This window comes from Lolium rigidum, chromosome 2, assembly GCF_022539505.1.
Source record: "Lolium rigidum isolate FL_2022 chromosome 2, APGP_CSIRO_Lrig_0.1, whole genome shotgun sequence".
Taxonomy (NCBI): Eukaryota; Viridiplantae; Streptophyta; class Magnoliopsida; order Poales; family Poaceae; genus Lolium; species Lolium rigidum.
The window spans coordinates 145,963,303-146,035,391 of NC_061509.1; the positions used below are offsets into that span (position 1 = coordinate 145,963,303).

Genomic DNA, 72,089 nt, shown 5'->3' on the forward strand with positions numbered 1-72,089 from the left:
GTACAAGATGGTTACGAAAAAATTGAAATCCTGATGAAAGGTCCAGAGTTGGCCATGGCCGACGGTAGTGATATCCGGCCCATGTCGATTGCCGGCATGGAGGTCTGGTTGAGGAGCTGAGCCACACCGACCTCACAAAGCAATTCCTTCTATGTACTATGCCACCCGAGGCCCGTGTCAAGGATGACCTCGCTTAGTGCTCCAATGACACCCACGAACACGATATGTCGTCGCGAAAACCAGGTGCGCATCCACGAGTAGGTGCCGGTTTCTGACACCCACCTTGCCCCTATGCACGACACATGTAGTGAGGCAGCCGACCTAGGTCGAGCCGGCAACCTCGAAGATAAATCGGCGATGATGGGGAGAGAAGACCGCCAAGGCATTAAGAAAAAAAATGGACAAACCGCTGTATTACGAACTCCTCCGAGGGCGGCCAGGGGGAGGGGGAGGGAGGAGAGGAAGAGGTCAGGTAGGGACTAGGGAGGGCCTGCATCTGGGGAGGTAGGGTTCCCCTGTGTTACAAATACAAAGGAAAGATTTCATGAGGTTGTGCCTATGGAAAATTTCGTCTGAAATTGCGTAGGAATTAGAACGTAGGAGAATTTCATATGAATTCAAATTCTACAGCTGAAACAGACTCTATAGAAAAGTTCCTACGAAATGCAATATCCTAACATTCCTATGCAATTGCTCTGAAGCAAACAAAAATAGGCCTTGAAGGCTTGAACCTACGGACCGCATCTCATCACGAGAAGAAAGAACACCGAAGTCCAGACTACGCTAAGACTAGCCACAATGGAAGTATCATAGTAGTATCATGCATGCCATGTTGGCAAAAATCTGATGTGATACACCAATTAATGAGGTGAGAGATGAGAGTGGTATCATAATATGATACTGTATCATAGCACGTAAAACTAGAAAACTTAATAACAAACACATCATGTACACACATTTTCATTGAGATTCTACAAAACATTAATATGATAATACTATGATACTATGCATTGTGGGGTTGTATCATAAACTAGTATCATGTGCATGATACTAGTGTATGATACTTCTCATTGTGACTAGTCTAAGAACCGTGTCGTGTGCCTGTATCATCCCATTAACTGCAAGCTTTAGTTGTCTGCGGATACGCTGACCGCGAATCCTACCTCGACAGAATACACGGCGGCGTCTTCAATTTACACGGTCTTTTCACGCGGGTCACAGTGTCACACAGCTCGTCACCCCTCCTTCGGCAGCTCCTCCCAGAAAGATCTGCACGCTGCGCCACACACATCCAAATCTAGTGCATCAGAGATACTACTACTAGTAGTCTACCGCATAGGCTTACCTGGCCATGAGCAGCCCGCCCCGACCGGCCCGGCCCGAAATTTTCGGGCTTGGGCCAGCCCGAGCATGTTTGTGGGCCGGGCCTGGGCCGAAATTTTAGGCCCGACGACTATGATGGGCTGGGCCTGAGTTTGAGAAATGCATGAAATAGGGAAGAGACCCCGGCGGGCTTTTGTAGTGATGGGCCGGACTTGGGCCTAAATGTTAGGCCCAATGGTCGGGACGGGCCTAGGTTTTCTGCGTCGGGCTTTGTTAGGCCCGGCCCGAAGAATGCACAGGTATAGCTACATAGGACTATGTAGCACAAAACAATTGTAGACGTGCGAAAATCATTTGTGGCAGGTCCAGTGCTCTTGTTTTTTTTTAAATAATCATAAGGTTCATTTTCCACAAATTCTAAAATTATGCATACAAGTGCATATACATGTCTATCATGTATGACCAAATTTGCATAGGAATATACTATCATATTTGTTTTCTTAAACGAGGCAAAAGATTTACCATTTTCATTGATAGAGAAGAAGTTCAGAATTTAGTACAAACTAGCAAAAGTGCCCGTGCGTTGCACCGGAAATAGCGAAAACTCAAACAATGCTTGTACGTGCCATGATCGACTAAGGGTGTGTTCGGTTTGAGAACCAAATGGAATGGAATGTCATGATCTCGTTCTTAAAGAATGGGTTGGTTTTATTCCTATGTTGTTCGGTTGGAGATGCGGAATGAGAAGTAATCAAGAAAAAAAATCTAATTTAATTCCCATCTGGTACAGTTTCGCAATCAATAACAAATATGCATGTAAATCAACCTCCAAATCTGTCATTAACTTCTACGATTAGCAATAAATGTCTCAATCGACATGCAAATTGATCGCTCGGCGTCGTTCCGCTGCCATGCGCCCAGCCGCTCGCCCGCCGCCGCACTGCTCGCCTTCCGGCCGCCGCCGTCCAGCTCGCTCGCCCGCCGCCGTTCCACCGCAGTGGGTCAACCGTCCACGAGGTGGTGCCGATGTCCCGAACACGGGGTGGAGGACCTCGACTCGCGGAGCTCGGGCGGCGGACATGGTGGCCGAAGCGGGACGGGGAATCTTGGGAGGCAGTGCAAGGTCGTCGGGGCGGGCGGGGTAGGAAGCTCGGAGGGAGACGCCGATGCCGCGGCCGTCCGTGACCTTCTCCACGCCGCCGCGGATTATCCGTCGTCGCCCTGCCGCTAGGCGGCCCCGCCGGCCGCCGGTCTAGATCGAGACAGAGGGCGGGTTTCGCGAGAGAGAGGGACGAGAGGACAACAAAGTTTGTGGAGAGAGAAGCGAACCGGTAATTCCTTCGATTCGGTGGAATGAGCAAATTCCGAATCTGAGGGGAATATGCCATTCTAGGGAACGAGTGGATTCCGGTTCCAGTTTCTACCGAACACGAGAATTAGGTCCAGGTGCAGGTCCGACCCATCCCATTCCACCCCATGACTCAAACCGAACACACCCTAAGGTTATCACATTTTCGCATATTCATGACAAACATATTTAATCCTAAGAAGATGTTTAATATCACACATGGTTGTCGTTACCACCTCTATGTAATTTAAACTTGTTGCATGCTCCATTTGATATTGTAATTTTACGAACTTGATGTTGCTCAACAGAGGTCGCCGATTAGAAAACGATGGATAGAGAGTTTTAAAATTGGTTACCCAAATTTTGGCTCAACGTAATTGGACATCTTTTCGATCGGGAGGCGTCGCAGGGAGGTGTCGCAAGTATCTATTTTCTTGGCCGCGTCGCAGCCTCGCATGGGTACTTTTTATCTCGTCCAACGACACCGATCCGATCTCGATCACGATCACGATCAACCAATCCAATTTTCTTGGGGGATATGGAGTTGTGGTTCACCTTCAAAATTCTTTTCAAAACCAATATTCCACACGGAAGTGCGCATTAAAATAAATTAATATATGCTCACAAATCTCAACAACAATACTATATGATGTAAAGTGTGGCTACAACTATTTTTTTTTTCTAGTTGAAAGTGAGTTTCAATTTAAAAAGATTAATTTCTAGTGGGCTACAAATGAGTTTTTTCAAATTAAAGAAGATTGTAAATGATTTTTCTAATTGCAAATCTTCCAAAGTCTAAATCATGAAATTACTGACATGCGATGTCCTGTAACAAAAAAATTACATAGAAGAAAACAAACAACCGTGGTGTGCGGTTTTTAGATAAATGAACAACTGATGAAGATAAGGCTCTCTATCCATCGTTGTCCTCTGCTCCTCTCCCATCGCGCGTGTGAACTTTGGAGCAGCATCTGCCTTTATGGAGGAGCAAGGCGGGCCCGTCCTCGAGAGGAGGGCTTCAGGCGGCTGCGCGGGCCTCGGGCACCAGAGAGGATCCGGGATCTCCGGTAGTCGCCGTAAGTCCTGCCTGTACTCCGCCCCGCCCCCAACTCCGGCAGGCGCGCCGCCATGCTCCTTTTTTTTCGCAGTGGAGCTGGCCGGCCTTATTTTCTCTGCTCCCCTCCCGAATATCTCGATTCAGCGCCCCTCTATGCTCTATGTTACTTTAAGATTGCACTTTTTGGCTCTCCCTTTCTCATTCTGCAGTCCATCATAGGTTGTGTCTATTCACGATCCGTGCAATCCTTCCTTGCATTCTCTCCCATCGAGAGAAGAAAGGAGCTGCTGGTTGGCTTGTTTGACTCCCGACTCAGCTCGACAATCAGCAACTTGGGATGCTATATAAATCGGTGGGGTTTAATTTAACGAGGCGAGGTGGGACTATCGTCTATCAAACATAGTACAATTTTGGTTACCTTGTAATCCTGTTTCTTTACCGGTTGAATAATGGACCATATTTTAGCTACGCGGCCCAGTACGTACAAAGGCCCACAGAGAGTCATCGATAGTGGAAGGAAACAATCGATTCTATTGGTGGGACGAAACAGACCCAACCGGTACTGACTTATGAATGGCATGGTGGGTAATTTTAGTCAACTTTAAGGGTAGTTTGAAGTTGGACGAAAAATCTGGGGAGAAACCTTCCTTCCTTTATTAGTAGGTATAGATGTCTAGGAGACGTGACTTTAACACAATCCTACTCTCTTGATATTACATAGCTTAAATATTTTGCACCGGCCAAGCCCCAAGCACGAGCCCCATCCTTGATCTTGGCAATGACCATGCTCGCGGTGGATTGGTGGTGGCGAAAATCTCTAGCATTGCTTTCCTTCCAAACTTCTCAAGAAAAAACATGATCAAGGATGCCATCGCTTTCCTATGTTGCCCTCTTGCCAAGGCGATATTTGTCCGCCACACATGAAAGGAAGGCAAAACACAAATGTTCGGAGGAAATACAAGTAGTGCTTTGTTTTCCTTTTCGGAGCCATAATTTTAAATTTTTCGGTAGCTTATAATTTTTTTCGATAAAGGACGGTTTATTATTTAAAAAGTTTAAGCATTTTACCCGGCCTCTGCATAGTTAAGATGCACATAGCCTCTCAACTAAAAAATGCCTCGTAAGCAAAGAAACGAAAAAAAGACGCAATACAAGCCATCATCATAGAAAGTGTAAAGACGCATATGACCAATCTGCAGATTACGCTACCATCTATGTAAAATATCCCTCGTCATGTCCTCCAACCAAGTCGACACCTCCAAAATTAGGTCACGATTCTCCATGCGCTGAAGAGATGACTATGAATGAAGCAAAGCAGTGCACCGGTAAATAACTTGCAAGTAAGATAGATATTTATCATTAAAAATCTTGTTATTTTTATATAGCCAAAACGACCAAATAAGGGCAAGTGCTCCAACATATGATCCACTCCATTTAGCCAGTTCCTGAATATATTAGCAACACTACATGGAAGATATAAGGTACACCTATTTGGATAATTGATAATATAGATCTAGCAAACCTATTCTGTAGCTTATAATACAACATATCATCTAGCAAACCCATGAAAATATGTAGATTACATGTGTATGTACCATATAATTATTTTTTGTTTTTTTGAACTTAACATACTGTTTTCGAATTTTATAAACTATCGAGATCACTGAAGCTCAGGAGCCAGAAAAAAAAACCTCAGCCTATGTGCCCTTTGCTATAGAGTGTTTTTTTGTGCCGGACCCAGACCCACAGATATTCTTTCATTGAGAGCACCGTTGTATGCTTGCTCGTCGATGGTTGCTACTCACTCACAGGAGGGCAAAACGCACGTATAGCATGCATATAGCCAGAGAGATCCGAAGCAGGATGAACGAAACGAGACATGGCGAGGGAACAGGGGTTGGAGCTCGAATGGGTAAGCTGGCCGGCGTGCAGGCAGCTGTGGCGCCAGAGCAAAATCCCTGTGAAACGAGACCCGCTGCAGCACTGTATGCAACAGCCCACTGGTGCTTGCTCCTTCGACCTGCCGTCCTGGCTTCCGCTGCCTACCTACGGTTTGCCTTCAGACAGAGGCAAACATGCCAGGAGAGCTGCGAACATGAATTAGGCTGATCATAGTCACGTAGTATTATCATACATATGATACTATTACATGATACTATTTTTATAATGGATAGTATCATAGAGTAGTATCATAGTCATGCTATATTTATTATTTTTTAGAATCTTAATGCAAATTTGTGTACAAGATTTATTTAACATCAACTTTTCTTGTTGTTTGCGCTATGATATAGTATCTACCTATGTTACTATAATCTTCTCTCTCCTACGAGCAACTCCAATAGTGTAGCCGGTTGTTGGTTATAAGCAAGATACCATATCATCTATAGCTAACTTGTAGTCAATAAGTACAATAGTTGACTATTGAAGTGCAGTACTTTTTCAATGGATGATCCACCTTTCATTGACACAACTTGTCTAGGAGCACGTGCTAGAGCTAGCTTTTGCACAAGAGCTCACTTACATTATCTCTCCTCTTTTCTCTCCTCCAACTAGACACAAATATATTATTTTAATCCTTGTAGCCTGCTGACTAGGACTTATTGTACTTGCTCTACTTAATTAGCTGCCACATCAGTATTTTTGTGGGACCAATGTGCATAATACTAGCTATGATACTAGCACTATGACTAGCCTTAAAGCCTGGTACAGAGAGTTGCCTGTCCAAGTGCCAGGTTATATCGAGTACCGTAATGCACGGTAAATACAGACTGAAGAAAGGACGAGGGGTCTAGTTCACGGGCCAGTACAATAGTAAACTGGGGTAGGATTACTTTCTTTTTGAAAAAGAGGTTGATGCATCGAAGAGATCTATACGACATTTATTTATATTTCATTTAGCAAATAACCTGTAAAAGCGTACATCAAACAAACCTAAGCCACCACACAACCCAAAAACCTGACAATAGGAGATGAAAATACAATCAAAGCCTTAAACCCTAAAAACACAATGGAAGAAGCAACTGATCTACATAGCTCGCACGTCTACTAGTAGTTCATAAAGCAGATAAATACTACTAGTACACTAGTAATTTCTAATCTGTACCCTTCATTGACGAAATTATAATTTTGCGGCTTTCTTCACCACGTGCATGTAGGTGTGTATGTTTACGGGGTCCATCGATTTTCGATGGCGAGGAAGGGGTTTGCTACCCACGTGGCCTCTGTATGCAGCTCTTTGATAAAACCAGCTTCTCTGAATCGATCAATCTCTGACAGCATAACTTTGCGGTTTGGTTCCGAAAAACGCCGCAAGGGTTGCTTAATTGGTCTCGCTAGTGGATCCAAGTTTAGGTGGTACTCGGCAAGTTCCCTGGGTACTCCTGGCATGTCAGCTGGACACCATGCGAAGATTTTCCAGTGCTCACGGAGGAACTCGACGAGCGCGCTTTCCTATGCGAGGTCCATGTCTGTCGCGATGGACGTCGTTTTATTTGGATCTGTCGGGTGAATCTGCACCTCCTTGGAATCTTTCGTAGTGTTAAAGGTTGGCTCCCTGAGAGGCCTTCCTACATCTGGCAGCACATCATAATCAGTCGTGAGCCTTGACGCTATATACTCTGCTTGCATCCCAAAAGTTTCTGACAGTCGATGAAAATCCTTGTCGCATTTATCGGCTAACGCAAAACTTTCTTTGACTGTAATTGGTCCTTTAGGTCCAGGCATCCTACACAACAGGTACGTGTGATGCGGTACCGCCATAAACCTGGCATACGCTGGTCGTCCCAACAAGGCGTGATATTGCGACGGGAAATCCACGACTTCAAACTCCAGCCTTTCTATTCTGTAATTTTCTCGGGTCCCAAACTGAACATCGAGATTGATCTTCCCCAACGGATAACTCGGCTTCTCTGGCGTGATACCATGGAAACGTGTGTCGGTTGGTTTCAGATTTGCTAGAGATATGTTCATCTTCCTTAGTGTATCTGCGTACATAAGGTTTAGACTGCTGCCTCCATCTATGAATACTCGAGATACGTCGAATCCTGCGATTACTGCTGGTAAGATAAGTGCTGACCGCCACGGTCGAGGAACTTGCTGCGGGTGATCCGCTATTGTGAAGCCAATGTCCCGCCACGACCAATTGAGGTATTCAATCGTTGGTGGAGGCATCTTCTCTGCCATGAACACTTGTCGTGAGATTACTTTCTGAGCTCTATTGGACGGCCTACCCTTCTGAATCATCGAGACCGCACCGTTGGAGTTGGGATCAACGTATGGAGGTGGTTGTGGTGCTGCCGCTATTCTGAGCTGATGCCGATTTTCGTCCGTAATTGCAGGAGGAGGTGGCAAGTGGATCTCACACCTGGGCCCTTGAGGATTTCTATTTATTGCTTGAGCATTGGCTTGCCCTGCAAACCTCAACATTGCTTGAAAATTTCGACAGTCCTTCTGCAGATGTCCTGACTATCTCTTCCCATTGCTGTCGAGATAAAAATGCATCTGACACGGCCCGTTCATCATATCCTCGGGAGACACGAAAGGTCTCTGGAACCTTGGCCCACTATTTTGCCTGTTATTTCGGGAATCATCTCTGTTGTCGCCTCGCTGCTCGTTACTCCTTTGATATTCGTCTCTATTGCTTCCTCCAGCGCTTCCTCGAAACCCAGCCGAGATTTGGCCAGGAGCATCGTAACTCGAGAATTGTCGAGAAAATCGTCGTCTATTTTGAAAATTTCGACCACGGTCCTCCTCTGGTGACCTGTGCTGCCTATTGTGAACAACATCTTCTCCATCTGCCCACCTGTTTGCTATCTCCATCAATGCTGATACTGTCTTTGGGTTGGTTCTCCCCAAGTATTCGACAAAATCTCCTCGTCGAATTCCAGCTACGAACGCATCTACCGCTCTCTCGTCAGATATGTTCTCTGCCGAGTTTTTAATGATGTTCCACCGCTGGATGTACTTTCTCATTGATTCATCATGCTTTTGTCGACATGATCTCAACTCTTCTAGTGATGCAGGTTTTTTGCAGGTGGATCGGAAGTTCTTGACGAACACGTCCTCAAAACTGTCCCAGCTATCGATGGATCCCGGAGGGAGCTTCTTTATCCAAGATCGCGCGACTCCACTCAGATGTACTTGGATGCTCTGCATGGCTGTTGCTCTGGTTCCTCCTATCAGCTTTACCGTCTCGAGATAATCAACTAGCCAATCCTCTGGGCTCTGGATCTTGCAGGCCGTCGAATTTTTTGAAGTTATCGGGTAATTTAAACCCTGAAGGAACTCGAGTTTTCCGGACCCTCCTTGTAAAGCACGGCAGCCCACACATATCCTCGTCATCTATCTCTTTGGAGTGCCGATGTTCCCTTCTATTTTGTCGTGCTCTGTTCACCCGTGCTTGTGCTGCTGTGTCTCTTGCTCCACTTGTTCTCTCGGGACCTGGTGCTGCTGCAGTAGGTCGTGGACTATTTTGCCTTGCTGATCCTTCGGGAGGCGAAGTTACAAACGCCGTTCCCATGGCTCCGACTCCTGCCATAGCCATATTGTACAATGCTTCTCTTGGATCTCCGGGAGGTGGCTTGGATGCGAGGATGAAAACTTGCGTCGCCATATACCCAGCTTCCGGTGTCTTAGGGATAATATTCCCCCTCGTGTCTATCGACATAAAGGACATGTCGAGGTTTTGAACCAGATTTCTCTGTCAGCCTCAGGTATGTTTTGCAGTCGAGATCTTGCTCTGTTTCGAGCTTCTCTGTGACTATCTCCCGAAGTTCCTGAATGTCGACTTAACTCCGCCCTTTGCCTGCTTGATGCGGAAGCTGCCTCCTTCTTCTCGTTCGGAGCAGTACTGCCCGTTTTTCCAATTCTCTTCCAACGCGGGCGAGTCTATATTGGTACGCTTGCAATTCTTCTGACGTAGCAGTTGTAGTCATTGGTTCTGTACCATCCATAGCTCTTGCGGCTCTATCCCAAGCTTCTTGTGGAAGTTGAACCCTTAAACGCGGTGTAGGCCCAACATATTTAGTGCCTGGACCTCGCCTAAGATCAGCGGGATCGACGTATGGATTTCCCAAATCATCGAAATCCTCTGATGTCTCCTCCTGATCGCGACTTGGTTCTCCGATGGCATAAATCTGATGATATTTTGGATTTTGAACCTTGCTGGGTTTGGTGACACCATCATAGAGATTGATGAAGACCTTTCCAACGTGAGTGGATCCGTCGATGAAGTTGAAGCTGTCGATGTTGCTCGAGTCATCGCTTATATCGGAGTCCGCAGATGACTCGAAGGACATGTCGCTGAAGATCTTGGAGAGTTTTTCGCTTGCCCTGGTGCTGATGAAGCGTGGCGACGAAGTCTCCTCATCGCCTGACTCGATTGACGATGCTGAACTCGAAAAATCGGGATCGACCGCTGATAATCCCGACGAGATCGGAATTTCGAGACGATACGCTCCTTCTTTCTCGACGCGAAAGTGGAACCTTCCAAACGTCATCTCCATAGGCTCCTCCAGATACGCATATGCATCCAAACGGGAGGGCGGGTGAGGAACAAAATTGACTAGACCAGTTTTGATATGTTTACCTCTGTCCATCGCGTTGCTTGCAGTTGACGAAGTCGGCGATCTTGAACGTGCCATCGAGATCAGATCCTTGATGCCTCTAATTCCCACAGACGACGCCAATTGACAAGGTATTAACTTGTCAATGCCTACAGATTGTAGACTAGGGTTTTAGTCGGAAGTAGAGGGCAAGTAGATCTCGAAGGTTTCAGCCGAAAAGTGCTTGACGATGTGAAAACTAGGGTTGCGTGAAACAATGAATCGATGCTCTCTTTGTCCCTCGACTCCCCCTTATATAGGAGGTGGAGTCGAGGGATTTCACAATACACAAGTTACAGAGTCCGGGAGGGTTTCCAACCCGTCCCGCAAGATTGCAAGTAGTATCTCCTAATACAACTCTAGCTTTCCTTAATAATAACTTGGGCTTCCGAATCTTCTTATCCTTCGAGTCATGGGCCTCCAGTAAACCCCGGGTACCATCTTCGGCAGGCCCATTGGGGATGCCTATGTCAAGGTGTGTGTGCGTTAGAGGAATCTGAGCCGCGACTCTAGTCATAGCAACAATGGTAGTTTATATAGTACATGATATGCATCTATCAATACATTTTACACATAATATGTTTCAATCTCATACATCAAATCGTAGAATAAAGATCCACCACATAGGAATTGATCATGTTAGGCGCTCATATGATACTAGATCTATGAAGAACAAGAGAGAAATAGATCAAACTACTTTCACAAACCCATAGTCCAGAGGTGGACTACTCCCTCTTCATCATGGTGATGATGGTAGAGACGCTGGAGAAGATAGAGATCCCTCCAGTGGCGGCTCTACCGGAGTTTACTCCTCCAATCTTCGCTGGTTCTGGCTCTGTTTTGGTGCTTGGTGTTTTTGTTGTGCTCCCCTCGAGGAAGCCTTGGGGGATCCTTTATATAGAGGTTTTTAGGTTAGACGGGGTCAGTGGGCGAAAGAATCAAGCGAATCAGACTACCGAGGAGGGAAAGAGCATGGGCGGCACGCCCACCCGAACTGGGCGCGCCACCTGCGCTCTTTTGGACCCTCTGATCCTTCTCGTGAGGTCAAGTGCTCCAAGTGCTTCTTTTGACGAAATATTAACATCCCCAAAATCCTAGCTCTGTTTGATTTTGTTTAGGTCCCTGTAGGCTAAAAAAATATACAAAACAGGGTTTCCTGTCCTGCAGGGTTATAACCAAAATAAAGAAGATCATCGGTAAATCCACAAAAATCAATATAAAACATGGATATGATATCATCTATGTTGAGAATATGTGGAAATATGTGTTAACAAACTAAAAAAGTTCATGCATACATTTTACATGCATCACCACCTCTACTCCCTCGCTCGAACCAGCCTTCCGTGCACATACTCGATCAAGCTCTAAGATCCTTGAAAACTAGTGATTGAAGGGGGTGAAGGCCATCCCCGTGACTCTTGTAGTCATGGCCCATATGTTCACAAAGTTGGCATCAATTTGGTAGCCGTTCATACTTCACTAAAAAACTCCCTTCTTTCTGAACGAACCATCAAGACAACACTTCTTAATTGTTTTCGCACGTCCAACTTCACCTTTACTCCAAAGAAAATCAATTCACCATCTTTAGAAATCCCTTCACCATAAATAAATTTCCCCAATTTAGAGGCCAAGGATTTAATGATTGGAGCATAGCCAATCGGGAGATCATGGATTTGAATTCATATATCAATATGGAATAGCTCGATTGTTGAAGGTTTTGTGAACCGTCATATAGCTCAATCAGTAGTAGATTGTGACGAAAGCTCCAAGGTCCACCTTCCATTACTCGCTCCCAATCTCCCATGCAAGCAAACTGGAAAGTATGCAGATTGCCCTCTAGACAACTTGTTTTCACTTATTGCGCGAGATCCCGAGTAGATCACATGTTCTTAACTTCTTATATAGCTAGAAATTAGAGTACCCCACTTTCATAAAAACTCTAGAGATTTCAAGCCACCGCATCGCCTCTGCTGGCAGTGGACCTTCCTCTTTAAAGAAAACGTCGTCTAGATATCATCCTCCTTGAACCCCAGCTGCTTCATCATTGCTTCAACCCCCCCATGCACTCCACTGGATGACGAAATCGCTTGATCTTCCATGATTGATATCCACAATGAAAAAGAGAACCCCGAGTCCTAGAAAACCCATCCCACCTGCACGCCTGATCCAAGGCCGGGCAACGGTGCATAGATCGTCTCGTAGTCAGTCCGAGATCAAGCATAGCGACAAGGACCGGGAGGAATCAGGGAAAGATGTACTCAACGTCAGCGACGCCACGAGAGACTCAAAACCCTAACTAGCGGAAAAAACATCGGTCATGCATCTTGCATTGGGTAAAATGAAAAGTTTTTTTCTTCGAAATGGGGCATTGCCCCCCTCTGCATCAATGTGATGCACACGGCTTTTCATTTATTTGAAAGGTTCAAAATTATTCATAAGTTTACATCACGGATCAGAGATGGTTGAGACAAGTATCAACCATCGGAAAATGAATAAAACACGGAATTATCTATTTTGTATCCTACTAGTGTGTTGCCACCCAGTAGTCTGGAAAAAGAAGTCCTGAGTAACCGTCAGCAGACGGTTGCACCCAATATCCATAGTCTCCCGCTGGTCCTCCGGAAGAAGGAAAACCCATTGTTGAATCCAGTACGGCGCACGCCGTATAACCTGCAAAAAATTAGTTCCCTTTTGTCTGTTAAAAACTATATCATTCCGGTTTGTCCAAATAGACCAACATACAACAGATATGCCAATCCGTATTCTATTCTTATCCAATTTATGAACCCCATTAAGCCAATTACCAAACATATTAGTAATATTTGCAGGTAGGTGTATACCAAAAGTTTGCCAAACAATTTTAGCAAATGGACATGATAAAAATAAGTGATTTATGGTTTCTGGCTCTTTACAAAAGCAACATTTAGTGCATCCATGCCAATTACGTTTAAACAAATTGTCTTTTGTGAGCAGCACTTTACTGTTAAGAAACCACATAATTTTGTTGATCTTTAGAGGAATTTTTAATTCCACAAATATTTGGGTAAAAATGGAGTATGACCATTCATTAAGTTAAGATACATTGATTTGACCGAAAATATTCGGAAATCACTAAGGTTCCAAACAAATTTATCCGGATTGTTTGTCAACTGTACCATTATTAGCCGCTGACAAAGATTAATCCATTGATTTCATTTGTTTTCGTTAAAAGCTCTTCTAAAAGCAATATTAAGCGGATTTTGTGCCAACACAGTAGCAACTAAATGTACTATATTATACAACACCGGATATTGCTGTGCTAAAGAAGTGTCTCCTAGCCAAATGTCCTCCCAAAACCGAGTATCGGATCCATTCCCCACTTTGAAAACCCCGTTGCTAAAAAAATCATCTTTAACACGCATAAGACCCTTCCAAAATGGAGAATCAGTAGGTTTCCCCTCAACCTTGCTAACGTTTGGTTTTTCAAATATTTATTAGAAAGAAGTTGTTGCCACATTCCCTCGTCAGTGAGAATTTTAAACAACCATCTACTTAGCAAACATTTGTTTTTTAGTTCAAGAACTTCAATGCCTAACCCTCCTTGGTCTTTAGGTCTACAAACGATATTCCATTTTGTAAGCCTATACTTCTTCTTCTTCGTTTCACCCGTTTGCCAAAAAAATTTGAGCGGTAGAAATCCAAACGTTTTCTGACCCCTACAGGAGTTTCAAGGAATGACAACATGAACATTGGCAAACTCGTCAAAACCGAATTGATTAAGATTAACCGATCTCCGTAGGATAGTAGTTTACTTCGCCAAGTCCCTAGTTTTGCCCCAAAACATCTCTCTATAGGATTCCATTCAGAATTTCTAAGTTTCCGATAATGCACCGGAATACTGAGATATCTTATTGGTAAGGACCCAGCCTCACACCCAAAGATTTGTCTGTAATCCTGTTCCTTTTCTTTTGCATTCCCAAAATAGAATATCTCACTTTTATGAAAGTTAATTTTCAAGCCAGACAATTGCTCAAACATAGAAAGGGTTAATTTCATATTTATGGTCTTTTCAACATCATGTTCCAAAAATAATATTGTATCATCCGCATATTGGAGTATCAATACTCCCCCATCAACCAAATGAGGAATGAGACTCCCTACATGACCCTCTTCTTTCGCACGAGCAATTAAGATGGCATGAACGTCGGCAACAATGTTGAAAAGAATTGGAGAAAATGGGTCACCTTGTCTCAATCCTTTTCTAGTTTGGAAATTGTGTCCAATATCGTCATTAACCTTAGTTCCGACACTACCTCCCTGGACAAAGTTTTTAATCAAATCACACCATTTGGGATCGAAGCCTTTCATCCTTAGTACTTGTTGGAGGAACGGCCATTTAACTTTGTCGCAAGTCTTCTCAAAGTCAATTTTGAAAAGAACTCCATGTCATCCTTAATTATACTCCAACAATGTTGGTAAAATGAAAAGTAAATAGCACAAGTATAGTTTGCTTTTCTTTAGCGGAAGTATAGTTTGCTTGGCAGAAGAATCCACAAGGTATTCATTGTAGGCCCAGTTCTACTCCTATGGCCCAACTAGAAGATTTGGGCTACATCATTTTGGTGAACATGACAAACGCGAACAGCCGTCGGGCCTTTCCATGTTCTTTTTTTGGACACATGCCCTGCAAGGTTTGTGGTTTCTGCCTGACAGAAAAGAAGAGAATGAAATGAATAGAAACTTTGTCTCCCAGTAATAAACAAACAGCACGGAGGTGCCTTGGGGGGCATGCGATAAGTTCAGTGAGTCGCAATTCAATCCCACTCTATAGTGCTTTAGCTTTACACCTGAGCACGCAACAGTGCAAGTGCACATAGAAGAAATTCAGAATAGTCTCACAGTTGCAGTTGCAGGTTCTTTTCTCGAGCAAAGAAAGCCGCGCGCATGAACGGACTATAGGAGTGGCCTGAACACGTCGGCAGCTGCACGGCGCACGAACGAGAGCGGAGAGCGCGCTATCCGATCCATTCCTGCCCGACTTTAGCAAGTGCAAACATCAGAGAGGTTCAGGGATCAGGATTCAGGAAGTGCTCGGTCGTTTTCCTGGTTCAGGTACAGCCATTGCCATCGCCGGAAACGGGCCTTCTTTCCCTAGCTGGCCCTTGTGGCGTGTGACGGGGCGCTTTCTTTCTTGTAAGCAACGATCTCGAAAGATACTATATATACTAATAATCTCGCTGCATCGTTATCCCAGAGGATATCGATCAGGATGATCACCACTTGCCAATAAAATTGGCCATTGGGTTGTCAGCCCCCAAGCAACCAATGATCGGCGGTGCGAGTGGCCGAGCACATGAGGTAGTAGCTAGGAACCATCAAACCAGCGATCGGCCGGTCTATTTCCAGCATATATATGTACCACGACGAGCAAGACGCTGACATGCCGAGCCCGACGTTCACCAAGCCCTGACCTGACCTGTCATTCTCATGAGTAGGAGCTAGCAGACACCAGCCAATTAAGCTCCGACCGTCGAGCTGAAACTAGCTGATTTGTTTAGTAGGAGGCGCCAAATTGAGCAGTAGCCAATGCGATCGATCGCCGCCATGTTCACGCACAGTGCCCTGGTGCGGGCGCCCGTGTGCTAGCTGCACCTCACCATCACCGGCAGCGATTGGCGACGGCTGTACGTGCGGTGCCGCATCAGCCGCCACGATACACACTAGCTACTAGCTAGTGTCTCTTTTCTATGCGCGCGGACTGGCGGGGGGAAGGTCAGAACTCAGAAGGAGACAGCAAGAACACACCCACCACCAACAAGCGTTATCTATCTGAGAATTTTTAACAACACCGGCTTCGCGTCTTCCGCTTCGCCCCCCTAGCTCCTTCGTCGCCTTTCCTCGTTCGCTGCGGATTCGAGATCCATATATTCGCCATTGCTGTCGGCGACTTCGGGGCGCCGACTGTATGTACTGATCGTCTTCTGGCCTTGTTGCCATGGCCTTCCAGATGGACAACGGCAGGCACCGCTCCCGCGATCAAGGTATGTGTCTACGCGTAACTCGCATGTTCCTCTCTGCTCTTGGCTTTTGCTTAGTTCCTTCGGCAGCGTAGCATGCTGCTGCTCGTTCTCCGTCCTTTTTCGCTTATAAGTTATAACTGAACTCGTTCCCTATCTCTGTGCGTCTGCCTGTGTGTGTGTGTTTGTTGTTGTTGTTGTTTTGGCTTGTCGGGTCTACGAGGTTCTCCGGCCATGTCCAACTGTCAGCTTGCAGCCATGGACGCTGCTGTTTTGCTTTCTACTGGAGTATGTTGAATTCTTGATATCTGACGTGCTGTTGTTCTGCATCAAAACATCCACCAATTTTGCCTCCACAATGTCGAAATTACCCTTTCGCCTCCGCGGCACTCCCCAAAAATCTATCCCCAACCGCCGAGCCGTCTTCTGCCGCCCAGCGAAAACACCCGATGCGGCGGCCCGGCGAGCCTTCTCCCGCGCCACTCTACGCTACTCACAACGCCCCGAAACCCCTCCCCTCCCGCCCCGTCCACTTCCACGGTTCTATTCCACCACGGCTACGCGAGCGATTGGCGCCACCCCTCCTCGCCCCGCCCCGCCCCAAACCATCCCGTCGGCCTCCACGCCCTGGCCGCCATGACAGCTAGAGCGCGCCTGGCGACCTCAATAGCAAGGCCGCGCACGGCGACCTCTCCACGGCAAGATTTTCCTCCTCCCTAACAGCTTCCCAGTACCCGCATCATGTGTTTTGTCACTCTGAAATAGAAATGTTGTGGACTTGTTTCGATCTGAACAGTGACTAAAATATATGGCGGGATTTTGCTGAGTAAATTGCAGGATTGTTAGCACTACCTCCGTTCGAAAAACATAAGGCATATAAATTAGTCAAAGTAAAATCTTACCAAGTTATATTTATACTTTTTTCCCCCGCTCCATAATTCTTGTTGTGGTTTTAGCTCAAATTAAACTAAAATACCAAGGCAAGAATCATGAAATGGAGGGAGTATACTACGGAAATGTTGTTTTATGGTCAGTTGTAAGAACATGTTTTGTAATGCTGGATCTGTTACTATTGATTTGGTATTATAGATGTTCATACATTTTTCTATATAAAGATGGTCAAACTTAGAACATGTCGAGCCTTGTCTAAATTTTACTCCTTGTTTCTTGGAACAGAGGGAGTAGCATATGATTCAACTGGACGTTATTCAATGGCATATAAACAATTTCTGTTTGTTTGTTTGTTTGATTCACCTGGGACAAAGAAAAAAAATCTGTTTTTGTTGTTGTTGTGTCTAAACTAATTAATGTGGTGAGAAATTGGACCGCCTTAAGAAAAAAATGTTTTTGATTTTTGATTTTGACATTTGGGGACATAACAAAGACCATTGTTCACATAATGGATGAGGCTTATGTTAATACGCATGTTGCTGCTTGTAAACAACTGCAAAACCTGTATTTCACTTTAGGCCATACAAGTCGGCATATCTAGTGGTCTTCAGTTCTATGGAAGAATCTGACAATCTCCATTGTCTTGATTTTAGTTTGTGTTTTGTCATTCTATTCTGTCTTTACTTGAAGCTCAACTTGATACTCTTTAGTATTAATATTTCTATGTATGCCTTGAATATTTGATTTTTGACACGCTTAATTTTGTTCATGTTGCTGAACATGAATATATATATATTTGCTTCGCCTTGCAGCTTTAACTATGGTGAAAAATAAAAAATATGCTCCCCCTTGCGCCGGGGAAAGTTCTGAAAATAAGGAAGCTACAAGAGGCCCTGGACAGGGACCGTCACAGCGAGTTGAGAGAGCCCAACAGCATGGAGATGGCGGCAGGGTACATGCCAATACTCAATATTCTCAACAAGGTGCTCGTGGTGGTCGACGTTACCAGGATCCAATACCACATCAACCCTCTAACGATCCTGCTAAGTATCAAGCACGTGGGTGTTATGGCCGTGGTGCCCCACGCCAAAGAGGAACACCACGACCATACAATGACGGGCGTAGGAGTGGCAGTGGTGGACGCGGAGTTCCTACTACTACATCAGTAACACTTCCCGAACTGCACCAAGCCCCACAAGTCCATCACCAAGTTCCTGTGGTTACACCTTCACCACCTGAAACTGGCTCATCCTCACTACATGTTGAAGTGAACACTGGACAGGTCCAGCTACAGTTTCAGCAACTTGCTATCCCAGATCAGAGTTCCTCTAGACAGGGTATGCAACTAGCACCACCGTCGAGTAAATCAGTAAGATTTCCGATGCGCCCTGGCAAGGGCACATCTGGCAGTAGGTGCATTGTCAAAGCGAATCATTTCTCTGCGGAACTGCCTGATAAAGATCTTCACCAGTATGATGTAAGCTCCCCATCTCGCAGAAGTTTTTGTACATATAGTATGCTTCTTTTACGAGCTTTCATTTGATATGGCATCAGGTATCTATTATTCCCGATGTTCCTTCCCGTGGTGTCAATCGTGCTGTCATTGGAGAACTTGTAACACACTACAGACAATCTCATCTGGGGGGTCGTCTTCCCGCCTATGATGGAAGGAAGAGCCTATATACTGCTGGGCCGTTGCCATTTACTACTAGGACATTTGAAATTATTCTGCAGGATGAGGAGGATAGACTTGGTGGTCCACAAGTTGCACAAAGGTATGCTATTCTGGACATATTCGTGACCTGATACAGTGTATGTTCCTTACTGATACACCTGCCTGTCTTAAGGCGTGAAAATTTTTTTAAGGTCATTATCAAATTTGCCGCGCGTGCTGATCTCCATCATTTAGCAATGTTTTTAGCCGGGAAGCTACCGGATGCTCCTCAAGAAGCTATTCAAGTGCTTGATATTGTTCTACGTGAATTACCTACTGCAAGGTAACTTTTCGCACCGTATTTATGCATCAATATTACTTTGGTTACATACTTGTTGAACACTTATTCATTTCTCATGTGTAGGTATTCCCCAGTTGCCAGGTCATTTTATTCACCTAACCTAGGGACGCGCCAGCAACTTGGTGATGGCTTGGAAAGTTGGCGTGGTTTTTACCAGAGCATACGACCCACACAGATGGGACTTTCATTGAATATTGGTTAGATACTTAAATCATAACTCGTTGTCTTCAGCATCCGTAGTTAATATTTATTTCTCAGTTGCTATGCTTGAGTTTTTCTTAAAACTCGTGTTCCTTGTTCAGTCCAGTTCTAGGTCATTAAATTGATTCTGGTCTTCTCTGGCACTTTCAACTAGCTTGACATTTTCTCTTGCAGATATGTCATCTACAGCGTTCATCGAGCCTTTACCTGTTATTGATTTCGTTGCACAACTCTTAAACAGAAATGTTGCAGTCAGACTATTATCAGATGCTGACCGTGTGAAGGTTAGGTTATTCTATCAACTACCACATTGTTTATTTGCAATACACAATGCTTAAGTTGTAGTTTTGAGCTCACTCTTCACTTCACCAAGCTTCCATCCTTGTCTCCACTGGTCAGATCAAGAAGGCTTTACGAGGTGTAAAGGTTGAGGTCACACATAGAGGCAATATGCGCAGAAAGTATCGTATATTTGGACTTACCTCACAAGCAACAAGAGAATTAACGTATGTAGTTCACTTACCTATATGTGAAGCCTCTGGGCCCTTTTTTATGTCCATCACCCTGTTAAAGATATATGCATAGTAAGATAATTTGATTATTGCACTTGCTTGGTTTGGCATTCAACAGCTTCCCTATAGATGACAATGGAACCGTGAAGACAGTAATACAGTACTTCCAGGAGACATACGGTTTTAACATTCAGCATACCACTTTACCTTGCTTGCTAGTGGGCAACCCACAAAAACCAAACTATCTTCCGATGGAGGTTAGCATCCTGAACAACATCTATAACTTCGATGCATCATATTTTTCTAACATATTTTACCGTAAAAGCATTCTTTCATGTATAATTTCATTTTACATCGAAATTTCAGGTCTGTAAGATTGTGGAGGGACAGCGTTACTCGAAACGACTGAATGACAAACAGATAACTGCTCTTCTGTTAGTAACCTGCCAACGGCCCCAACAGCGGGAGCTGGACATTTTGCAGGTAATTTGGCCACATTTTGCAGTGTGAGTTGTTTTTAACTTGCTTATATGTTCTGTACTAGTGTACTATAGTGTTTTGTGAATTCATTCTACTTTCTTGCCATGTTCTACATCTGGCTTTAGTCACAGGCGTATACAAGCTTCATCCAATTTCTTAAATATATTTATCTATTAAATTGTACTTGGTTTTTCTTTTTCAAAAACTAATTGGACATGGATTTTAAAGAAGCCCATAAACTTATTATCACAATTAGAATTTGTATTGCCTTTGTACTCCTTCCATTCCAAAATAGTTGGTGTTCTAGGTTTGTCCTAAGTCACACTTCTCTATGTTTGACCGAAGTTATAAGAAAATGTGTCAATATCTACAACGTCTCATCCATATAAAAAATATTGTACGATGAATGTAATAAAACTGAATTGGTGTTTTAGAAGTTGATATATATTTTTACAAACTTGATCAAACAAAAAGTATTTTGACTTAGGACAAACATAGAATGCCAACTATTTTGGAATGCAGGGAGTATGTGTCAACGTGGCTTAATTGGCGTAAATTGCTCCTTTTGGTGTAACACCACAGATAGCAATCAATTGTCTTTTTCTTCGTATATAATGATTAGCCGGCAACAAGATTGGTTTCTAAGTTTAACCTCTTTCTTGTTTCGTCTTCGGTTATCAGACGGTGAATCTCAACGCATACCATGAGGATCCATATGCACAGGAGTTTGGCATAAGGATTGATGAGCGCCTTGCATCTGTTGAAGCTCGTATCCTTCCTCCCCCTAGAGTAAGTTAAATGTTTGAACACATGGCTAACATGTTTCATCTCTCAAGTCTAATTTATATGTTATGCCTTTTCCTAGATGCCTGACTACTGTCCTTTATTCTTAGCTTAAGTACCATGATAGTGGCAGAGAGAAGGATGTCTTGCCAAGAATTGGCCAATGGAATATGAGGAATAAGGTATGCTCGTAAAGTAAATTCCAAAAAGAACCTCAATATAAACTCCCCATTCCACCAATACTTGGTTTTCATTCGGTAACTATTGTATGGGTGATTATATCGAACATTTTGTCTTTGGCAATAGAGTTTACAATTGCAAATTAATTTTCTTGGTAATGTGCTTCTTGCAGAAAATGGTTAACGGTGGGACAGTTAATAACTGGATATGCATTAACTTTTCCCGGAATGTCCCAGATAATGCTGCGAGGAATTTCTGTCGTGAGCTGGCTGACATGTGCCAAACATCTGGGATGGTAGGTCTCTATCATCTACACAGTGCCTCCAGACATCTATTTTTCAGTATATTTATGTGTATTATACTACTGTATTAATGTTCTTTCTCACGTGCTTCTCTTTCTCCCACCATAGGACTTTTCAATTGATCCTCTGTTTCCTCCTTTAACTACGAGACCTGAAAATGTAGAGAGAGCACTCAGAGCACGCTATCAAGATGCCATGAATGCTTTGAAACCACTCGGCAGGCAACTTGACCTGCTTATTGTAATTTTGCCTGACAATAATGGTTCTCTTTATGGTATGCATTTTAGTTCAAAAGACAAGAAAGTGTATTATCTGATTCAAATATTAACTTATTCTTCTCATTCCTTAAGGTAATATCAAAAGAATATGTGAGACAGATCTTGGATTGGTATCTCAATGCTGTCTTGCGAAACATATTTATAAGAGGAGCCCACAGTATCTTCCAAATGTTGCCCTTAAAATTAATGTCAAGGTTTGTTTTGTTCTGTGGCTTCAACCTGGTCTTTGTAGTTCTTTTCTTTATATGCTTCTTTTTCACATTCCTTCACTCCTGTAGGTGGGAGGAAGAAATACTGTACTTGTCGATGCTTTGTCAAGGAGAATTCCCCTTGTTAGTGACAGACCAACCATTATATTTGGCGCTGATGTTTCCCATCCTCATCCTGGAGAAGATTCTAGTCCTTCCATCGCAGCTGTAGGTGCATAACATGTCAATCTTAAATCGTATCATGTATGTATTATCATATAGTAAAACTTATATTCTGGGTGGAAGGTTTGGTATTTCCATGTTGAGCATCCACTTTTCAGTTTTACTGTTGCCATGTTGGCATCTCGCTGGGCGTCTGTAATGATTTCATGCTCACGCAGGTTGTTGCTTCTCAAGACTGGCCCGAGGTCACCAAGTATGCTGGATTAGTGAGTGCACAAACCCGTCGTCAGGAGTTGATACAAGATCTTTTTAAAACGTGGCAAGATCCCCAGAGAGGGACTGTAACTGGTGGAATGGTTAAGTATGATCTTTTTCACTTGCAAAGTTGCAATACATAATTTTTCTTGAAGGTTTTACATATATACAAGTTCTATTTACTATGCAGAGAACTTCTCATTTCCTTTCGGCAATCAACTGGACAGAAACCCCAGAGGATCATATTCTATAGGTACTAATCTCCATCTAAGCATATCCAATTGGCATCATTGTCCAGAACTTCACATATTTAACATTTCTTTTTTTCAGGGATGGTGTTAGCGAAGGACAGTTCTACCAGGTTCTGGGGTTTGAGCTTGATGCCATTAGACAGGTGAGTTTATCTTTTCTAAATATTCTCACATGATACTCGCAAAAACAAATTATAGATGAGATTTTTCATTGAGTCTGAAATGGCACTTTGGTTTAATCTAGGCCTGCGCATCCTTGGAGCCCAACTATCAGCCACCTGTTACCTTTGTGGTGGTCCAGAAGCGTCATCATACACGACTCTTTGCTAATAACCACAACGATCAGCGCAGTGTTGATGGAAAAAGTGGAAACATACTGCCTGGTAAGTTGTTGCCTTGTTAGTGAACTTAGTTGTTCTTGATAGCTTCTCGACCCTATGCATGAAAGCTCAATTCTTAATTCAAGTTCAAATTTTCATTATCGTCTTATATCTTATTTTAGGCACTGTGGTTGATTCAAAGATATGTCATCCTACTGAGTTCGATTTCTACCTTTGTAGCCATGCTGGTATTCAGGTTAGTTTTACTATATATACATGTTAAAAGGGATGGACTTCATTTAACCTTACATTACTTTTAGGGAACAAGCCGCCCGGCTCATTACCATGTCCTGTGGGACGAAAACAAATTTTCTGCAGATGGTTTGCAGACTCTCACTAACAACTTATGCTACACGTAATTTACTGTCACACCTCCATTTCGATGCTTATATGCATGATCAGTAAACTGACCAATGTTTCTGTTGTTGCAGCTATGCACGGTGCACCCGTTCTGTATCAGTTGGTAAGCAGATGTGTCAAAACTCTCCATTCTATTTTATCAAGTTATTAATGTGCAAAAAAATTATTTGTATTATCCAGCATTATTGCATATTCAAACAATGTGTTTTTTTTTTTTTGCAGTGCCTCCTGCATACTATGCTCACCTTGCAGCTTTCCGAGCTCGGTTCTACATGGAACCAGATGCTTCCGATGGTGGTTCGGTTGCAAGTGGTGTTACCACAAGCCGCGGCCCTAATGGGCCACGCAGAGCTGTTGGGAATGTTGCTGTTAAGCCTCTACCTGAGCTGAAGGAAAACGTGAAACGTGTCATGTTTTACTGCTAAGTTTAGAAGCAACACCTCTGGGCCGTTCCTGTTGATTTTTGTGAATGTGTGGGATTGTCAGTGCTGAGCGTTTCTTAACAATTGGTACAAACATGTACTTCCGAAGGTACTCCATTACCATCTCGCTGGATTGATGTTCTTGGAAACTTTAAATTCATTTAATCCAATCTATCTTCTACCAAGTCGCACTGTGAGCCAGTTGACGAGTCCTGATCAGAGTGCGAAGTCGTCAGGTGTACTCACTGAGCATGCAACAAGGAAGCTGAACAATTCGCAGTATCTTGTTAGATGTCACAGCTAGCTCATGTTTACCAACTACACTCATATTTGTCAATCCTTTCTTTGCGGTGACAGTAGCAATAATCAGATAAATGTATCTACAAACACCTAAGTGCAATGTACGGTAGCAATCATCAGATAAATGTACACTCATATTTGCCAATCCTTACCGCTGCCCGCCACCCGCCGTCGGCCACCTCGCCGCCGTAGGCCATCGCCCGTCCTCGTCTGGGTCCTCCTCCGTTTACCTCCGTTGGTCCTCGTACCTCTGCCGGCGATCACCGGAATCTCGTTGAAACCCTAATTCCAGCGGACTTTGAAAAGATAGTCCGGGCGAAGCCTTGTCGGATTTGCACCAAGTTCGTAGTGACGCCGTCGTGATGCCGGAGCGATCTCTCTACCTCGACTCCAACTTGCTGGAACAAGAAGGAGCCGACGTCATCAAGCATTACGTGTGCATCACCTCGGAGCCACCGCACAAGCGACGGAGTTGATCGAGTTGGATCGCCAAGATTGAATGGATCGTGATCGTCTACATCGACACCAACCATTAAGCTTCCACACCCGATTTGCAATGTTACACAAGTCAAGTTATCGCATTGTTACATGCTACTGCATCCTTACATGCATCTTCTAGATTAGATCTTGGTGGTTTATTCGTTGTTTTTTTTTTTTTGAGAAACACAGTACAAACGCAGACGCTCGCATACACGCGCATACACTCACCCCTATGAACGCACACACGCACACCCCTACCCTATGAGTACCTCCGGAAGACTGAGCCGGCGGAGTGGTTTTTTATTCGTTGTTATGTAGGAATTTTTTATTTTCTATTCTACGAATCCCTACAAGGATGTTGTTAAAATGTGGCCTGAGATCATCACACATGGAAATTCCATTCTACTCTCTGGGATGACAGTTGGTCCGGGGACCATCATAGTTTCTTTCCCCCGGCTTCATTCCTTGGCAAAGAAAAGGAAAATTCCAGTCCTTAAAGCTAAAAAGCAGAAAATGGTCAATCCTAGATAATACATGCTTCTTCTACCACTATCTTTGGTAGCCTCTAAGCATTGCACCACTTCAATCTAGCATCTAAATAATTTTGATCAGAAGTGACTAAATACTCATGGTTCTTTCGGGGAGGCACAATATACTCCACAAAAAGGGTTTATGATGCAATTACTGTACCACACAAGAAGCCCCACTAGTCGAAATATGCTAATTGGGGAGCGAGTATTAGTGGTGTGCCACCACTGTAGCACACCAGTGGTAATATTAGTGGCGTGCCACCATTGTACTCAGACCACTTTTATACGTGTTATGAAATCTACTTGCCCATTTGACAAAATTCTTCTTTTAGATTCAAATTCAATACTTACAGACTGAATTGAAAGTGAACTATGGCTAGAATTTTTTTTTCTCGGTAGAGGTTGCTAGATCTGTATTGTGCTCGAATGGCTCAAATGAGGAGATGAGTTATGACTTGTCCTCATGTGACTTCAGTCGAATATTTTGGTGGAAGCTTAATCAGGAATGGAGCACCAGATTTTCGCATTACCACATTTTTTAGATGGTAGGCTCAAGATGAGCTCGGCTTTAACTAATGAACTCTCCACATGGCAGAGTACAAAGCACCCACAACTCAACACGCCCACTCGACAAAGTAACATTAGGATCCAGGGGACTATGTCCCATCAATACGATATATTATAGATGCATCTTCAGCATCACTCCTAACAAGGCCGAGTGCTCCAACGACTAAAACCTACATACCGACTGAACATAGATAGAATGAGATACATAGGAGACTCAATCAGCCGACGACCCCTCTCTAAGTGCCCGTTCATAGGAACGCCTCGCGGAGGGAATGTTCCAAGATCCCTCCCTAAGTGCATGTTCAATAGCAATGTCAGGCGGATGTCAGCCGCCTGGTGGAGGGGAATGTTCCAAGATCCCTCCCTAGGTACCCATTCAATAGGAACGTCTGACAGAGGGGAATGTTCCAAGATCCCTCTCTAAGTGCCCGTTCAATAGTAATGTCAGCCGACAACCCTCTCTAAGTGCCCGTTCATAGGAACATATGACGGAGTGGAATGTTCCAAGATCCCTCCCTAAGTGCCCGTTCAATAGCAATGTTAGGCTCCACGGCTAGGGAATAATAAGGAGGGGTAGCGATCCTTCAGAGGCCCTGGCCCCTGCCACCAGTCCACCTAGAGTCTGGTAGAAGTGCCATTGCGAACCACAAGTCTTGCCCCCAAGCAGAACACGGCTTTCACCTTCTGGATAGACTTCCAGAATTGGGATCCATATAAGCAAGTCTTTGGATCTCAGGTATTTGTTCCTCGGAATGTCTACCCACAGACCTTGTTCTGCAACATACAGCTTCCAAATCTATTTCGTCATTAAGAAAATATTCATAATCTTAGTGTCAACAATGCCAAGGCCCCCCAAAGGACATGGGCTTGCACATGGCATCCCACCTGACCCGATGATATTTCCGCTTCGGGCAACTTGCTTCCCAGAAAAATCAGGAATGATGGTTGTCAAACACTTGATGCACACATGCACTCAGTAGACACACTCCCATCACATGCATGGGGAAATTGTAAAGGCAGACATTGATAAGGATAAGCCCGACGGCTGAGGATATAAACATGTCCATCCATGGGGCTTCCCTCTTTCCCACCTTGATTCCCAACCCCCTCCCCCCACGTCGCTCCCTACTACGACATGATCACATATAGGCAAGCCTAAGTAGGTAAAGGGGAAGGTCCCAAATTTCTAATTAAGCATATTTGCAACACGCTGTTGGAATTCCGGTGATGTCCCCCAAACCATACCCTCACTCTTGTGAAAATTGATGCAGAGTCCCGGCATATTTTCAAAGCATAAGAGTAAGAATTTAAAGTTAGCAATGGCCAACTCATCCCGTTCTATCATGGTAATCGTATCATCATCTTATTGCAGATGCGATACACCACCCGAGATGAGGTGCGGGACAACCCCACTAATATACCCCGCAGCCTGAGCCTCCCCCAGGATTTCATCCATGGCATCGATTGCAAAGTCGAAGAGAACAGGGAGAGGGGGTCTCCCTGATTCACCATTCACCCATTCCATTTCGTCATTAAGAAAATATTCATAATCTTAGTGTCAACAATTCCAAGGCCCCCCAAAGAACATGGGCTTGCACATGGCATCCCACCTGACCCGATGATATTTCCGCTTCGGGCAACTTGCTTCCCAGAAAAATCAGGAATGATGGTTGTCAAACACTTGATGCACAGTAGACACACCCCCATCACATGCATGGGGAAATTGGAAAGGCAGGCATTGATAAGGATAAGCCCGACGGCTGAGGATATAAACATGTCCATCCATGGAGCTTCCCTCTTTCCCACCTTGATTCCCAACATTCCATGGCATCGACTGCAAAGTCGAAGAGAATAGGGAGAGGGGGTCTCCCTGACGCACCATACACCCATTCCATTTCATCATTAAGAAAATATTCATAATCTTAGTGTCAACAATGCCAAGGCCCCCCAAAGAACATGGGCTTGCACATGGCATCCCACCTGACCCGATGATATTTCCGCTTCGGGCAACTTGCTTCCCAGAAAAATCAGGAATGATGGTTGTCAAACACTTGATGCACACAGGCACTCAGTAGACACACCCCATCACATGCATGGGGAAATTGGAAAGGCAGACATTGATAAGGATAAGCCCGACGGCTGAGGATATAAACATGTCCATCCATGGTGCTTCCCTCTTTCCCACCTTGATTCCCAACCCCCCTCCCCCCACGTCGCTCCCTACTACGACCTGATCACATATAGGAAAGCCTAAGTAGGTAAAGGGGAAGGTCCCAAATTTCCAATTAAGCATATTTGCAACACGCTGTTGGAATTCCGGTGATGTCCCCCAAACCATACCCTCACTCTTGTGGAAATTGATGCAGAGTCCCGGCATATTTTCAAAGCATAAGAGTAAGAATTTAAGGTTAGCAATGGCCAACTCCTCCCGTTCTATCATGGTAATTGTATCATCATCTTATTGCAGATGTGATACACCACCCGAGATGAGGTGCGGGACAACCCCACTAATATACCCCGCAGCCTGAGCCTCCCCCAGGATTTCATCCATGGCATCGACTGCAAAGTCGAAGAGAATAGGGAGAGGGGGTATCCCTGATGCACCAATCACCCATTCCATTTCGTCATTCAGAAAATATTCATAATCTTAGTGTCAACAATGCCAAGGCCCCCCAAAGGACATGGGCTTGCACATGGCATCCCACCTAACCCGATGATATTTCCGTTTCGAGCAACTTGCTTCCCAGAAAAATCAGGAATGATGGTTGTCAAACACTTGATGCACACAGGCACTCAGTAGACACACTCCCATCACATGCATGGGGAAATTGGAAAGGCAGGCATTGATAAGGATAAGCCTGATGACTAAGGATATAAACATGTCCATCCATGGGGCTTCCCTCTTTCCCACCTTGATTCCCAACCCCCCTCCCCCGACGTCGCTCCCTACTACGACCTGATCACATATAAGCAAGCCTAAGTAGGTAAAGGGGAAGGTCCCAAATTTAAAATTAAGCATATTTGCAACACGCTGTTGGAATTCCGGTGATGTCCCCCAAACCATACCCTCACTCTTGTGAAAATTGATGTAGAGTCCCGGCATATTTTCAAAGCATAAGAGTAAAAATTTAAGGTTAGCAATGGCCAACTTCTCCCGTTCTATCATGGTAATCGTATCATTATCTTATTGCAGATGCGATACACCACCCGTGATGTGGTGCGGGACAACCCCACTAATATACCCCGCAGCCTGAGCCTCCCACAGGATTTCATCCATGGCATCGACTGCAAAGTCGAAGAGAATAGGGAGAGGGGGTCTCCCTGACACACCATTCACCCATTCCATTTCGTCATTAAGAAAATATTCATAATCTTAGTGTCAACAATGCCAAGGCCCCCCAAAGAACATGGGCTTGCACATGGCATCCCACCTGATCCGATGATATTTCCGCTTCGGGCAACTTGCTTCCCAGAAAAATCAGGAATGATGGTTGTCAAACACTTGATGCACACAGGCACTCAGTAGACACACCTCGATCACATGCATGGGGAAATAGGAAAGGCGGGCATTGATAAGGATAAGCCCGACGGCTGAGGATATAAACATGTCCATCCATGGGGCTTCCCTCTTTCCCACCTTGATTCCCAACCCCCCTCCCCCCACGTCGCTCCCTACTACGACCTGATCACATATAGGCAAGCCTAAGTAGGTAAAGGGGAAGGTCCCAAATTTCCAATTAAGCGTATTTGCAACACACTGTTGGAATTCCGGTGATGTCGCCTAAACCATACCCTCACTCTTGTGAAAATTGATGCAGAGTCCCGGCATATTTTCAAAGCATAAGAGTAAGAATTTAAGGTTAGCAATGGCCAACTCCTCCCGTTATATCATGGTAATCGTATCATCATCTTATTGCAGATGCGATACACCACCCGAGATGAGGTGCGGGACAACCCCACTAATATAGCCCGCAGCCTGAGCCTCCCCCAGGATTTCATCCATGGCATCGACTGCAAAGTCGAAGAGAATAGGGAGAGGGGGTCTCCCTGACGCACCATTCACCCATTCCATTTCGTCATTAAGAAAATATTCATAATCTTAGTGTCAACAATGCCAAGGCCCCCCAAAGGACATGGGCTTGCACATGGCATCCCACCTGACCCGATGATATTTCCGCTTCGGGCAACTTGCTTCCCAGAAAAATTAGGAATGATGGTTTTCAAACACTTGATGCACAGACACACCCGCATCACATGCATGGGGAAATTGGAAAGGCAGGCATTGATAAGGATAAGCCCGACGGCTGAGGATATAAACATGTCCATCCATGGGGCTTCCCTCTTTCCCACCTTGATTCCCAACCCCCCTCCCCCCACGTCGCTCCCTACTACGACATGATCACATATAGGCAAGCCTAAGTAGGTAAAGGGGAAGGTCCCAAATTTCCAATTAAGCATATTTGCAACACGCTGTTGGAATTCCGGTGATGTCCCCCAAACCATACCCTCACTCTTGTGAAAATTGATGCAGAGTTCCGGCATATTTTCAAAGCATAAGAGTAAGAATTTATGGTTAGCAATGGCCAACTCCTCCCGTTCTATCATGGTAATCGTATCATCATCTTATTGCAGATGCGATACACCACCCGAGATGAGGTGCGGGACAACCCCACTAATATACCCCGCAGCCTGAGCCTCCCCCAGGATTTCATCCATGGCATCGACTGCAAAGTCGAAGAGAATAGGGAGAGGGGGTCTCCCTGACACACCATTCACCCATTCCTGAAGTAGTTGCCTGCATCACCATTGGTGGTGATGGAAGTCTGCCCCCCCCCCCCGAAACCAAACCTAAGGCGCGGCCCTGGGTCAAAACCTTTATGGATAAGAACCTCCCTAAGGAAATCACATGACAACAGAAGAAAGATGCTCGATGGTTTTGCCCATAAATACTATAACATTTGCTACTTTGCATGCATGTTGCGTTGTAATTGGCAAGTTATCTTTGTTAGAATGACCCTTGCGTATAGATATGAAATGAAAATAGTTGTGTTGAGGGGTAACCTGAGCTTCCTGAAAATAGCTGGTATATAAAGAGAACCTTAACATTAACAAAATTGTACACCATAAACACCCATGAGCAATTACGGAAAAAGAAAATTCATACCACCCATTCGGGCTACAGCAATGTCATTATTTGTAAGAAAAGAAAAAAAGATTGAGTTTGGGGTGCGCAAGTTCTAACCATCCCTCACATTGCCAGCTACAAAAACCTTACGGTATATGCAACTATCTCTCCCTAGCCGGCATGAATTAATCCATTACATTTAATAATATTCAACTGCGGTAACAAAACATTGACAGGAAGACTGCCGCTAAATATAAGATCTAGTCTAATGATTTGAGTCGTTTTACCTTTCTTGAATTGGTGGAAGAAGAAGCTCATGCATTGATGCATACCCTTCCAACCTTGCTCCCAGAAGTCAAAACATTTGTGCTGACATGTAAACAAAGTTGTAAGTAAACAGCTTCTTCCATGCATATGGTTCTCAGGTTCACGACTCGATCGGAACGAACTTAAGCCAGCTTCATGCCTTTCTAAAGAAAATTAAGCTCATCATCACTGCATCCTGCCTCCATTGAAGGGCGACGAGGCCGACTTCATCTCGGCCTCCAAGAAGCTCATGTCGCCGCCGCCGCCGCCGCTGTGGTGCTCCCCTCTTGCCACTGACATCCCCCTGATCACGTCCCCTCTGCCACCAACGCCGAGAAAGTCCCTTGTCACGTCTCCACCGCCGCCGCCGCTGCCCCCACGGCCCTGCTGGCTAAATTTCACCTCGTGCTGGTCCATGTCATACAGTCTCGGATCGATCATGCCCCGGCCGTTGCCGCCGCCTCCAAAGATCCCGCCTCCGTTGCTCCCGCCGGCCAGCGAGTTCATCAGGCTCTGGAGGTGCATTCCCTGGTCCACCATGCTGGGCGCGCGACCCTGCTGGTCGGACTGGCCCAGGAAACCACTGAATATGGAGGAGGAGCCGCCGCCGTCCGCGCTGGTGCTGGAGCCCATCTGTGCCGCCTTCTGGAGCAGGGCCGTGGCCGACATCTGCGGCAGCATCGCCATGGCCTGCTGCTCGTTGTACATCCCAGCGGGAGCAACAACCTGGTGGTGGTCGCCACCGGAGAAGTTCCCACCGGCCGCGGCGTTGAAGAACGCCGCGCCGGAGTTCTCAGAACCGGCACCACCGCCTCCTTCACTGATCTGGTCATTGTTGGCCATGTGCCCCTGGCTGGCGTGGCCGTGGCTGGAGGTACCGCCGGAGCTGTTGGCGCTGTTGGCGATGTAGCCGCCGAGGTTGAAGAGACCGGGAGCCGACGACGCCGTGCCCCCGGAGCCGTTGCCCTGGAGGTCCGGGAGCTGCATGAGGCCGTGGAACGGCTTGCCCTGCAGGAACGCGTGCGGGCCGTTGTTGTTCCCGTCGCCGAACTCCTGCTGCGTCTGGCCGAGGTGGAACGGCGCCGGTGCTTGGGGAGGCGGCAGGTTGCGGAAGGTGGACGACGAGAGGAGGTGGTCGAGGCGGGCAGCCATGCCGCCGCCGCCGCCACCGCCGCCGAAGCGGAGGAGGTCCGAGGATGCCTGCTGGTGGTACTGGCCGTGGACGTCCTGGAAGGAGGATCCCACCTGAGAGAGGCTGAGCGCCATGTTGGCAGCGGCCGTGGCGCCGCCGTAGAGGTGGGCGGCGGGTGCCAGGCGCGCGCTCTCCTGGGTGAGGGCGTCGCAGAAGGCCCTGTGGGTGATGAAGCTGTCCCTCCTGCATACGTGCATGTAGGCGGTTGTTAATGCATGGTTTGGCTAATACCGAAAGACAAAGGACAAAGTATGGACGTATATGCAGGAGTTGCTTGAGAAATACTACTATCCCATGAAATGCTACGACGGAAATGTGACGGCAGTGTGTCACAGTGGCAGTCCTGTAGAAATTGGTACAGAACACACGTGAAAGGTGCCCAGGTGCATGCAAAATATGCTGTCTTGTCATCCGTGCAAAGCAAACAGTCAACATATTTTTGTATATATGGAAAAAATTGTGTATGCTGTACTACTTCCGCAGTGAAAACAGAGTAGATGCACAACTGAAAAGTACTGATGTTTTTTCTCGCAAAAAAAAAATAACGTAGGCATATTATTCGTTGTATGGTAGCTGCTATTTTTTTTGGACATTTTTACCAATATAAGTACATGTACTTTGGCAGAAGCAGGAAACAATTAAAAGGGTGGGTACACCTCAAAATAAATTGTACTTCCCAATTGTGATAAAACTTTGCCAAATAAGTAATATCTGTAGCCAATATTTCTTAAATTAGGGGTAGAAAAAGATTTCAAATTTTAGGTAGGGCACTGCCCACCAGATCCACCATGTCCCTATGTACTCAACGCCTCGACCGCGACATTGTCTGCCAACCATGCTAGCTAACAGTGCATTTTTAGCATACTCTACATTTGAAAAAAAATATACTACCCTCTTTTGGAATCTAAGTTAATCTTGCCTAGTTTATGAATTATTTTTTATATCAGTGTGACTAATTCTCCGCTAGATGATGTCACCATATTCCAGCTACAACCCACGTCGCAACTCGCTAGTAGCACGAATCACGGAACAATCCCAACTAGCATGAATCATGAGGCAATCCAACTACCAAGATTTTTTTTCTCAGTTGCAACCGCATTTGTAACTAGAAAAATCTTAGTTCCAACTCATGCTAGCACGAATCATGGTGCAATCATGTGATTTAGAAGTCGACGGAGAACTAAGCTAACTCAGTTGACTGGGAGTTAGCAAAACCAAAATATATTACATTATTTTATTTCACATGACAAGCAAAAGGTAACTAAAAGAAATACCATAAACGAGTTACCTATAGATTTTGTTTTGTTTTAAGAGATTTGCTAAATCTCAGTCCTTGTAGTGTTAATATCTCCATGTGACATCAAATTTATTGCACATTAATTACCAAGTCTATATTATAGTCTAAATGCGGACAACCATTTTAGCCAAACTTACTGGAATGTTTATCTTAGATTAGAAATCCGTTTTTTTACCTTTAGTTTTAACTTTGTATATGTAGGATACGAGCAAACTTTTTTTTTATCTAAATTGAAAAATGGTTTGTTTGTCTTTTCGTCTATAGTGAGACGATGAATTTATACACGTGAGAAGTCTTCAGAAGGAAGATCAGGGTGAGTGTTACAAACTTCTTTCATATGTAGATAAAGATATGATGCTAACAGTTCAGTTAGTTCATGAGTAGACAAGCCCCGGAGTTTGATATCTCTTAATTAAAAACATGTGCTGAAAAAAACATGTCATATAACGTTCACTCTATTTACTTGACACCCTAGAATCCATGCCACAATAGGTAATTGTCAATATAGCATGTCGTTAAAAGGTAAAAAATACATGAGGAAAGCTACAAGAGGAATACTTAGCAATAAATTCTTAAAAAATGAATTATATGATATCTAGCGAACCCCTGGGATAGCCTATGTGGATATAATTGTGGCAAAGTATTACCACAGCACAGAATACGGCTCGAAGTCTTGCTAGTGTGCTACTCCAAAAATATCACATATAAGAGAACTTTGCTACAGCCTGTGCTTGGGCACGCAGTGGCACACCCAACCGGCCAGGGTTCGAATCACGTCGTGATCAACTATAGCATCTCACGTTTCTCTTTAATGATAATAATTCAGCGGGTTCCTTCCCCGCTGGGCATGTTTTATTTTTAGAGCAAGGAGTGAATTTTAATAGGATGCAAATACTTGCAGAAATTATCGGTTGTTGTTGTTTTGTATTTTCCCTTTTTTGCTTGGCTTAGGCCTCTCTATGTTTGCTTCTGTTTGGCGTTGGCCAGCTTGAACCTCGCGGTGCCGCTTCGGCAAGGTCTTCTTTGTTGGTCGCTTCTTCGGGGAAGTCGGAGTCGCTGCGGGTGCGGAGTGATGACGATGACGCCGGTGGGCAACCTCGACGACGATCTTCGCCTAGGTGGTGTTTGTGCAGCTTCGGTGGGTTGCCAGGGTGGTTGTGTTTGCCCATGCGACGGTCGTGTTCCATGACGGTCGGCATGGGTGTTTGTACTGGTTTTTGGTCGGTTTTCCGTTAATAAACTGACCACCTATTCTTCTCTATTAATGAAAATGGCAAGTCTTGCCTCGTTTCAAAAAAAAAAGTTTTTGCCTTGTTTTAGAAAAAAGTTAGAAATGCTCGTAATTGACAAACTTGATCAAAACGTGGTCTATTTTTTTTGTTAGAAGTGAGCTGAAAAGAAATGTTTCTAATTTACGGTAAAACTTTAAAACAGAATTTAATTTAATTTGTGTTTGGTTGATTTGTTCTCTCACTATTTACACCGGCTGAACTAGTTACAATTTTTTTCGGTTGGTGTGTGAAACTTCTATTATCTCGGGGGGCCAATATGAAGTTGATGCTGGCCCTGCCACAATTAACCCCTCTATTTCCTAATATAAGATGTTATTATAGCCAAATCATGAATATATTGGTTGTAATAACATCTCATATCTTATGGAGACAATAGATATATTATTATTAATAGATTATATTATACTGCATTAGAGTCTGAAGTGTGTGTATGATTTGACTAAAACAAACCTGGTGTTTCACTTCCATCACACTCCATGACAGCTCGTGATCCCAGAAACTCATGTCAATCAAGGAGGAAAAAGAGGAAACGGGCAAGCAGGTTGCTTGGCGTGCCATGCTAGCTACTGATATAGCTAGATTCCGAACAGTGGGAAGCTTCCAACGAGAAACGGCAGCAACGCCACAATTTTGTGCGGTCCGACTTGAGAGAAGTTAAATTTTAGCAAAGCTCTTATCCCAAAGTAAGATTCCAACCAAAACCATCTCGAAGAAGATCCGAGGAAAAACAATGGCTGCCGTGCCTACTACCCCTAGCTAGGAGTGGGAGGGAGGGAGGCCGGGTCCCGGGTCCTTGAGAATTATTGAGGCGAATGGGATGTTGCTGCAAAGAGACAGCAGAGTCCGTGAAAGAAATCATTCAAACATTTGCCACATCTGAACGAATGAATGCAGCTAGCTTCTGCAGATGCATTCTATATACGCCTCCTCCCCGTTGCAGAAATATGTGCCGAAGTGGTGAAAGATTGGGTGCCCACCCTGCTAGCCGCAGCCCAAACTGATCAATGATGCAGAGAGAGAGAGGGAGATAGAGAATCTTGCTGCTAGGTCCTGAGAGTTGCACCCACGTGAAGCGATGTGAGGGCCTGGATCGATGATGGAGTAACGTATCCAAGGAAAAGCTGCGAAGGCGTACGTGAACCTGGCGTGGCTCCTAGCTCTGAGCTTTCTGACACGGCCAACGACAGGTCTCGCTAGCCAGACAGCTCATGTGAGTGACAACATGGATAGACTAGCTTGATTACGTGGCAACCCGATTCTGGGAGAGTGTATGTATTTGTGTATGGAACATGTCTGTATGTGTGCCCATGTTCTTGTGTTGTGTCGTGTGAGCCGTGGGTGTCCGTGAAGATTGTGCTACTGGCTACCGACGTCCCGGGTAATCGTTTACGCACCAATGTGACGCACAAGTACGTATCAACGTATGACGACCTTCTCAAAAAAAAAAAAAGTACGTATGACGACTCGTGCAAGGGAAAAACTGGCAAGTGCGACGAGTTAAGCATCAAGACAATGACCATTTCACGTGTGTTAATTTCCTGATTTCTCCTGTTATCCGCCGCGTGGACTCCGGTAAACATTCTGGCGAAAAGTTGTTTTGGATATTTTTAATGTAGACAACATATAGTATATGTTCACGTGGGTGAAGTACCACGGTTACAGGCCAACAAAATTTGGCTAGAATTTGGCCAGATTGGTTAGTCCGACCGAAACCATATGCGTTACCGGCGCCCACTTCCTTTTACCCGAAACATTATATTCGAAATGTTAAAAAAATCATTAAGTTTAAAATTAAAATTTCCCTTGAGAATCGCATGCGATATTTGACCGATTTTCTCCGGCAACCACGGTTACCAAAAATCCCCCCTCTGCCCCCTCCCCCCACCCCCCCGCCCCTGCATGACCTTCTCACTCTTCCTCCCGCAAACCTTCCGGCGAAAAGTTGTTTTGGATATTTTTACTGTAGATAACATATAGTATGTGTTCACGTGGGAGGGTGGAATACCATGGTTAAATGCCGGTAACAAGAATTTCCAGCCCCTTTAAGTAAGTGTATCATGTCCAGTCAAATTTGGTTTGAATTTGGGTTGGTTGGTTAGTCCGACCTAAACCGTATGTGTTACCGGCCTCCAATATAACTCCCTACCCCAACTCATTTCTCCATGATTTTTCGATTCCTTTTACCCAAAATATTATATTAAAAATGTTAAAAAATCATTAAGTTTGAAATTAAAATTTCCCTTGAGAATCACATGCGATATTCGGCCGATTATCGCTGGCAACCATGGTTACCAAAAATACCGCCCCCTTCGAGATTTTTTTCTCTAACTTTTTCCCTAATTTCTCCTCTCAAGTTGTTCCCCGTGTGGCCTTCTCACTCTTCCTCCTGCAAACCTTCGCACAAACAAACTAAGCGGCCAAATGTTGTTTTGGATATTCTAACGTAGACTACATAGTATGTGTTCACGAGGATGAATACCACGGTTACCAGCAGGTAACCGAATTCCCAACCCATGAGGTAAATGAGTTTATTGTGTAAAACAACTCGGTCCATTTAAATTTGGTATAAATTTATGTTGGTTGGTTAGTCCGAACTAAACCATATGTGTTGCCGGCCTCCGGTACCATGCCGCAACTCCTTTGTCCGAGTTATTCGATTCCTTTTTCCCGAAACATTATATTCAAAATGTTTTAAAAAATCATTAAGTTTGAAATTTCAATTTCACGTGAGAATCACATGCGATATTTGACCGATTATCTCCGGCAAGCACGGTTACCAAAAATTCCGGCCCTCTCCGGATCTTTTTTTCTCTAAAATTTCCTTATTTCTCTTCTCAAGTTTTCCCACGCGTGGCCTTCTCACTCTTCCTCCCACAAACCTTCACACAAAGAAACTAAGCGGACAAATGTTGTCGCTTGAGTATCACACATGCGGTATTTGGCCGATTATCTCTGGAAACCACGGTTACCAAAACCTCGGCCCACTCCTCCGAGATAATTTTTCTTACGGGCACCCAAGGCCCCCTTACAGCAAACTAAGGTGAGTGAACAGACGCAATGAAATACTTCTAGATACGTATATGTGATTTAGAAAAAGACATGTGTGAAATCCGAGACAAAACCCTAACTAACCCGCGTGAAGAGATGTGAGGGCCTGGATCGATGGCGTAACTTATCCAAGGGGCTGTGAAGCGTACGTGAACGTGAACCTGGCTAGCTAGCTCTGAGCTTCTGACACTGCCAACCAAAGATCTAGCTAGCTAGCTAGCGAGCTCATGTGACAACATGGATAGACTAGCTTAATTACGTGGCATGCATGTGACCCAATGCTTGAGCCTGGGAGTATATATATATATATATGTATATACAACGTATATGTAACGTGTCTGTATGTGTGCCGATGTTCTCGTGTCTGCCAAGATTGTGCTACTGACGTCCCGGACAATCATTTATGCAGTAATGTGACGCACAAGTACGACGACTCGTGCAAGGGAAAAGCTAGCTGCAGGTAAGCTTGACGAGTTAAACATTACGTACAAGACAATGGCCATTTCACGTGTGTGTGTGTGTGCGCGACCGTGTGCTAATTTCCTGATTTAATTTTTCCAATATTTCTTGATTTCTCCTGTCATGTTGTCCCCCGCGTGGCCTTCTCACTCTTCTTCCGGCAAACCTTCCAGCCGGCGAAAAGTTATTTTTAGATATTTTAAATGTAGACATGATATAGACTGTGTTCACGTGGGTGAAATACCACGGTTACATGCCAGTAACAAAAATTTCCAGCCCCTCTAGGTAATTAAATGAGGTTATTGTGCAAAAAAATCTCAGTTCAATTCAAATTTGGCTTGAGAATCACATGCGATATTTGACCGGTTATCTCCGGCAACCACGGTTACCGAAAATTCTGCCCCCCTTCGAGTTTTTTTTTCTCTAAAATTTCCTAATTTCTCCTCTCAAGTTGTCCCCCGCGTGGCCTTCTCACTCCTCCTCCCACAAACCTTTGCACAAACAAACTAAGCGGCCAAATGTTGTTTTGGATATTCTAACGTAGACTACATTGTATGTGTTCATATGGATGAATACCATGGTTACCTGCCGGTAACCCGAATTCCCAGCCCCTCAGGTAAATTAGCTTATTGTGTAAAACAACTCGGTCCATTAAAATTTGGTATAAATTTATGTTGGTGCTTAGCCCAAACTAAACCATATGTGTTCCCGCTCCGCTATAACCTCACGCGCCAACTACTTTGTATGAGATTTTCCATTCCTTCTACACGAAACACTATATTCAAAATGTTTAAAAAATCATTAAGTTTGAAAATAAAATTTTGCTAGTGAACCACATGCGATATTTGACCGATTATCTCCGGAAACCGCGATTACCAAAAATTCCGGCCCCCTCTGAGATTTTTTTTTTCTTACCCGTACCCAAATCCATACAACAAACTAAGATGAGTGAACAGACGTAGCATCAAAAGACATCAGGCGATCCAAGGACAGTAGCATGCATGCATGCGATGCAGCAGGTGGTCCTTGGCATGCCAAGCTAGCCGAGTTAGTTACCGTGAGACCGCTAGCTGCAATGCAGCCATGGCCCATGGATAGATATACTACCCACACGCGCTGCCTGCGATTCATACAACCTACGTATATATGCAGGAGTATGTGACGTATGTAAAGATAGATCGAAGAATGTACGTACCGGGAGAATAGGGTGCCGCAGTCGCAGCGGTACTCGCGGGTGCCGCAGACCTTGGAGTGCGCCTTCCAGTCCGACTGCACGGCGTAGCGCTTGGCGCACTTGTCGCACTTCCACTTCTTCTCGCCGTGCTTGCGGCAGAAGTGCTTCTTGATGCCGGTGAGGTCGCCCAGCGCGCGGCCGGGCTCGTGGTGGACGCACGTCGGCTCCGGGCAGAGGTACACCCGCCGCCGCTGCACCTGGTTGGGGTCCTTCTGCTTCAGCTTCCACGGCAGGTTGTGGCCGCGCCGGTGCAGCTGCAGGTTCTGCTCCCGCTGGAACCCCTTGTTGCACACCTCGCAGACGAACCGGTTCGTCGCCATCAGCGTCTTGGGCGACAGCGCGATCACCTCAGCGTCAGGGTCTGCATTCCATTTTCATTCAGTTATTAGTAAATCATGAATCAGCAGCTCGATTACATATCTCTAATAGTGCCACTTACTACTCTAACTGACTACAGTACGTGTTACTGTATACTCAACAACTTAGCATGCGGTACCTACTGGTGTTTCTTCCTTTGGTTTTTGGCGAGGAAGGGACAAAGGGAGGCAACAAAGGGGAGAATATTTGCATCAGACTTTGGGCAAGAAAACACGCGGAAAAGGCATTCGCAGCAAGCGATATAGGGAACAAAGGAATTAACGACGATCGCGTCGCGGCCCCCAATCTGCATCTCTCATAATTGGCAAGAGGAAGAAGGAGCAAGCAAAAGGGTGAAGAGAGGAGAACAGCCGGAGTACATGGAATCTTGCTAGGGATAAAAGATATTCCAATTTGAACAGACCATACTCGTGACCCGTGAGCCCGTGACTATCCATTCCAAGGAATTTTTTTTTGGAACGCATAATGAATTGCCGAACCAAATACAATCTACTACCTATACTGACGCATGCATGAGGATTTCAGAGGAATGAGAATGAGCGGCTGAATATATAATCTAGGAATAGTTAGGTGCTCTCTAGCCTACTATTCAGGTGAGAATCCGAGCCTTAAATGAAGCACAGTGAGTAAAAGATGCGACGACCACTTGGTTTGGATCGAGGTTGCTCGCGGAAGAGATCCATTGGACGAGCTAGTAAGAGAGAGAGAGAATTGGGACTGAAAAACACATGGGACCATTTCCATGCCATATAAACCCAGTGAAAACAAATCTTGGATTCCCTTTTAACAACACACCTTTTTTTCTGTTGGCAATCAAGATTTCGGAATCAAGAAACAAAATCCAAATAAGGTAAGATCGACAAATCGAGAAACCATGTGCAGATCAGAGAGTCGCAGGGCTTGCATCTAAGCCCTCTCTCGGAGCAGATCCAAGCAAGGACAATTGGATGATGCTATGCATGCAAGAACGGAACTGCAGAAAGAAGGAAACGTTTTTCTTACCAGGCATGGTTCTCTTCTTCTTCACCGGTGGCACCGCCGCAGCCGGCTGGTCCGGTCCCGCCGCCACCGCGCTGGGCGGCGCGAGGGCGGGCTGGTGGTGCTGCTGCTGCAGCGGAAGCAGCGGCTTGATCTGGTCCTGCTGGTGGCCATCCCTAATTCCAAACAACGCCGCCACAGCCGCCGCCGATGAGTTGGACGCCATCGCCGTTGAAGCTAGCTACTCTCGCCGGAAGCAGGCAAAGCTTTCCCTTTTTGTAGGCTAGCCTTCGGCTAGCAAATTTCCTTTCACCTGAAGAAAAAAAAGCAGCGCTTTCCGTGTGAGCCATGCGTGCCACGAACAAACTCGGGAGGAAGCATTCGAAATTGACAGTACACAACGTGCAAAGAAGACGCCAGAAAGCTGTTTCCCATCTCAGACGAGGATGAGGAAAACACCAACCAGAAAGATAACAAAAGGAGGAGAGAATCGAGAGCCAGGAGAAGCCATGTCTATCTCATCTCATACGTGCGTCTTTGCCCGGAATCGATCTGGAACAAGAACAGCAACAAAGGAATCGACACGGGAAAACTCCAAAGGGTTAGGGACTCAATCATCGAAGACGAACAAACAACTTGGCAGTGGAATCCAAACCAACAACAAACTGTGCTCGGAAACAAGCAAGTAAAGAAAGAGCTGGAGTGAAAAAACAAATTAGAGCTCGCAAACACCCAAACTCACAGTACACACACGTATGCAGAGAACAACGAGAGATTTGTATCTTCTTCCCCATACCTGCGTGTCTCTCTTATCTATCTGATCTTGCGCTGCTTCGCTAGCTGTGGTGGTCTTCTCGCTCGCCCTTGACAAGGGGGAGGGAGGAAGAAGAAGTGGAGAGGGGGGAGGAGGAGGAGGGTATGGAGGAGGCTAATAAGAAGGTTGCTGTCTGATTCCTTTCGTTCGTTTCGCTGTCAAGCTTTTCTCTCTCGCCTTTTGCCTCCAAGTACTGTACGCTCCTCCGCCGTATTAATCACCAGCACCACGAGTATCTGGGTAGTATACTCAGTGATTGTACTGAGTAAATGAGTACTGGTTTAATACTATGTACAGCACAGAGAAATTAAGAGGGGGTAGACAGCAGTATAGAGTACAGCCAGCTTGTGGGAGAGGGGAGCGAGCTCACGGAGGCAAAGCGGCCGGTGTCGTCAAGCAGCTGTGGATCGGGTCCACCGACTGCACACACACGGGTCGTCAAGCGGCTGAGGATTTGGGTCCACCGACACTCGCCGACGTAGGCCGACGCACCACGCACACGCTCCATGGATTGGATTTATGTATGCATTACAGCTTACTCACCTCGTCCGGATGTGCTTAAATCTTAATCACCCTGCATGCTTGTAGCTGGACAGTTCACTGATGGTCATCGGCTCAGAGACCAAGGAGAACCGCACGGCTGTAAAAGCTAGAGCGCGTTTGGTAGCTGTGGGCCCAATTTTCTCGCTCCGGGGGGGGGAGCTCTGGCGGTTGGGACCGTATTGCGGTACCCACGTTGAACTGTCTTGTGGTACCTCTGCCAGACTGTCTTGCAGCGATTGAACTGTCTTGCGGTGCCCGTGCCAAATAGTCCTACGGTGGCCGGACTGTGTTGTGATACCCGCACCAGATTGTCTTGCGGTGGTTGGACTATCTTGCGGTTCTTCGCCGGACTATCTTGCGGTGAAGAGGGATCGGGGTTGTACCACTCGTGTGGGGTAGGGGTTAAAAAAGTATGCATGTCTATACATGGGCACACCAGATTTTGGATAAGGGTTTGGACATGGGCTTGGTAGTGTTTGGGGAGAGGGGATTGTACTGGAGCAAACCTCCGTGTTTGGTAGCTCTGAGCCAAAAAATTTGCTTCGTGGGAACAGACTCTGTGGGTGTTAGCCTGTTCGAAATGAGCTAAGGGTCAAATTTTGCACTTTGTTTGATGGCTTGTGAAGCTTTTTTCTACACTAGGTGGGGTACTATCCCCTCGTTGTTTTCTATTATACCCCTATTGATGCACTGTATTGATGTTGGTTGAACAAATGGAACTCTCATATTGTTACCATGGTTAAGATAAGGTGAGCTTACATAGCATTGCATGTTACATCCGATCATAGAGGAATCATAAGAAAAAGGAACTTGACGATCACCATGATCGGGACAACAATGATGAAATCTTTCACCGCACTCTCTCGTGTGTGAGGTGTTCCTTCTCCTAAAGACATAGCTAGAAGAAACATTGGTTGGCGATGCATTAGCTGATGAGGCATTGGCTCGTGAGTCATAGCCTGAATAGCCATAGTGTGATCAGCCAAGAAGCTCTAGTACTCCTCTTGTGCGTCCTCCAAAGTACCGTACCCTTTGTAGATGTTGTTGGAGAAATCATTGACTTCATCTTGAAAGATTCTCCATAAATTATACATTCCTGGTTGCATCGCTTGAACACCACATACCACTATAACACGCCAGGGGAAGAACAAGTAATGTATATGATCACAAGCATCAATGAAGTCATAAGAAATCATCCCAAGTTAACGCCAAAAGTGGATCACAAGTTCATCCTACCACTACAACTATGGTGTCACCTACCTACACAACAAAACTAGGTGTCATCTAACACCGCAAGGTAACCATCACATGAGTGGTTACTATATACCACCTCATCAAAATATATAGTCCATCATAAGTTTTGAAGCCCTAGTTACAACAAAAAATATACAACATCATCATCACCATCACCACGCATGCATCCCAACCCCAATGGCCTCAAGGCCACAACTACAAATTGTAGTAGTACTTGGCTAGGTAGGTCCTAATCTAGAGGACCCTATGTGGCGGTAACATGACCACAAATTTTTTCCCAATGCCCTGTGGTCAGCGTGGTGGCTGAGAGCCTCCAGCATAGACGTACTCCTCGCAAAATCCAACATTGTCCATGACTGTCTGGTTCAAGTCAGGGTGCATGTTAGTGGGCTTGTTTTCTCGGATGGCCTGCGCGACATCCTTGATAGTAGAGGTCGTGTGCGTGAAGGTCACGATCTTGTCATCATCGAAGGCACCCCTCTTCCTCTTACCCGAGACCTTTTGAGCGGCGTCGGAAGGCTTCTCAGAGGCACCATCGAGGACCACCGTCTCAGAAGGCTTCTTGGGGGCACCTATAAGTGCTGAAAATAAAATTCAAGGAGTAAAACTAATGCAAGAAAAGTAAAATGTAGTAAAATGAGGTGAAGTGAGATAACTCAAGGGAGTAAGTGTTCTGGCAAACTGCTATTCCATTTGTGTGGTTGTCATAATTAGTGAAGCTCAATGGTCTTTTTAGTGTTTCTTCTAGAGTGGAGCCAATAGATAGGTGCAGCCATTGTTATGAGCAATTACACCCCTAGTAATTGATCCCAAGGCCAGTTAAGAGCAAACAAGGGAATTATTAAGACATAAAGACCAACCACTTCTGTAAGCTTAAAGGTCCCCATAGTTATACCCCTCGTTGATTAGCCATGAATTAATATAACATGAATCTAAGAATTGGGAGATGGTTTCTATCAAGCTCCAGTTGTCCCTCCCCCTATTGACATAGGCATCCCCAATGGGCCTGCCGAAGATGGTACCCGGGGTTTACTGAAGGCCCACGACCCGAAGGATAAGAAGAATCGGAAGCCCAAGTTGCTAGTTGAGGAAAGCTAGAGTTGTATTAGGAGAGAACACTTGTAATATTGCGGGATGAGTTGGAAACCCTCCCGGACTCGTTAACTTGTGTATCACGAATCCCTCGGCTCCACCTCCTATATAAGGGGGAGCCGAGGGACAAAGAAAGCATCGATTCATTGTCTCACAAACCATAGTTTCCATATCGTCGAGTACTTTTCGGCTGAAACCTTCGAGATCTACTTGCCCTCTACGTCTAACTAAAACCCTAGTCTACAACCCGTAGGCATTGGCAAGTTAATCCCTTGTCACCTATCATCATGCAACATTGACAACCTCATGCATTCGCCAACATATGTGTGCACTCATATATAAGTACAATAGATCATCATAGAAGATAACAAATAATTATATGAAACCATCAACAAATTATCTCACAATTGCCAAGAACAAGTCATTACTCAAACAAAGACATAGGGACACAATATATCATGGGAAAATGATAGATTGACTCACACATCATGTTTGCCAGGAGATTACAAAGGGTAGATGAAGATGGTGCTGCGGGTGTTGACGAAGATGATGATGACCATGCTGGAGGGGGTCGAGTCCACCAGAAGTGATTCCGGCAGCGGTTCCCCCTCCGATCTCCGCCGACGACGGCCAGCTGACTCTCTATTTATGTGTTTTTTTACCTCCACCTCTGTAGCTGTGGTGACCCAGCATACCACTACATGGTGTAGTATGCAAGTCGTTGAAATAACACCAATGAAACACCGTTCCACTAGTATTACATCCCTCAGAGTGGTACAACAGAAACATATGCGGGTCCAAGGTATTTCTATAGAATTACTACACAGACTCTTTACAAAAGATCAACATAGCCTCCTACTTTACAATGAGGTAAGACTGTAAATAAACTCCAGAAGAACGACTCGTAGTCTAATCTATCACGAACTCTATCTAGAGAGGTACTTGGCTTACTATAGAACTATAGATCAACTCTATCTATTTAGGTTCTAGGATTAGGGAAATGACTCTCTTCTAATGCTAATCTAGGTTTTCTCCAAGGTGGATGTGGTGTTGGACTCCTCTGGCAGGATCCTGTCTCTTGAAGTACTTGTTGCCTCCTCAGTCTTCGAGTTGCACTGTAGATCCTCCTTTAATGCCTTCGGATCTAAGCGGGGGATTCAAAGAGGGATGAGTACGAGCGTACTCAACAAGTTCATTATAGGAAAGAGGTGTTTTATGCACTAGCTATAGCCATAGATCAAAAAGTCGTAGGTAATGCAAGTTTTTGTAAACATTTCTTCAAAAGGTTTATTTTATTCTGAAGAGCTATGTATGTCAGCCTTCACCGGTTGCTAGAACTTCATGGAGTTCCTTTCAAGCAGCGTTCGCAGTTCCAAACCCGGAACAGGGAGTGACAAGCCACAATTTGATACACTCTACAGAGGTGTGTTACTTTACCCATAAGAGATCTTATCCTTGGTGCACATCCAAGATGCATACTCGTCCACACTTCCTTGGTGTGGGGCCAGGTATAAGTCATAGTCAATCACTGGGCCTTCCCGCGACCCCGCATACCCACCCTTTTGTAATCCACAGGCCTCGATTGACTCATATGATCAATCCCTGGGCCAGCCCGTTACAATCCATCATAGGTACAACCCGTAGTAGAAGCAATGATCTTTGTCCTCCGGGGCTTCCTCCCTGCCTAAGCATATCCCAGCTGGCCACCTACGGTTGCACCCGTTGATATGCGAGAGGGAAAAGAACATCTGACTACTCCATCCCACTCCGGACCTTATGGTAAACACGGTTATTACGGTGCAAGAACCACTGAACGACATTTGTTGTTAATCCTATGTGCATATAAACCCATTGCAATGGAACCGTACCATGGTGATACGTCCATTTTTGCATCACTATTTTATATCATAATTTACTGTTATTCATTGATATATTTCATATTTAGAGGTGATACTTATGTTGTTTCATGATTGTTGGAGAATCGCACACTGGAGTCAGGATTCTGCTGGAAAAAGCACCGTCAGAATGCAATATTTCGGAAGATTAACAATTGACGGAAATTACACGGAAAATCTTATTTTTCCAGAAGACGGAGATAGCCAAAAGGAGGAGCCGAGGAGGGCCGCCATGGGCCCCCCATAGGCCGGCACGGGCCCAGGCCTGGCCGCGCCGCCTTGTGGGGAGGGGGCCCACAGCCCCCTCTGGCCTCCTCTCCTTCGCGTACTTCTTCGTCCCAAAAACCTAAGCTCCGGAGAAGAATCGCGAAGAGTCACAGCCGCCTCTGCGGGGCGGAAAACACCAGAGAGAAAAGAGCTCTCCGGCAGGCTGAAATCTTCCGGGGAAATTTCCTCCCGGAGGGGGAAATCGACGCCATCGTCATCGTCATCGAGCTGGACATCATTGGGATCATCATCACCATCATCTCCATCATCATCATCATCGCCATCTCCACCGCTGCACCTCATCACCGCTGTAACAATTAGGGTTGAATCTTGATTGTTTGATAGGGGAAACTCTCCCGGTATTGATTTCTACTTGTTATTGATGCTATTGAGTGAAACCATGGAACCAAGGTTTATGTTCAGATTGTTATTCATCAACATATCACCTCTGATCATGTTCCATATGATGTCTCGTGAGTAGTTCGTTTAGTTCTTGAGGACATGGGGTGAAGTCTAAATGTTAGTAGTGAATTATGTTGGGTAATATTCAATGGTTTGATATTTAAGTTGTGGTGTTATTCTTCTAGTGGTGTCATGTGAACGTCGACTACATGATACTTCACCTTTATGGGCCTAGGGGAATACATCTTGTACTCGTTTGCCAATTGCGGGGTTGCTGGAGTGACAGAAACCTAAACCCCCGTTGGTATATCGATGCAGGAGGGATAGCGAGCATCTCGAGTTTAAGGTTGTGGTTAGATTTATCTTAATTACTTTCTTGTATTTGCGGATGCTTGCAAGGGGTATAATCACAAGTATGTATTAGTCCTAGGAAGGGCGGTGCATTAGCATAGGTTCACCCACACAACACTTATCAAAACAATGAAGATTAATCGGCTATATGAAGCGAAAGCACTAGACTAAATTCCCGTGTGTCCTCAAGAACGTTTGGTCATTATAAGTAAACAAACCGGCTTGTCCTTTGTGCTAAAAAGGATTGGGCCACTCACTGCAATTATTTCTCTCGCATTTTACTTACTCGTACTTTATTCATCTGCTATATCAAAACCCCTGAATACTTGTCCGTGAGCATTTACGATGAATCCTTCATCGAAACTGCTTGTCAACACCTTCTGCTCCTCGTTGGGTTTGACACTCTTATTTATCGAAAATACTACGATACACCCCCTATACTTGTGGGTCATCAAGACTATTTTCTGGCGCCGTTCCCGGGGAGTGAAGCGCTATTGGTAAGTGGAATTGGTAAGGGAAACTTTTACTGTTCGCGCTGATTTTATTTCACTTGCTTGCTATAATTCATTATGGAGAGATCTTCTCTTGAATTTTTATTTGGAAAGTCTACTACTACTGCAAAGGTAGTGGATGAGGCGCCAGGTGAGAAAGAGGTTCCATACAAAATACCTATGAAAATTATTGAACGTGTTGTGGATAACCGCTATGAAGGGGATGGAACTGTCCATCCTGGAGATCATTTACTGTTCTTACATGAATTATGCGGTTTATTCAAGTGTGCAAGTATTGCTATGGATGAAGTTAGGAAGAAACTATTCTCTATATCGCTGTCTGGTAAAGCGGCGCATTGGTATAAATTGCTGAAGAATGGGGATTCTCTTGATTGGAATGATATTGTGCCTCTATTTTATTCTAAATTCTATCCTCCAAGTGAAATTCACAAAGACCGGAACTGCATATATAATTTCTGGCCTCATGATGGAGAGAGTATTGCCTAAGCATGGGGAGATTGAAGTCTTTAATGCTCAAATGCCCCATTCATGAGCTTCCTGGTAATATTATCATTGATAATTTCTATGCAAAACTTTCTTTTCAAGATAAGACCTTGCTGGATACTTCTTGCTCTGGATCATTTACACGCAACAAAGAAGAGTTTAAGAGGGACCTTCTTGATCGGATTCAGGAGAATACTGAAGGATGGGAGAATGACAAAGATAGAGAGTCAGTTATAAATTATGATTATAAATGCATTGAAGTTTTTATGGATACTGATAAATTTCGTAATATGAGTGCTACTTATGGTCTTGATTCTCAAGTCGTTGCAAATCTTTATAAAGCTTTTGCCTCTCATTTTGAATTTCTTAGGAAGAATTTTGATAAGTATCATGAACCGTATAAAGATAAAATTGATTCATCTATAAATAAATGTGTTGTAATTGAAACTGTTGATCATATTCTTCCTGAAGCTTATATTGAAAAAACTCCTCTCCCTGCTAAAATGAAGGAGTATTCTGTTATAAATAGTGCGGTTAATAAAAGTGCAAAGAAACCTATAGAACCTGAAGAGCAAATAAAGGTTGAACCTGCTATTGCAATAGTTAAAGATCTTGTGACTGAAAATGTAGAAGATGGTCATATTATTTTCTGTGAAGATGCTTCTAATATTGTTTCGCATCCTAATAAGTCTAGGAAAACCAGTGTTCCTATGCTCTCTGTTAGAATTGGTGATCATTGTTATTATGGTTTATGCAACATTGGTGCAAGTATTAGTGCTATTCCTTATGAGCTTTACACGGAGATTATGCATGAAATTGGTTCTTGTGAACTTGAAGATATTGATGTGGTTATTCGGCTAGCTAATAGAGAAACTATCTCTCCAATTGGTATTGTTCGAGATGTGGAAGTTCTATGTGGTAAGATTAAATATCCTGCTGACTTTTTGGTACTTGGTTCTGCTGCTAGTAAGTCTTGTCCTATCATTTTTGGTAGACCTTTTCTAAATACTTGTGGAGCTATTATAGATTGCAAGAAAAAGAAAATTGTGACTAAATTTGCTGGTGAATCTTATGAGTTTAATTTCTCTAAATTTGCCAGAACTCCTTATAAAGCTGATTTACCTAATAATGATTTTAGAGTTGAACAGTGTGCATCTATTGCTCTTGCTCCTAATAACCCTTTGCAGCAACATTTGGAGGATAGTGAGAGTGAAGTCTTTAGGGAAGAAAGAAATGAGCTTGATGAAATTTTCCTTCGTCAACCTATTCTTAAACATGATTTGCCGGTTGAAGATCTAGGTACAACACCACCACCAAAGGAAGATCCTTTTTTGATTTAAAACCGTTGCCTGATAATCTTAAATATGCTCATATTGATGATAAGAAAATATATCCTGTTATTATTAGTTCTAAGCTTGCAGAGTTTGAGGAAGAAAGGTTATTGGAAATATTGAAGAAACACCGAGGAGCTATTGGCTATACTCTTGATGACTTGAAGGGGATTTCTCCCTCTATTTGCCAACATGCCATTAATATGGAAGATGATGCAAAGCCTGTTGTTGAACATCAGCGTCATCAAATTCCTAAGATGAAGGATGTGGTAAGGAATGAGGTATTAAAACTTCTTGAAGCTGGTATTATATATCCTATTGCTGATAGTAGATGGGTTAGTCTTGTGCATTATGTTCCTAAGAAAGGAGGAATGACTGTTGTACCTAATGATAATGATGAGCTCATCCCTGAAAGAGTAGTTGTAGGGTATAGAATGTGCATTGATTATCGAAAAGTTAATAAGGTTACTAAGAAAGATCATTACCCTTTACCTTTTATTGATCAAATGTTAGAAAGGTTATCTAAAAATACTCATTTTTGCTTTCTTGATGGTTATTCGGATTTTCACAAATTGCTCGTTAAAACTAAAGATCAAGAGAAAACCACTTTCACTTGTCCCTATGGAACTTATGCTTATAGACGTATGCTTTTTGGTTTATGTAATGCTCCTGCTACTTTTCAAAGATGCATGTCTGCTATTTTTCATGGCTTTTGCGAGAATATTGTAGAGGTATTCATGGACGATTTTTCTGTCTATGGGAATTCTTTTGATAATTGCTTGCGAAACCTTGATAAAGTTTTGCAGAGGTGTGAAGAAACTAACCTTGTTCTTAATTGGGAGAAATGCCACTTTATGGTTAATGAAGGAAATGTATTGGGACATAAAATTTCCGAGAGAGGTATTGAAGTTGATAGAGCTAAAGTTGAAGCAATTGAGAAGATGCCCTATCCTAGGGATGTTAAAGGTATTCGTAGTGTTCTTGGTCATGCTGGGTTTTATAGGAGATTTATTAAAGATTTCTCCAAGATTTCAAAGCCTCTTACTAATCTTCTTCAAAAAGATGTACCTTTTGTTTTTTTATGATGATTGTAAGGAAGCTTTTGAAACTCTAAAGAAAGCCTTAACAACTGCTCCTATAGTTGAACCTCCTGATTGGAACTTACCTTTTGAAATTATGTGTGATGCTAGTGATTTTGCTGTAGGCGCTGTTCTTGGACAACGAGTAGATAAAAAATTGAATGTTATACATTATGCTAGTAAAACTCTTGATGCTGCTCAAAGAAATTATGCTACAACTGAAAAAGAATTGTTAGTTGTGGTTTTTGCTTGTGACAAGTTTAGATCTTATATTGTTGATTCTAAAGTTACAATCCATACTGATCATGCTGCAATTAGATACCTTATGCAAAAGAAAGATGCTAAGCCATGGCTTATTAGATGGGTGCTTCTGTTGCAAGAATTTGATTTACATATTATAGATAGGAAAAGTGTTGATAATCCTGTTGCTGATAATTTGTCAAGATTGGAAAATATTGCTTATGATCATGTTCCTGTTAATGATAGTTTTCCAAATGAACAATTGGCTGTAATAAAGGTGAGCTCACGAGATGGTCCTTGGTATGCTGATTATGCTAACTTTATTGTTTCCAAGTACCTGCCTCCAACCTTTTAGCTCAGCAAAGGAGGAAATTCTTTTATGACTTGAGGCATTATTTTTGGGATGACCCACACTTATATAAAGAAGGAGTGGATTGTATTCTGCGAAGATGTGTTCCCGAATATGAACAACAAGAGATATTGAGTAAGTGTCATGGTAGTGCTTATGGAGGACATCACGCCGGAGATAGAACCGCGCAAAAGGTTCTACAATCGGGTTTTTATTGGCCAACTCTCTTCAAAGATGCAAGAAAGTTTATTTTATCTTGTGATGAATGTCAAAGGGTTGGTAATATCTCCGAGACGCAATGAAATGCCTATGAATTATACTCTTGTTATTGAACCATTCGATTGTTGGGGATTTGACTTCATGGGACCTTTCCCCTCTTCAGAAGGTAACACTCATATACTTGTTGCTGTTGATTATGTTACTAAATGGGTGGAAGCCATACCCACAAAAAGTGCTGATGGTGAGACCTCTTTAAGAATGCTTTTAGATATTATTTTTCCTAGATTTGGAGTTCCTAGATATCTTATGACTGATGGAGGTTCTCATTTTATTCATGGTGGTTTTAGAAAAACTCTTGCCAAATATGGTATTAATCATAGGATTGCTTCCGCTTATCATCCTCAAACTAGTGGGCAAGTAGAATTATCAAATAGAGAGATTAAATCTATCTTGCAAAAGACTGTTAATAAATCTAGAAAGAATTGGGCTAGTAAATTGAAGGAAAAACTATGGGCCTATAGAAATGCTTATAAAAATACCATGGGTATGTCACCTTATAAAATGGTTTATGGGAAAGCTTGTCATTTACCTTTAGAACTAGATCACAAAGCTTATTGGGCTGTAAGAGAACTAAATAAAGATCCTAAACTTGCCGTTAAGAAGAGATTGCTACAATTGAGTTCTCTAGATGAATGGAGAAGTGAAGCTTATGAAAATGCTGAACTCTTTAAAGAGAAAGTTAAGAAATGGCATGATAGAAGAATTATCAAAATAGAATTTAATGTTGGGGATAAAGTCCTATTGTATCGGTCTCATCTCAGATTTTTTGCAGGGAAATTACTCTCAAAATGGGAAGGACCATATGTCATTGTGGAGGTGTATCGTTCAGGAGCAATTAAAATCAGTCTCTGCAAGGCGATGCCACACAAGTGGTGAATGGACAAAGACTCAAGCATTATATCTCTGGAGATTCTTATAATGAAGATGTTGATGTTATTCGAGTGGTGACTCCGGAAGCTTTCATCAAAGGTCAAATTGACAGTTCTGCAGAGTTCGACTTTGAATAGGTAACAGTTCTGGTAACAAAAAGTCCGCGTTTAACTTTCCGAACAATGTTTTTGCTGTTTTTGGGAAATATGAAAAATTACGAGATCGAAACGGAGTGGAGGAGACGCACGAGGGCGTGCCCCCATAGGCCGGCGCGGGCCCCAGCCTGGCCGCACCGCCCTATGAGGAGGGCTCCTCGTTGCCCCTCTCCGACTCTGGTTCGACCTGGTACTTTCCTTTTGTCGCGAAAATTCCTGCTATATAATCCCCCGGACCCCTGGAGGTCCGTATATCATTTTCTCGACGTGTTTTGTTTCGAGCTGTTTTTCGCCGGGATCTCGCTTCGGATCTAGAGCCACCATGTCTTCGTCGGGAACTCCGAAGGACAACTTCTTTGAGGACGTCGTCAACCCGTACATGAACGAGCTGAAGATGCACCCCAAGGAATTGCTGCTCGTAGATGGAGAGTTGCAGATCAAAGATGTCCAGGGTCCTAAAGGAGAAGGAAGCTTGGAAGACAGGATGGAGAAACTAGAACAAGAGGTCTTCAACTACAAGAAGATGGCTGAGCGTGAAGTGGACATCTTCCACAAGATTGTGTCTGAACTTATCGATGGACACAAGAAGGAGACTGCAAAGCTGTGGGACGACATCCTCTCGCTTCACGACACCACCAACAAACTCCAAGCTCAACTCTATGATGTTCAGAATCAAAACTGTGAGTATGAAAACATGTTTAAACACATGAGCTATGCTGCTAGTTTCAAGATTCCCGAGACCAAGATGTCGTTTGTTGATGGAGAGCCTCTTCCTTGGAAGTCTGATGATGGGAAGAATTCATCACCACCACCGCCGAAGAAGTAATTCATCATCGGTATTGGCATCCCCTTGGTTTGTTCCAAGCTTGGGGGGGGGGGCGCGGTGATACGTCTCAAACGTACCTATAATTTCTTATGTTCCATGCTACTTTATTGATGATACTCACATGTTTTATACACACTTTATGTCATATTTATGCATTTTCCGGCAGTAACCTATGACAAGATGCCGAAGAGCCAGTTGTTGTTTTCTGTTATTTTTGGTTTCAGAAATCCTACAAAGGAAATATTCTCGGAATTGGACGAAATCAACGCCCAGGGTCTTATTTTTCCACGAAGCTTCCAGAAGACCGAAAGTAATACGAAGTGGGGCGACGAGGTGCCTCCACGCCAGGGCCGCGCGGCCAAGGGTGGGGCCGTGCCGTCCTAGTGTGTGGGGCCCTCACGTCGCCTCCTGGCCTACCCTTCCGCCTACTTAAAGCCTTCGTCGCGAATACCCCAGTACCGAGAGCCACGATACGGAAAACCTTCCAGAGACGCCGCCGCCGCCAATCCCATCTCGGTGGATTCAGGAGATCGCCTCCGGCACCCTGCCGGAGAGGGGAATCATCTCCCGGAGGACTCTTCATCACCATGATCGCCTCCGGAGTGATGTGTGAGTAGTTCACCCCTGGACTATGGGTCCATAGCAGTAGCTAGATGGTTGTCTTCTCCTCATTCTGCTATCATTGTTAGATCTTGTGAGCTGCCCCTAACATGATCAAGATCATCTATTTGTAATGCTACATGTTGCGTTTGTTGGGATCCGATGAATATGGAATACTATGTTATGTTGATTATCAATCTATCATCTATGTGTTGTTTATGATCTTGCATGCTCTCCGTTGCTAGTAGAGGCTCGGCCAAGTTGATACTTGTAACTCCAAGAGGGAGAATTTATGCTCGATAGTGGGTTCATGCCTCCATTAAATGCGGGACGGTGATAGAAAGTTCTAAGGTTGTGGATGTGCTTGTTGCCACTAGGGATAAAACATCAATGCTTTGTCTAAGGATATTTGTGTTGATTATATTACGCACCATACTTAATGCAATTGTCTGTTGTTTGCAACTTAATACTGGAAGGGGTGCGGATGCAAACCCGAAGGTGGACTTTTTAGGCATAGATACATGCTGGATAGCGGTCTATGTACTTTGTCGTAATGCCCAATTGAATTTCACACTACTCATCATAATATGTATGTGCATTGTCATGCCATCTTTATTTGTAAATTGCCCAACTGTAATTTGTTCACCCAACATGCTATTTCTTATCGGATAGACACCACTAGTGAACTGTGGACCCCGGTCCATTCTTTTACATCGAATACAATCTACTGCAATACTTGTTCTTACTGTTCTTTGCAAACATCATCATCCACACTATACATCTAATCCTTTGTTACAACAAGCCGGTGAGATTGACAACCTCACTGTTACGTTGGGACAAAGTATTTTGGTTGTGTTGTGCAGGTTCCACGTTGGCGCCGGAATCCCTCGTGTTGCGCCGCACTACACTCCGCCACCATCAACCTTCAACGTGCTTCCTTGACTCCCTACTGGTTCGATAAACCTTGGTTTCTTACCGAGGGAAACTTGCCGTCGTACGCATCACACCTTCCACTTGGGGTTCCCAACGGACGCGTGCTGTACGCGTATCAAGCTAAATTTCTGGCACCGTTGCCGGGGAGATCAAGACACGCTGCAAGGGGAGTCTCCACTTCCAATCTCTTTACTTTGTTTTTGTCTTGCTTTATTTTATTTTACTGCTTTGTTTGTTCTTTATATCAAAAACACAAAAATTAGTTACTTGTTTTACTTTACTTAATTCCATGCATGTTTTTATTTCACTAGTTAGGCTTAATGGAAAACAACAAAAATATTAGAGATCTTTATAGTATTTATCTTGAGTTAGGACATGAGGTGTTTGAAGAGAAAATTAAAAAACCTATGGAACTTTATATGCGTGCTAATGGCAATGTTATTAGTATGAATGCTTTGAACACCGTTGTTGCTAATGCTATGGAAAATTCTAAGCTTGGGGAAGCTGGTTTTGATGAGCATGATATTTCAAGTCCCCCAAGCATGGAGGAGAAAATTTACTTTGATGATACTTTACCTCCTATATATGATGATTATGGTGATGAGAATAATAATGATAGCTATTTTATTGAATTTGCTCCCACTACAATTAATAGTGATGACTATGCTTCTGTGGAGATTAATAATTTTATGCATGTAGCTCATGATAAGAATGTTTCATGTGATAGTTATATTGTTGAGTTTGTTCATGCTGCTACTGAAAATCTTTATGAGAGAGGACAATATGGTTGTAGGGATTTCCATGTTACTAAAACACCTCTCTTTTGCTGAAAATCTTGAAGTTGCGCTTGTCTAGTTTTCCTATGCTTATTGCATTATGCTTACATGACTTGTTTATTTACAAGATTCCTTTTCATAGGAAGTGGGTTAGACTTAAAAGTGTTTCTTATTTGCTTTTGATGCTCTCTTTTTCTTCGACTCTTATTTCTTGCGAGAGCATCATTAAAATTACTGAGCCCATCTTAATGGCTATAAAGAAAGCACTTCTTGGGAGATAACCCATGTGTTTATTTTGCTACTATTTTGTTGGGTATTGGAAGTTGTTACTACTGTAGCAACCTCTCCTTATCTTTATTGTATTGCATTGTTGTGCCAAGTAAAGTCTTTGATAGTAAGGTTCATAGTAGATTTGGATTACTGCGCAGAAACAGATTTCTAGCTGTCACGAATTTGAGTAGTATTCTTTGTAGGTAACTCAGAAAAATCTGCCAATTTACGTGAGTAATCCTCAGATATGTACGCAACTTTCATTCAATTTGAGCATTTTCATCTGAGCAAGTTTAGTGCTCCAGAAAAATTCATCTTTACGGACTGTTCTGTTTTGACAGATTCTGCCATTTATTTCGCATTGCCTGTTTTGCTATGCTTGATGGATTTCTTTGTTCCATTAACTTTCAGTAGTTTTGTGCAATGTCCAGAAGTGTTAAGAATGATTATGTCACCTCTTAACATGTGAATTTTTGATTATGCACTAACCCTCTAATGAGTTTGTTTTGAGTTTGGTGTGGAGGAAGTTTTCAAGGATCAAGAGAGGAGGATGATACAATATGATCAAGGAGAGTGAAAGCTCTAAGCTTGGGGATGCCCCCGTGGTTCATCCCTGCATATTTCAAGAAGACTCAAACATCTAATCTTGGGGATGCCCAAGGCATCCCCTTCTTCATCGACAAATTATCAGGTCACCTCTAGTGAAACTATATTTTTATTCCGTCACATCTTATGTGCTTTACTTGGATCGTCTGTATGTTCTTGTTTTTCTTTTGTTTGAATAAAATTGGATCCTAGCATTCATTGTGTGGGAGAGAGACACGCTCCACTGTTGCATATGAACACATATGTTCTTAGCTTTATTCTTAATGTTCATGGCGAAGGTTGAAACTGCTTCGTTAATTGTTATATGGTTGGAAACAGAAAATGCTACATGTGGTAATTGGTATAATGTCTTGAATAATTTGACACTTGGCAATTGTTGTGCTCATATAGATCATGTTTAAGCTCTTGCATAATATACTTTGCACCTATTAGTGAAGAAATACTGTAGAGCTTGTTGACATTTGGTTTGCATGATTGGTCTCTCTAAAGTCTAGATATTTTCTGGTAAGGGTTTGAACAACAAGGAAGACAGTGTAGAGTCTTATAATGCTTGCAATATGTTCTTATGTAAGTTTTGATGTACAATTTCATACTTGTGTTTGCTTCAAACAACCTTGCTAGCCAAAGCCTTGTATTGAGAGGGAATACTTCTCGTGCATCCAAATCCTTGAGCCAAAAACTATGCCATTTGTGTCCACCATACCTACCTACTACATGGTATTTTCTGCCATTCCAAGTAAATTGCTTGAGTGCTACCTTTAAAATTCCATTCTTTGTCTTTGCAATATATAGCTTGTGGGAAAAATAGCTTTAAAACTATTGTGGTATTGAATATGTACTTATGTATCTTATTTCTTATTAAGTTGCTTGTTGAGCGATAACCATGTTCATGGGGACACCATCAACTATTACTTTGTTGAATATCATGTGAGTTGCTATGCATGTTCGTCTTGTCTGAAGTAAGGGTGATTTATCATGAGTTGAATGGTTTGAGTATGCATATTGTTAGAGAAGAACATTGGGCCGCTAACTAAAGCCATGATCCATGGTGGAAGTTTCAGTTTGGACAACAATCCTCAATCTCTTATGAGAATATTATCTGTTGTTGAATGCTTATGCATTAAAGAGGAGTCCATTATTTGTTGTCTATGTTGTCTCGGTATGGATGTCTAAGTTGAGAATAATCAAAAGCAAGAAATCCAATGTGAGCTTTCTCCTTAGACCTTTGTACAGGCGACATAGAGGTACCCCTTTGTGATACTTGGTTAAAACATATGTTATGCGATGATAATCCATGTAAATCCAAGCTAATTAGGACAAGGTGCGGGCACTATTGGTAATCTATGCATGAGGCTTGCAACTTATAGGATATCTTATACATAACACATATGCTTTATTACTACCGTTGACAAAATTGTTTTTTGTTTCCAAAATAAAAGCTCTAGCACAAATATAGCAATCCATGCTTCCCTCTTTGAAGGGCCATTCTTCTATTTTTATGTTGAGTCAGTTTACCCACTTCTTTCTGTCTTAGAAGCAAACACTTGTGTTAACTGTGCATTGATTCTTACATACTTGCATATTTGCATTCATCGTATTACTTTGTATTGACAACTATCCATGAGATATACATGTTACAAGTTGAAAGCAACTGCTGAAACTTAAATCTTCCTTTGTGTTGCTTCAATGGCTTTACTTTGAATTTATTGCTTTATGAGTTAACTCTTATGCAAGACTTATTGATGCTTATCTTGAAAGTACTATTCATGAAAAGTCTTTGCTATATGATTCAGTTGTTTAACCATTGTCTTTACCATTGCTTCGAATCACTTCATTCATTACATATGCTTACAATAGTATTGATCAAGATTATGATAGCATGTCACTTCAGAAATTATCTTTGTTATCATTTACCTACTCGAGGACGAGTAGGAACTAAGCTTGGGGATGCTTGATATGTCTCAAACGTATCTATAATTTCTTATGTTCCATGCTACTTTATTGATGATACTCACATGTTTTATACACACTTTATGTCATATTTATGCATTTTCCGGCACTAACCTATTGACAAGATGCCGAAGAGCCGCTTCTTTGTTTTCGTTGTTTTTGGTTTCAGAAATCCTACAAAGGAAATATTCTCGGAATTGGACGAAATCAACGCCCAGGGTCTTATTTTTCCACGAAGCTTCCAGAAGACCGAAAGTAATACGAAGTGGGGCGACGAGGCGCCGCCACGCCAGGGCCGCGCGGCCAAGGGTGGGGCCACGCCGCCCTAGTGTGTGGGGCCCTCGCGTCGCCTCCTGACCTACCCTTCCGCCTACTTAAAGCCTTCATCGCGAATACCCCAGTACCGAGAGCCACGATACGGAAAACCTTCTAGAGACGCCGCCGCCGCCAATCCCATCTCGGGGGATACAGGAGATCGCCTCCGGCACCCTGCCGGAGAGGGGAATCATCTCCCGGAGGACTCTTCATCGCCATGATCGCCTCCGGAGTGATGTGTGAATAGTTCACCCCTGGACTATGGGTCCATAGCAGTAGCTAGATGGTTGTCTTCTCCTCATTGTGCTATCATTGTTAGATCTTGTGAGCTGCCTAACATGATCAAGATCATCTATTTGTAATGCTACATGTTGCGTTTGTTGGGATCCGATGAATATGGAATACTATGTTATGTTGATTATCAATCTATCATCTATGTGTTGTTTATGATCTTGCATGCTCTTCGTTGCTAGTAGAGGCTCTGGCCAAGTTGATACTTGTAACTCCAAGAGGGAGTATTTATGCTCGATAGTGGGTTCATGCCTCCATTAAATGCGGGACGAGTGACGAGAAAGTTCTAAGGTTGTGGATGTGTTGTTGCCACTAGGGATAAAACATCAATGCTTTGTCTAAGGATATTTGTGTTGATTACATTACGCACCATACTTAATGCAATTGTCTCGTTGTTTGCAACTTAATACTGGAAGGGTGCGGATGCTAACCCGAAGGTGGACTTTTTAGGCATAGATACATGTCTGGATAGCGGTCTATGTACTTTGTCGTAATGCCCAATTGAATTTCACACTACTCATCATAATATGTATGTGCATTGTCATGCCATCTTTATTTGTCAATTTCCCAACTGTAATTTGTTCACCCAACATGCTATTTCTTATCGGAGAGACACCACTAGTGAACTGTGGACCCCGGTCCATTCTTTTACATCGAATACAATCTCATCGCAATACTTGTTCTTACTGTTCTTTGCAAATATCATCATCCACACTATACATCTAATCCTTTGTTACAGCAAGCCTGTGAGATTGACAACCTCACTGTTACGTTGGGACAAAGTATTTTGGTTGTGTTGTGCAGGTTCCACGTTGGCGCCGGAATCCCTGGTGTTGCGCCGCACTACACTCCGCCACCATCAACCTTCAACGTGCTTCCTTGACTCCTACTGGTTCGATAAACCTTGGTTTCTTACTGAGGGAAACTTGCTGCTGTACGCATCACACCTTCCACTTGGGGTTCCCAACGGACGCGTGCTGTACGCGTATCACGCGGTATCACATCATCACTATCTTTTACTTTTTACTGTCAAGTAGTGTCATATCATGAGTAGGGAAGTTATCATATAAGATGGGTTGCAGTGTGGAAGTATCTCTCTTTAGTTGGTTTTCTATGTATCCCTTGGTGTGAGTTATCGTTATGGAATATTAATGAGAAGTCTTATCATTTACATATTGCACATCTTATTTTAGTTTGCAATCTCTATTATATGATTGATCTTGTTGTTAGTATTGGTATCTGATGTCTACGGGTGCTTCTATTCTTGTAGACAGTGTTGGGCCTCCAAGAGCAGAGGTTTGTAGAACAGCAGCAAGTTTCCCTTAAGTGGATCACCCAAGGTTTATCGATCTCAGGGAGGAAGAGGTCAAAGATATCCCTCTCATGCAACCCTGCAACCACAAAGCAAGAAGTCTCTTGTGTCCCCAACACACCTAATAGGTGCACTAGTTCGGCGAAGAGATAGTGAAATACAGGTGGTATGAATAAATATGAGCAGTAGTAACAGCACCAGAAAAGTGCTTTGCTGCCCAGGACTGGCGTGTGGTTGATGGTGGTAATATTGCAGGCAGTACAAATGCAGTAGAACAGTAAACAAGCAGCGATAGCAGTATTTAGGAACAAGGCCCAGGGATCATACTTTCACTAGTGGACACTCTCAACATTGATCACATAATAGAATAAATAGATAGATGCTAGACTCTACACCCTCTTGTTGGATGATGAACACCACTAACTGTGTAGGATTACACGAACCCTCAATGACGGAGTTAACAAGCTCCACAATATTCGATGTTCATATTTAAATAACCTTAGAGTGCATGACAGATCAACATAACCAAACCAAGTACTAACATAGCATGCACACTTGTCACCTTCACGCTACGAAAGGAGGCATAGATCACATCAATACTATCATAGCAATAATTAACTTCATAATCTACAAGAGATCACAATCATAGCCTACGCCAAGTACTACACGATGCACACACTCGTCACCATTACACCGTGCGGGAGGAATAAACTACTTTAATAACATCACTAGAGTAGCACACGAGATAAATTGTGATACAAAACACATTGCAATCATAAAGAGATATAAATAAGCACTTCACTATTCCATTCATAACAGTGAATAAGTATTCTGTGAAATATAGCCTAAGAGACCCACACGGTGCACACACTGTCACCTTTACACACGTGGGACAAGGAGTCTCCGGAGATCACATAAGTAAAATTCACTTGACTAGCGTAATGACATCTAGATTACAAGCATCATCATATGAATCTCAATCATGTAAGGCAGCTGATGAGATTATTGTATTGAAGTACATAGGGAGAGAGATTAACCACATAGCTACCAGTACAGCCCCGAGCCTCGATGGAGAACTACTCCCTCCTCATGGGAGACAGTAGCGATGATGAAGATGGCGGTGGTGTCGATGGAGAAGCCTTCCGGGGGCACTTCCCCGTCCCGGCGGCGTGCCGGAACAGACACTCCTGTCCCCCAGATCTTGGCTTCGCGATGGCGGCGGCTCTGGATGGTTTCTTGTACCGTGGCTTTTCCGTATCGAGGTTTTAGGTCGAGGGGGCTTAAATAGGCGAAGAGGCGGCGTCAGAGGGTCGAAGAGGCGGTGACACCATAAGGCGGTGCGGCCAGGGCCTGGGCCGCGCCGGCCTACCTCTGGGCCCCCGTGGGTCCACTCGGCGACTCTCGGGTGTTCCGGATGCTTCCGGGGATTCTAAGATGCTTGGGCGTTGATTTCGTCCGATTCCGAGAATATTTCCTTACTAGGATTTACGAAACCAAAAACAGCGAGAACAACGAATCGGCCCTTCGGCATCTCGTCAATAGGTTAGTTCGGAAAACGCATAAATATGACATAAAGTATGCATAAAACATGTAGATATCATCAATAATGTGGCATGGAACATAAGAAATTATCGATACGTCGGAGACGTATCAGCATCCCCAAGCTTAGTTTCTGCTCGTCCGGCGAGTAAACGATAACAAAGATAATTTCTGGAGTGACATGCCATCATAACCTTGATCATACTATTGTAAGCACGTGTAATGAATGCAGCGATCTAAACAATGGTAATGACATGAGTAAACAACTGAATCATAAAGCAATGACTTTTCATGAATAGTACTTTCAAGACAAGCATCAATAAGTCTTGCATAAGAGTTAACTCATAAAGCAATAATTCAAAGTAGAGGTATTGAAGCAACACAAAGGAAGATTAAGTTTCAACGGTTGCTTTCAACTTGTAATATGTATATCTCATGGATAGTTGTCAATGTAAAGTAATATAACAAGTGCAATATGCAAGTATGTAGGAATCAATGCACAGTTCACACAAGTGTTTGCTTCTTGAGATGGAGAGAAATAGGTGAACTGACTCAACATAAAAGGTAAAAGAAAGGTCCTTCAAAGAGGAAAGCATCGATTACTATATTTGTGCTAGAGCTTTGGTTTTGAAAACAAGAAACAATTTTGTCAACGGTAGTAATAAAGCATATGTGTTATGTAAATTATATCTTACAAGTTGCAAGCCTCATGCATAGTATACTAATAGTGCTCGCACCTTGTCCTAATTAGCTCGGATTACCGGATTATCATCGCAATGCATATGTTTTAACCAAGTGTCACAAAGGGGTACCTCTATGCCGCTTTGTACAAAGGTCTAAGGAGAAAGCTCGCATTGGATTTCTCGCTATTGATTATTCTCAACTTAGACATCCATACCGGGACAACATAGACAACGGATAATGGACTCCTCTTTTATGCATAAGCATTCAACAACAATTAATTTTCTCATATGAGATTGAGGATATTTGTCCAAAACTGAAACTTCCACCATGGATCATGGCTTTAGTTAGCGGCCCAATGTTCTTCTCTAACATTATGCATGCTCTAACCATTTTAGTGGTAAATCTCCCTTACTTCGAGACAAGACGGACATGCATAGCAACTCACATGATATTCAACAAAGAGTAGTTGATGGCGTCCCCAGGAACATGGTTATCGCACAACAAGCAACTTAATAAGAGATAAAGTGCATAAGTACATATTCATTACCACAATAGTTTTTAGGCTATTTGTCCCATGAGCTATATATTGCAAAGGTGAAGGATAGAAATTTAAAGGTAGCACTCAAGCAATTTACTTTGGAATGGCGGAGAAATACCATGTAGTAGGTAGGTATGGTGGACACAAATGGCATAGTGGTTGGCTCAAGGATTTTGGATGCATGAGAAGTATTCCCTCTCGATACAAGGTTTGGGCTAGCAAGGTTATTTGAAACAAACACAAGGATGAACCGGTGCAGCAAAACTCACATAAAAGACATATTGTAAACATTATAAGACTCTGCACCGTCTTCCTTGTTGTTCAAACTCAATACTAGAAATTATCTAGACCTTAGAGAGACCAATTATGCAAACCAAATTTTAGCAAGCTCTATGTATTTCTTCATTAATAGGTGCAAAGTATATGATGCAAGAGCTTAAACATGAGCACAACAATTGCCAAGTATCACATTATTCAAGACATCATACCAATTACTACATGTAGCATTTCCCGTTTCCAACCATATAACAATTAACGAAGCAGTTTCAACCTTCGCCATGAACATTAAAAGCTAAGAACACATGTGTTCATATGAACCAGCGGAGCGTGTCTCTCTCCCACACAAGCATTTATTCAAACAAAAACAAATACAAAAACAAACGAGACGCTCCAAGTAAAGTACATAAGATGTGACCGAATAAAAATATAGTTTCAAGAGAAGGAACTCGATAATTTGTCGATGAAGAAGGGGATGCCTTGGGCATCCCCAAGCTTAGATGCTAGAGTCTTCTTGAAATATGCAGGGATGAACCACCGGGGCATCCCCAAGCTTAGAGCTTTCACTCTCCTTGATCATAGTATATCATCCTCCTCTCTTGACCCTTGAAAACTTCCTTCACACCAAACTCGAAACAAACTCATTAGAGGGTTAGTGCATAATCAAAAATTCACATGTTCAGAGGTGACACAATCATTCTTAAAACTTCTGGACATTGCTCAAAGCTACTGGAAGTCAATGAAACAAAGAAATCCATCCCACATAGCAAAAGAAGCAATGCGAAATAAAAGGCAGAATCTGTCAAAACGAACGAGTCCGTAAAGACGAATTTTATTGAGGCACCGGACTTGCTCAAATGAAAATTCTCAAATTGAATGAAAGTTGCGTACATATCTGAGGATCACTCACGTAAATTGGCATAATTTTCTGAGTTACCTACAGAAGAATTTTGCCCAGATTCGTGACAGCAAAGAAATCTGTTTCTGCGCAGTAATCCAAATCTAGTATGAACCTTACTATCAACGACTTTACTTGGCACAAAAAAACACAAAACTAAGATAAGGAGAGGTTGCTACAATAGTAACAACTTCCAAGACTCAAATATAAAACAAAATACTGTAGCAAAATAAACACATGGGTTATCTCCCAAGAAGTTCTTTCTTTATAGCCATTAAGATGGGCTCAGCAGTTTTAATGATGCACTCGCAAGAAATAGTATTTGAAGCAAAAGAGAGCATCAAGAAGCAAATTCAAAACACATTTAAGCCTAACATGCTTCCTATGAAAAGGAATCTTGTAAATAAACAAGTTCATGAAGAGCAAAGTAACAAGCATAGGAAAACTAGACAAGCTCATCTTCAAGATTTTTAGCATATAGAGAGGTGTTTTAGTAACATGAAAATTTGTACAACCATATTTTCCTCTCTCATAAGGATTTTCAGAAGCATCATGAGCAAACTCAACAATATAGCTATCACATAAAGCATTATTATCATGAGTCTCATGCATAAAATTATTGCTCTCCACATAGGCATAATCAATTTTATTAGTTGTAGTGGGAGCAAATTCAACAAAGTAGCTATCATTATTATTCTCATCATCAAATATAGGAGGCATATTGTAATCATAATCAAATTTATCCTCCATAACAGGCGGTAACAAAAGACTACTATCATTATAATCATCATAAATAGGAGGCAAAGTATCATCAAATAAAATTTTCTCCTCAATTCTTGGGGGACTAAAAAGATCATGCTCGTCAAAACCAGCTTCCCCAAGCTTAGAATTTTCCATAGCATTAGCAACAATAGTGTTCAAAGTATTCATATTAATAACATTCCCATTAGCATGCATATAAAGTTCCATGGGTTTTTTAATTCTCTCTTCAAACACATCATGTCCTAATTCAAGATAAAGTTCATAAAGATCTCTCATATTTTTGTTGTTTTCCATTATGCCTAACTAGTGTAAACAAGAAACAAAAAGATGCAATTGCAGGATCTAAAGGAAATAGCTTCGAGCACAAACACAATGGCGCCAGAAAAGTACTGTTACCTGGAACCGGAGTATGAGTGCCTTTTACCTTTCCTCCCCGGCAACGGCGCCAGAAAAGTGCTTGATGTCTACGGGTGCTTCTATTATTGTAGACAGTGTTGGGCCTCCAAGAGCAGAGGTTTGTAGAACAGCAGCAAGTTTCCCTTAAGTGGATCACCCAAGGTTTATCGATCTCAGGGAGGAAGAGGTCAAAGATATCCCTCTCATGCAACCCTGCAACCACAAAGCAAGAAGTCTCTTGTGTCCCCAACACACCTAATAGGTGCACTAGTTCGGCGAAGAGATAGTGAAATACAGGTGGTATGAATAAATATGAGCAGTAGTAGCGGCACCAGAAAAGTGCTTTGCTGCCCAGGACTGGTGTGTGGTTGATGGTGGTAATATTGCAGGCAGTACAAATGCAGTAGAACAGTAAACAAGCAGCGATAGCAGTATTTAGGAACAAGGCCTAGGGATCATACTTTCACTAGTGGACACTCTCAACATTGATCACATAATAGAATAAATAGATAGATGCTAGACTCTACACCCTCTTGTTGGATGATGAACACCACTAACTGTGTAGGATTACACGAACCCTCAATGCCGGAGTTAACAAGCTCCACAATATTCGATGTTCATATTTAAATAACCTTAGAGTGCATGACAGATCAACATAACCAAACCAAGTACTAACATAGCATGCACACTGTCACCTTCACGCTACAAAAGGAGGCATAGATCACATCAATACTATCATAGCAATAATTAACTTCATAATCTACAAGAGATCACAATCATAGCCTACGCCAAGTACTACACGATGCACACACTGTCACCATTACACCGTGCAGGAGGAATAAACTACTTTAATAACATCACTAGAGTAGCACACGGATAAATTGTGATACAAAACACATTGCAATCATAAAGAGATATAAATAAGCACTTCACTATGCCATTCATAACGGTGAATAAGTATTCACGTGAAATATAGCCTAAGAGACCCACACGGTGCACACACTGTCACCTTTACACACGTGGGACAAGGAGTCTCCGGAGATCACATAAGTAAAATTCACTTGACTAGCAGAATGACATCTAGATTACAAGCATCATCATATGAATCTCAATCATGTAAGGCAGCTCATGAGATTATTGTATTGAAGTACATAGGGAGAGAGATTAACCACATAGCTACCGGTACAGCCCCGAGCCTCGATGGAGAACTACTCCCTCCTCATGGGAGACAAGCGGCGATGATGAAGATGGCGGTGGTGTCGATGGAGAAGCCTTCCGGGGGCACTTCCCCGTCCCGGCGGCGTGCCGGAACAGAGACTCCTGTCCCCCAGATCTTGGCTTCGCGATGGCGGCGGCTCTGGATGGTTTCTTGTACCGTGGCTTTTCCGTATCGAGGTTTTAGGTCGAGGGGGCTTAAATAGGCGAAGAGGCGGCGTCAGAGGGTCGAAGAGGCGGTGACACCATAAGGCGGCGCGGCCAGGGCCTGGGCCGTGCCGGCCTACCTCCTGGGCCCCCTGTGGGTCCACTCCGCGACTCTCGGGTGTTCCGGATGCTTCGGGGATTCTAAGATGCTTGGGCGTTGATTTTGTCCGATTCCGAGAATATTTCGTTACTAGGATTTCTGAAACCAAAAACAGCAGAAAACAGCAACTGGCCCTTCGGCATCTTGTCAATAGGTTAGTTCCAGAAAACGCATAATAATGACATAAAGTGTGCATAAAACATGTAGATATCATCAATAATGTGGCATGGAACATAAGAAATTATCGATATGTCGGAGACGTATCAGTATCACTTTGGGAGCATTGAGTAAATCTATTTGGTTTTGGCAAACTTAGCATTGGTCAATAGCAACAACACTTTAAGGTTTTAGTAGAAAAGAGAAATACATGTAGATATGTTATTTGATTATCTTTCTTTCTTGTTAGCTCTTAGCTTATTATTCTGAAGTTAAAATTGTTTGTGCTTACAAGGAAGATGCATGATTGTTTCCATCACATGTATATTTGTTTGTTTCCCTCAACTCTTATGCTTGCTAATCAACCTTGCTAGCCAAAGACCTGTACTGAGAGGGAATGCTTCTCGTGCATCCAAACCTTAACCCAAACCTATGCCATCAGTGTCCACCATAACTACCTACTATGTGGTATTTCTCTGCCATTCCAAGTAAATACTTCGTGTGCTACCTTTAAACAATCCAAAATTTATCATCCCTTATTTGTGTCAATGTTTTATAGCTCATGAGGAAGTAGTGGTGTTTTATCTTTCAATCTTGTTGGGCGGACTTTCACCAATGGACTAGTGGCTTCATCCACTTATCCAATAATTTTGCAAAAAGAGCTGGCAATGGGGTTCCCAGCCCCAATTAATTAACCTTCATTAATAATTCTCTAGACACTCCTCCATGGTATGAGATTGTTGGAAGGCACCCGAGGATTCGGTTAGCCATGGTTTGAGAAAGCAAAGGTTGGGAGGAGTGTCATCTCTAAATAAAACTAAAATAAATAGACACTCCTTCATGGTATGTGAATGATTGGAAGGCACCCAAGGATTCGGTTAGCCATGGTTTGTGAAAGCAAAAGGTTGGAAGGAGTGTCATCTTTAAATAAAAATCATGGGAGCCGCTCTTCGAGAGTCTGTCTGGCAAGGGGGTTAGAGTACCCACTACCATTCGTTGACAGCAACAAACACCTCTCAAAATTTTACTTTTATGCTCTCTATATGATTTCAAAACTGAAAAAGCTCTAGCACATGATTTAATCCCTGCTTCCCTCTGCGAAGGGCTTATCTTTTACTTTATGTTGAGTCAGTAAACCTATTTCCCTCCATCTTAGGAAAGCAATTGAGTTGTTGTGATCAAACCATTTATATTGTGATCTGCTTAATCATGCCTTTTACTCTTCCTTGTTTAGTACAAGTTTTATCTGAATGAATATAGCTTTGAAAGTTATCAATGATTATGAGGAGATTATTATGATTGAGTATGCAAGTTTACTATAAGCTTTAACATAAGAGCGCTGCTCGATGGATAAGTACAATCTGTTAACTGTTCTCTGACCAAGAACGAAGTTTTCCATTACCAATTATGATTTCTTATGCACCTTTATTTGTGATTACTTTCTACTTGTTTCAAGTTGAATTATATGAGGAAGTTTTTCACTAGAATGTCTTGTGTGAATTAATATGATGCTTCTTGTCTGTATTTGGTTTATCGACTCTTCACTCCATAAACACGTGGTCTTGTTTACCGAGTTCAGTTTCGCTTGGGGACAAGCGAAGTCTAAGCTTGGGGGGAGTTGATACGTCCATTTTTGCATCACTATTTTATATCATAATTTACTGTTATTCATTGATATATTTCATTTTAGAGGTGATACTTATGTTGTTTCATCTATTTTGCATGTTTCATGATTGTTGGAGAATCGCGCACTGGAGTCAGGATTCTGCTGGAAAAAGCACCGTCAGAATGCAATATTTCGGAAGATCAACAATTGACGGAAATTACACGGAAAATCTTATTTTTCCGGAAGACGGAGATAGCCAAAAGGAGGAGCCGAGGAGGGCCGCCATGGCGCCCCATAGGCCGGCGCGGGCCCAGGATTAGCCACACCGCCTTGTGGGGAGGGGGCCCACAGCCCCCTCTGGCCTCCTCTCCTTCGCGTACTTCTTCGTCCCGAAAACCTAAGCTCCGGGGAAGAATCGCGAAGAGTCACAGCTGCCTCTGCGGGGCGGAAAACACCAGAGAGAAAAGAGCTCTTCGGCAGGCTGAAATATGTCGGGGTAATTCCCTCCCGGAGGGGGAAATCGACGCCATCATCATCGTCATCGAGCTGGACATCATTGGGATCATCATCACCATCATCTCCATCATCATCACCGCCATCTCCACCGCTGCACCTCGTCACCGCTGTAACAATTAGGGTTGAATCTTGATTGTTTGATAGGGGAAACTCTCCCGGTATTGATTTCTACTTGTTATTGATGCTATTGAGTGAAACCATTGAACCAAGGTTTATGTTCAGATTGTTATTCATCAACATATCACCTATGATCATGTTCCATATGATGTCTCGTGAGTAGTTCGTTTAGTTCTTGAGGACATGGGGTGAAGTCTAAATGTTAGTAGTGAATTATGTTGGGTAATATTCAATGGTTTGATATTTAAGTTGTGGTGTTATTCTTCTAGTTGTGTCATGTGAACGTCGACTACATGATACTTCACCTTTATAGGCCTAGGGGAATACATCTTGTACTCGTTTGCCAATTGCGGGGTTGCCGGAGTGACAGAAACCTAAACCCCCATTGGTATATCGATGCAGGAGGGATAGCAGGATCTCAGAGTTTAAGGGCTGTGGTTAGATTTATCTTAATTACTTTTTTGTATTTGCGGATGCTTGCAAGGGGTATAATCACAAGTATGTATTAGTCCTAGGAAGGGCGGTGCATTAGCATAGGTTCACCCACACAACACTTATCAAAACAATGAAGATTAATCAGCTATATGAAGCGAAAGCACTAGACTAAATTCCCGTGTGTCCTCAAGAACGTTTGGTCATTATAAGTAAACAAACCGGCTTGTCCTTTGTGCTAAAAAGGATTGGGCCACTCGCTGCAATTATTTCTCTCGCATTTTACTTACTCATACTTTATTCATCTGCTATATCAAAACCCCCTGAATACTTGTCTGTGAGCATTTACAGTGAATCCTTCATCGAAACTGCTTGTCAACACCTTCTGCTCCTCGTTGGGTTCGACACTCTTATTTATTGAAAATACTACGATGCACCCCCTATACTTGTGGGTCATCACATGGTTCCATTGCCAAACACTTAGTCATATTCATAGTTATGAAAATAGTCTTTTGTTTTTGATGCAAGAGTGATAAGTATAGTACTTTGCAAGTAATTTGATAAAAATACTCAAATCACATGAAAAAGCGATGAACTTGCCTTTCTTGACTACAAGATTATGCAGTCAAGGACTTCGATACGAGATAACTCCAAATTCTAAAATAGCATCATCGTCTGGTAAGGACAATGTTTAAAAGATTGGCAAATATGCTATAATGCATAAGTATGAGATGCAATCGCTCTAAGCGTAACCTAACCCCGATGATTTAGGATTCATGAGTTGATATGATTTGTTTAGGGTGTGTTGTACTTTTAGATTGATTCCACAAACAAGGTTCTTATTAGGGTTTGGTTGTCTTAGTATTATAAATAGGTGGTATAATGCATTAGAACAATCATAAATACTAAGGAATAGTAATTGCATAATAAGTAATTAGCAGTTGTCAATTTTAGGTCCTATAGTGCATGGTTGATGATTAACTATTATATACTTCAAAAGAATAACTTGTGAAGAACATGTTAATTAAGAAATAATAAGTATTTCAAGTAGAAACTATTTGCTTTTATGGTTTACTATGGATCTCAATTGAATTTCCTAATTAAGCATTATATGAATGACAACAAGGTTGGATTGAGTTCCTAGTCATGTAATGGTTGCATAGTTTGGGTTAAGCAAGGGTATATTAAGCAATTGATTATAAATGGTGGCTACCATGATTGGTTATATCTTAATGGTAAAAGATAGCTAGGTTTTATAGGCCCTATTAGGCAGGTTTGATGATTACTCTTTATTTACTTCAAAAGAATAACTTTTGAAGAACATATTACTTAAGTAATAAGAAGTATTTCAATTAAGGCTTATGGTTTCTAGGGTTTGCTCTGGGAGTCACCAAGTAAGGTTAGGTTGTTCCTAAATAGGATAGTTTAAAAACATCTAATGCTAGTAGGTTTTAGTGTGTAGGGTATATGATGCACAATATTGGGCATGGTTGCTATTAGGGTTCATCACAATGGTGTGATGCTTAATATGGATAGGTAAGGATGATAATTTGGATGATAGGAACTAGGGTTTACATTTACAAGTTGCCTTACTTGAGCTTTTAGGTTTTATTAGCATGAACACATGGAATACCAATTTATTATCAAGAGGGTTCTTAT

The 72,089-nt window shown here is 43.2% G+C and overlaps 2 protein-coding genes across 2 annotated transcripts; one reads left to right on the forward strand and one right to left on the reverse strand.

Moving 5' to 3' along the window:
• The first annotated feature begins 16,041 nt into the window (after positions 1–16,041).
• LOC124692427 (protein argonaute 1A-like) lies at positions 16,042–24,452 on the forward strand. The gene is made up of 23 exons (XM_047225804.1): positions 16,042–16,350; positions 18,030–18,694; positions 18,772–18,992; positions 19,065–19,214; positions 19,296–19,429; positions 19,608–19,717; positions 19,833–19,939; positions 20,064–20,202; positions 20,312–20,428; positions 21,107–21,214; positions 21,319–21,390; positions 21,561–21,683; positions 21,799–21,964; positions 22,041–22,162; positions 22,247–22,384; positions 22,558–22,700; positions 22,785–22,847; positions 22,925–22,988; positions 23,090–23,228; positions 23,348–23,421; positions 23,486–23,580; positions 23,657–23,688; positions 23,808–24,452. The coding sequence occupies exons 1-23, from the start codon at positions 16,305–16,307 to the stop codon at positions 24,008–24,010; spliced, it is 3,231 nt and encodes a 1,076-aa protein (XP_047081760.1). The 5' UTR covers positions 16,042–16,304; the 3' UTR covers positions 24,011–24,452.
• A 6,573-nt stretch (positions 24,453–31,025) lies between these two features.
• On the reverse strand, positions 31,026–42,180 carry LOC124692428 (protein indeterminate-domain 4, chloroplastic-like). The gene is made up of 4 exons (XM_047225805.1): positions 41,990–42,180; positions 41,218–41,506; positions 39,799–40,198; positions 31,026–32,690 (listed from the first exon to the last, which is right to left on the reverse strand). Exons 2-4 carry the CDS (start codon positions 41,417–41,419, stop codon positions 31,502–31,504), a joined length of 1,791 nt encoding a protein of 596 aa, XP_047081761.1. The 5' UTR covers positions 41,420–41,506; positions 41,990–42,180; the 3' UTR covers positions 31,026–31,501.
• Positions 42,181–72,089: the final 29,909 nt, after the last annotated feature.

What these genes read in the sequence shown, in the direction of transcription:
- LOC124692428 (XM_047225805.1), bottom strand. Translation starts at nt 41,419, where the DNA reads ATGGCGTCCAACTCATCGGCGGCGGCTGTGGCGGCGTTGTTTGGAATT. An exon ending in GAAGAAGAGAACCATGCCTG is followed by an intron (nt 40,199 to 41,217) that starts GTAAGAAAAACG and finishes AATGGAATGCAG; the next exon opens with ACCCTGACGCTGAGGTGATC. An exon ending in TGCGGCACCCTATTCTCCCG is followed by an intron (nt 32,691 to 39,798) that starts GTACGTACATTC and finishes GCACGTATGCAG; the next exon opens with GAGGGACAGCTTCATCACCC.
- LOC124692427 (XM_047225804.1), top strand. Translation starts at nt 16,305, where the DNA reads ATGGCCTTCCAGATGGACAACGGCAGGCACCGCTCCCGCGATCAAG. An exon ending in GTATCCTTCCTCCCCCTAGA is followed by an intron (nt 21,215 to 21,318) that starts GTAAGTTAAATG and finishes CTTTATTCTTAG; the next exon opens with CTTAAGTACCATGATAGTGG. An exon ending in CAGAGGATCATATTCTATAG is followed by an intron (nt 22,848 to 22,924) that starts GTACTAATCTCC and finishes TCTTTTTTTCAG; the next exon opens with GGATGGTGTTAGCGAAGGAC.